The 72089-nt window shown below is 44.6% G+C and overlaps 2 protein-coding genes across 3 annotated transcripts; one reads left to right on the top strand and one right to left on the bottom strand.

The window, feature by feature from the left end:
• Positions 1 to 225: 225 nt before the first annotated feature.
• On the top strand, positions 226 to 5654 carry LOC123730768 (uncharacterized). The gene is made up of 7 exons (XM_045708597.1): positions 226 to 401; positions 623 to 729; positions 869 to 979; positions 1102 to 1155; positions 1259 to 1414; positions 4519 to 4641; positions 5036 to 5654. Exons 1-7 carry the CDS (start codon positions 395 to 397, stop codon positions 5072 to 5074), a joined length of 597 nt encoding a protein of 198 aa, XP_045564553.1. The 5' UTR covers positions 226 to 394; the 3' UTR covers positions 5075 to 5654.
• A 17774-nt stretch (positions 5655 to 23428) lies between these two features.
• LOC106587577 (protein naked cuticle homolog 1) lies at positions 23429 to 62917 on the bottom strand. 2 transcript variants are annotated; one of them, XM_045708140.1, is made up of 11 exons: positions 62665 to 62917; positions 62509 to 62541; positions 62095 to 62234; positions 41912 to 42013; positions 40313 to 40370; positions 34079 to 34185; positions 33827 to 33922; positions 32221 to 32368; positions 29286 to 29367; positions 28947 to 29113; positions 23429 to 28427 (listed from the first exon to the last, which is right to left on the bottom strand). In XM_045708140.1, exons 1-11 carry the CDS (start codon positions 62687 to 62689, stop codon positions 27889 to 27891), a joined length of 1497 nt encoding a protein of 498 aa, XP_045564096.1. In that variant the 5' UTR covers positions 62690 to 62917; the 3' UTR covers positions 23429 to 27888. The 2 variants fall into 2 exon arrangements, with proteins under 2 accessions (XP_045564096.1, XP_014031575.1); XM_014176100.2 differs by lacking the exon at positions 41912 to 42013.
• Between the last annotated feature and the right edge of the window lie 9172 nt (positions 62918 to 72089).

Below are 72089 nucleotides of genomic sequence, written 5' to 3'. Positions count from 1 at the left end.
AGATGGATAATCTAAAGACAGACTGTGTCACAAATGGCACCCTACCCTAAATACAACATTACTTGCCACCCTTTCCCCTATATAGTGCACTACTTAAGGTATAATTTCGAACATAGACGTAGTCTACAATAATTTGCCAGTAAAAGTCATCAGCTGGAATTTCCTGTCCTGCACTGAGGAAATCTAACAGTTAAGGGGAGGAGTGTGTGGGCCTAGAGAGGGGTCAAATTCCTCTGACAACAAGGGGGCGGGATTGCATACAAAATAACGGGGCACAAAAAGAGTTTAGGGGTGTTGGTGGATTTTCTCAGAATTTTGTTAATTAAGGAAGTCAAAAGTATACTTCTTTAAAGATTATTGAAGATTTCAGAGATCTTAATAACATCCAGCAGTTATGGCAGGTAAAACAAATATCATTGCATTGCATGGTTAGTAAAAACAAAACAATCTGGACTCTGATCTGCGTGTTTGCTTTAAAAATGAAAACAGTCTCATACCGGAACATTTGCATGTGAACAGAAATCGTCTCAATATGCTGCTCCCAAAAAACATTTAAATCGGGTTGTATTGCAGTAGGTTCAGCAGTCTATTGCTAGACAGTTTACACAAATGCTCTTTTCAGATGAAGAGGCTGTTCCTGGCGTAGAGGGTCCACTTGTCGCAGTGACATTTCAGAGGAATCCTCACCAAAAGCAGAAGTACCTGGAGTCTCAACCCAAAGCATTGGGGGTAAAACATCCTGAGCAAATAAATGAAGTGTGGTCTGGCAATCCAATCAAATGTCACTATAATGTTTTATAATCTATGAAATATTATTCATAATTATCTGTAGTTCATTTTACTTCACCCCTCTCTCCTCCCCCCTCAGGTGACTCAGATTGCCCTCAGTGTGTTCTATATCAGTTCTGTCATTGTCATTCTCACCAACAGCATGAGCATGGTGGTTCTAGACCCACCACAAATCATTGGATCAATATTTGTGAGTACCCACCATACATGTTTCCCCTCCACTTACTTGATTGATCTTAAAAGACAAGCAATTTAAAGAGTTGAGTGTTGAGTCTGAGGTTGACATGTCTCTTACTGTTGTACTTTCTACAGGTGATCATAGCTGGTAGTTTGGCCATAGCTGCACAGAATCTCCATCTTCCCACTGTAAGTTTTGCAATTTGTAAGTGTACAAGTTCTTTAAAAAAAAAAGTGAGACGTACGGTACCAGTGGTATTTCTTCCCTTCTCCTCTTCTCCTTCTGTCTCAGCTGAAGGCCTGTCTGGGGATGCAGGTAGTGGCCTGCGTAGCATCAGTGTTCAACTTGATCGTCTCTGTGGCAAGAATGGAAGCACCCAGTTATGTCTGTTGGAAATACAGTGATGTGAATCTCACTGATTACGACAAGACTTGTGTTTTATTTCATGTGAGTATTTACAGACAGTATATCAGTATGTGTTGGTTATAGTTCAATGTACAGTGCATTCAGAAAGTATTCAGACCCCTTGACATTTCCATGTTTTGTTACATTACAGCCTTTTTCTAAAATTGATTAAATTGTTATTTCCCCCCTAATCAAATCGGCACACAATACCCCATAATGACAAAGCAAAAACAGGCTTTTATAATTTTCTTGCAAATGTATAAAAAATGTAAAACAGAAATGTCACTTTTACATAAGTATTCAGACCCTTTACTCAGTACTTTGTTGAAGCACCTTTGGCAGTGATTACAGCCTTAAATCTTCTTGGGTAAGACGCTACAAGCTTGGCACACCTGTATTTGGGGAGTTTCGCACCTTCTTCTCTGCAGATCCTCTCAAGCTCTGTCAGGTTGGATAGGGACAGTCGCTGCACAGCTATTTTCAGGTCTCCTAAGAGATGTTCAATCGGGTTCAAATCCGACCTCTGGCTGGGCCACTCAATGACATTCAGAGACTTGTCTCAAAGTCACTTCTGCGTTATCTTGGCTGTGTGCGTAGGGTCATAAGGTGAATCCACCAATTTGTAAGTCGCTCTGGATAAGAGCGTCTGCTAAATGACTTAAATGTAAATGTAAATGTCATTGTCCTGTTGGAAGGTGAACCTTTGCCCCAGTTTGAGGTTCTGAGCTCTCTGGAGCAGGTTTTTTTTAAATCAAGGATCTCCCTGTACATTAATCCATACATCTATCCCTCAAACCTGACTAGCCTCCCAGTCCATGCCACTGAATAACAGTCACTGCCACAACCATGCTTCCCCGTAGGGATGGTGCAAGCATTTCTCTAGACATGAAGCTTGGCATTCAGGCCAAAAAGTTAAATCTTGATTTCATCAGACCTGAGAATCTTGTTTCTCATGGTCTGTGTCCTTTTGGTGCCTTTTGGCAAACTCCAAGCGGGCTGTCATGTGCCTTTTACTTAGGAGTGGCTTCTGTCTGGCCACCATAAAGACCTGATTGTTGGTGTGATGCAAAGATAGTTGTCCTTCTGGAAGGTTGTTCCATCTTCTCAGAGGAACTCTGGAGCTCTATCAGAGTGACCATCAGGTTCTTGGTTGCCTCCCTGACCAAGGACCTTCTCCCCGATTGCTCAGTTTAGCCGGGTGGCCAGCTCAAGGAAAAGCCTTGGTGGTTCCAAACTTATTCCATTTAAGAATGGAGGCCACTGTGTTCTTGGGGACCTTCGATGCTGCAGAAATGTTTTGGTACCCTGCCCTAGATCTGTGCCATTGTCCACATGGCACAGATCTGGGGCAGGGTATTCATTCGCCCACATGGCTTGGTTTTTGCTCTGACATGAACTGTAAACTGTGGGACCTTATATATGATTTAGAAAGTGTGTGCCTTTCCAAATCATGTCCAATCAATTGAATTTACCACAGATGCACTCTAATCAAGTTGTAGAAACATCTCAAGGATGATCAATGGAAACAGGATGCGCCTGAGCTCAATTTTGAGTCTCATACAAAAGGGTCTGAATACTTATGTAAATAGGGTATTTCTATTTTAATTTTTTTATTTCTAAAAACCTGTTTTGTTTTTCCATTATGGGCTATTATGTGTAGATTAATGAGGGAAAACATTTATTTAATCAATTTTAGAATAAGGCTGCAACGTAACAAAATGTGGAAAAAGTCAAGGGGCCTGAATACTTTCCGAATGCACTGTAAATGCTAAAGTGATGCTCATATTAGATGTTCAAGTGGGCTGAGATTGAGAATGACCTATGAAATGCTACATGCAAATATGACTTATTGGATGTGTAGAGGCAAATACACAATACATATAAATGTACAGTATGTGGACACCCCTTCAAATTGGTGGATTCGGCTATTTCGGCCACACCCTTTGCTGACAGCTGTATAAAATCGAGCACACAGCCATGCAATCTCCATAGACAAACATTAGCAGTAGAATGGCCTTATTGAAGAGCTCAGTGACTTTCAACATTGCATCGTCATAGGATTCATAGGAATCGTAGGATTCCACTTTCGAAGTCAGTTTGTCTAATTTCTGCCCCGTCAACGGTAAGTGATGTTAATTTGAAGTGGAAATATCTAGGGGTAACAAAGGCTCAGCCGCAAAGTGGTAGGCCACACAAGCTCACAGAATGGGGCCGCCAAGTGCTGAAGCACATAGTGGGTAAAAAAATCGTCTGTCCACAGTTGCAACACTCACTGCAGAGTTACAAACTGCCTCTGGAATCAACGTCAGCACGAGAACTGTTCATCGTGCTGACGAGCATCCGCACACAAGCCTAAGATCGTGACATACAATGCCAAGCGTCGGCTGGAGTAGTGTAAAGCTCGCTGCCGTTGGACTCTGGACCATTGGAAACGCATTCTCTGGAGTGATGAATCACACTTCACCATCTGGCAGTCCGACGAACAAATTTAGGTTTGGTGAACGCCAGGAGAACGCTACCTGCCCCAATGCATAGTGTTAACTATAATGTTTAGTGGAGGAGGAATAATGGTATGGGTCTGTTTTTCATTGTTTGGGCTAGGCCTCTTAGTTCCAGTGAAGGGACATTTAACACTACAGCATACAATTACATTCTAGACGAATCTGTTCTTCCAACTTTGTGGCATAAGTTTGGGGAAAGCCCTTTTCTGTTTCAGGATGACAATGCCCCCATGCACAAAGCAAGGTCCATACAGAAATGGTTTGTCGAGATCGGTGTGGAAGAACTTGATTGGCCTGCACAGAGCCCTGACCTCAACCCCATTGAACTCCTTTGGGATGAATTGGAATGCCGACTGCAAGTCAGGCCTAAGCTCCTAACATCAGTGCCCGACCTCACTAATGCTCTTGTGGTTGAATGGACGCAAGTCCCCGCAGCAATGTTCAAACTACTAGTTGAAAGCCTTCCCAGAAGAGTGGAGGCTGGTATAGCAGCAAAGGGTGACCAACTCCATATTAATGCCTATGATTTTGGAATGAGATGTTCGACGAGCAGGTATCCACATACTTTTGGTCATGTAGTGTATGTCGTACAATGGGAAAAAAAACATAAAAGAAAGTACACAATGCTCCAATTCTTGCCCACAGAATTCTGCTACACATTACTTTGCTGAGTTGATCCTGATTCAAACTGCTCTCATCGCTATCTCTATCACGCTGGCTGCCTACTGCTGTAAGGTGGTCAACTGCTGCTCCCCAGGACCACGAATGGTGAGTCAATGTGGAAATGGAACCTCTAGAATCAGAATAAAACTGTCCATAGTTAGATCTGGCAAATGCCAGAACGAGACCATTAGAAAATGGGCCAGTCTAAATTGGGGTTTTAGTGCAGAATTATCATGATTTGGCTAATGATGAGGACAACAAGGGGAAAAAGTGGTCCAATTTCATGCAGTCCATCCCTGCCTACAACAGACATCACCTTGAAATGCAAAGTTTGGTTGGATACTATGCCTGTGGTGTGTCTAGAATGGGCTGAGTGTCCTGTTCTCATCATTCAAATATTGTATTTGACCAGACAATCTGCATTATCATCAGTAATGGAATGTTGTTATAACATGACTGTTATAACGTCTTAATTGAGTGTGTGAGTTCTCTCTTCTAGCCGGTGATCACAGTCCAAGTCCCTCCTGCTCAGCAATGAGGAGAGATACCATGTGAGGACCTATCAAGACAAGAGATCCAACCCCTTAATCAACCAGCAAAAACATTCTTCCATCAACTGACATATTGTAGGCCTATATGCCTACACGTATGTCAGACCGATGGATTCTTTTTTTATATAAAAAACTGCTTGGCATGATGTAGCCTAATGTGAGTTATATTTTATTAGAGGTCCTAGCAGGTTGGTAGAACTGTGATGGAAAACATTTTGTTGGTGCTTTTCTATTTACCAATTTCTGTGTTCTATGTTTGTGCTTTTCTATAAACAAATTTCTGCGTTCATGCAAGTGACTGATTAAAGGAATCCTCACTATCAGTATCTGCAATTTGGCAGTACACCGAGATCCTTGTTTAGGGAAAGGGATATCTCAATTTCAAGGTCTCAGCTTAGAGAGAAGAAGCCTTGTGAGGTAAGCTAATTCATGCAAATCTAACTTTTCAGTATATAAGGGAACTAATGGGACTGCCCGTTAGAGCTCACTTCAGACCGGTACTTTATGCATCTAAGTTTGACTGTGACCTCTCCAGCTTGCTGACAATAAAGAATGATTCATTTATAATTGACTTAGAGTGTCCCTGTGTAAGAATTTACACAACAGAACCCCTACATTATGATCTATGGAGGGTTTCTAAATGGCTTACATGTTATAAATAAAGGATATCCATAGGGGGTTTGAACAGGCTATGTGGGTTAGAGCATGGTTCTGGCAACACTAGGGGGTTGGAGTTGATTCACACATGGGCCACATACTGAATGTAAGTATCACTGGCAATTGTAATATAAGTCAATTTAGATAAAAGTTTTTACCAATGACCATATCATATGATATCACAATGTAAAGAACCCCATTCAATATCCTTCCCATTATTTCAATATGCATGTACAGTGACAAAGTAGTGGCTGGAACATTAAAGTTATTCTATTGTTTCTCTTTAATGAGAGCACAACATGAGCCATGGGCCCACATTCATGAAGCGACTCAGTGTAGGACTAATGATCTAGGATCAGTTTAGCCTTTTAGGTCATAATGAATGTCAGATTCCATGGACATGGGGACCTGAACCTAGAACAGCATTCGAACGCTGAGACACTTTATGATTACGGGCCCAAGGTTCAATTTGCATTACAGTGCCTCCGCTTTGTGGCTAACACAGCACTAAAATGCTGCTAGATATGAAGTGTCCATCTCTTATAATCCATTTGTAGATGGTAGATTTGGAGTAATGGTAAATGGATAACTGTAGTGTTATGAGCAAGGGTTAGAGGTAAGCCTAAAGAGCTGTCATCAAGTCCACAAGCGGCTCCCATTGTTGTGACACTGATGGTTTCGCGAAATGGATGTTTTCTACAGTTGTGGCTAAATGGAGTACAGCATTTTAGCTTGGCCTAACCCTAACCCTTTTCCTAACCTTAACCTAATTCTCCTAACCTGCCACTATAATCGAGCCACAACCGTAGACGTCATCATTTCCGAGAAACCATCAGTGTCAACACACCGCCAAAACATCAGCAATAAGGGTGTCGGCTTGATCTGATGGAATCTAGGCTTAACTGCTGTACATTTGATTTGAAAGGTGAGCATTGTTCATTCAAGAGACTGGACTACAGTTTCAAGTTTGATTTAAAGCTTGCTTGTTTCAGTCTTTGCTTACTTTGATTCAATAATTCTTTGTGAGTTCCTCTCATACTGAATGCCCCATATTGTAAGAGGACATCACTGCTGGTATTCTGAACCATGGATATAGGAAAGGCATTAGCTCAGACTAGAGGCCACATCCTCTTTGAAGGTCGTTTTGGGAATGTGTTCATCAAAAATAAGCTGTTATGAAGAGGAAATGTCTAACAACAAAAACAGAATTAGTATCCAAATTATCATTGAGTAGCTAAAGTAGTTTTTAAATGCATAACGTGAAGGACCTCACATAATTCTGCTAGGTCCTAGGAGATGTGTAGCACAGATTAGGGCGCCAGTCAAATTGTCATACCCAATAATATATGCTGTAGTGGTCTAATGCAACCACTTGAGGGAACTGTTGTGTAAATTAGAGCATGCTATCTGTTGACGAGACTGGACTGTGGGGCCCCGTCTCTTACCGTTTTCCTATGACACATTTGCTTTAGATTCCCCTGACACTAACCTTTCATCCATCACTTTCATCACAGTTTTCCAAGAAAAACTGTGATGAAAGTGAGCAGTAAGACGCAGCAGTAAGACGTGTTCTTTTGTCCCATGTAAATATTCAATCTTTTTCTGTATTTTTTGTATACATTTCATTATATTTCAATCTCTTTTTTCCTTTTTCGAATTAAATATACCTTCCTGCAACCCGCCTCACCCAATGTGGTACGGATCTGCTATTTTTTAGACCTTATAACTGGAACCTCCATCAGAATCTAGGCATCAGAAGCTAGCCAGCTAATTAGCTACTAGCTATTTAGTCATTGTTAGCGGTCTTTACCTTTAGCTCAGACACCAGCCGCTTTAGCCCGGATAGCCCGGATAATACCTGCCAGTCTGCACAGCGCGATATGAGCCCTGAGCATATCGGACTGCTTTTTTCCCACTACATCACCGGATTCCTTCCGAAAGCTCTGGACCATTACACCAGATCTTCGCAGCTAGCTAGCTGCTACCGAGTGGCTATCGTGGCTTACGCCCTTGTCCAGAAGCATGCACCAGCTAGCCTCGAGCTAGGCCCATCTCCCGGCTAGCAAAGGAAGTACACCAACTACAATACCTTTCTTGCCAATTGGCCTGGACCCTTTGTCGACACGGAGCCCCGCCAATCCAGCTCAACTGGTCTGCTGGTCTGCTGATGTAATTCGGCCAATGTGCTCTCAACCGGCCTCTGCGTCGTGGATATTGGTGATGATCCATCTGCTAGCCCCGGCCCGCTAGCTTCCTGAACACTGTGTCTCCCGCTCGCCTAGCGTAGTAATCGACTACTGAACGGCTCCCTGTTTCATCTACTGCTGCTCATTGGACCCTATGATCACCCAGCTACACAGCTGATGCCTGCTGGACTGTTCATTAACACGGTATAATTTTCTTTATCTGTCGGCCCCAGCCTCAAACTCCTAGTCCTGCCCGGTGTGTAGCTAACTGACCCTCTCTGCCCATTCATAGCCATTTACCCATTGTTGTTGTCTTAGCTTTTTACCCATTGTTGTCTTAGCTCTCCCAATCAACACCTGTGATTGCTTTATGCCTCTCTCTAATGTCAATATGCCTTGTATACTGTTGTTTAGGGCAGCTGTCATTGTTTTATTTTACTGTGGAGCCCCTAGTCCTGCTCAACATGCCTCAGATAGCCCCCTTGTCCCACCCCCCACACATGCGGCGACCACACCTAGCTTAACTGGCGCCTACAGAGATGCAACCTCTCTCATCGTCACTCAATGCCTAGGTTTACCCCCACTGTACTATGGCCTGAATCTATCCTACCACGCCCAGAAATCTGGTCTGAATCCTGGCCTAGGAAGGCCACCAAAAATTCTGACATTGCCATCCCCAATTACAACATTTTCCGTCAAGACAGAACTGCCAAAGGGAGCAGAATTGCAATCTACTGTAGAGATAGCCTGCAGAGTTCTGTCATACTATCCAGGTCTATGCCCAAACAGTTTGAGCTTCTACTTTTAAAGATCCATCTCTCCAGAAATAAGTCCCTCACTGTTGCTGCTTGTTATAGACCCCCCTCAGCTCCCAGCTGTGCCCTGGACACCATATGTGAATTGATAGCCCCCCATCTATCGTCAGAGTTCGTACTGCTAGATGACCTAAATTGGGAAATGCTTAACACCCCGGCAGTCCTACAATCTAAGCTAGATGCCCTCAATCTCACACAAATTATCAAGGAACCTACCAGGTACAACCCCAAATCCGTAAACATGGGCACCCTCATAGATATCATCCTGACCAACTTGCCCTCTAAATACACCTCCACTGTTTTCAACCAGGATCTCAGCGATCACTTCCTCATTGCCTGCGTCGGTGATGGGTCCGCGGTCAAACGACCACCCCTCATCACTGTCAAACGCTCCCTAAAAAACGAACTGTCTGTAGGGTGCGCTGTTATCATTTACCAAGACATTTAGCCAGTTAATTGCCATTCATCTAAATTGGGAAATCATTTGACTTGAGATGATGATTAATTGACTGTGTTTTGACAACTCGTTCTAAATAAAACAGCTCAGGTAGAAATTGTAATGCTGTTTCCTCCAACAACAATAAAATACTAAAATACTTATGAATACTAACAGTATGCAGTGGAGGTGTGGGAGAAATACATTGTTTAGCCATTGGGAGCATGTATCTATGTATCATGCTCACATGCTGTGTTTCTGATGTAATCTCATAAAAACACAACCATTCAGCAGCATTCTGATTGCCATCTACTCCTCATGCATTCTTTGATCTTAGAAATAAAATATCAGCGGAACATTTTTTGGGGGGGGACTGTCTGTTGTTTTTATTATTATTATATTAATATTGTTTCCTCCTGTGTGCCATGATTAGTTCATTGTCTTTTTCATTATGTTCTGAGGGCGAAATCTTCAGAAGTCAGACAAAGGAAGTATGTAATGAAAGGCAGACTGGGGTGTGTGATTTTAATGTCAGTTTCTTCCTAAATATGACAAGGAGGCAATCCTACCACAGGGAGTAGCAGAGTGTCACACATGTATTGTCACACAATTGTCTTTATCCAACCAGCACAGCATAGTTGTTGCTATATCTAATGTTCTGTGATATGAACTAGGGGTTGTGGCCTAGTCTGAGTCAATTTCAATTGAATTGTACACTGTGCTTTTGTAACCATTCATTTAACCCAGTCTGACCATGGACATGAATATCTGTGACGATTTAATGAAAAGTTGTTTGTTTATTGTGAATTCCTGGATGTGGTACGTACAGATGTTATTGCGTTGTTCATACACAGTCTTTGCACTTTCTAAATTATGCACTGTGACTGTAGACACATCTTTATGATTTGTGTCAAATTTAGAATTTAGAAAGCAGACAAAACACATGTTATAGAGTAATATACAGCATTTGGCAGACATCACTGATTTATTTATTCTTCTCTTATAGCTGAAACCATAACCATTCCAGGAGCAAAGATGTGAGCCAAGTCTCTACAGAGTACAGACCATTCCTACTAATTTCCTCCCTCAGTGATGAGGTGATCCTTGGGTCTATATGGGTCTCCAACGGTGCGGGACAACTTCTTGAATCTTGCCCAGACGTATAATAATGTTTTTCACAGATATGTTACAGAGAGTCTGGCTGCATTGTGTGGCTGATGCTTAAGGGGTGGGGAAAAAAATCCCAAAATTGTTTGCAATGGAGGGTAATATATCCTGTTAACTCCTGGAGTCTATACAGTCCTGCTGATATCATCTTGGAGCTAATTGTATCTCTCGTGCCAATTAGAAATCTCTGGACAAACAAACAGGGAGTCAGATGACAGAAGAGCTAGGATCTAGCTGTCACTGTTATGCTTGTTCTTTAGTGTAAAAAGATAGTAAGGACTAGTGTCTGGGTGCAAATGTCTTGAGACACCAGTCACCACCAAGCTCCTATGCTCTGGGTCATTGGTTGTAATGAAAGGCCAAACTGATGTTGATCTGACAATGTGGTGCAGGCCTGTGAGCTCTGCAACCACAAGGTCTATGTATTCAGCTACGTTCAGATCCCTGGACCTGAGCAATGGACCAGTAAAGGGGAATCAAGACAGCGATGGCACTCCGAGTTTCTATGGTCCTCCAGATCACCCTGTGAAAGAGGAGAGAGAGAAAGAGGGGGATTTTAGAGGGAGATAATGTTCATTTTTCCACAATACCCACAGAGAGCCCCAGCCAAACCCGACATGGCGGAAATGTTCATCAGCATGTGGTTTATTGGACATTAAAGTAAAGTCCTGCACCATATGGACTCAATTCAGCTCCCTGAGCTGCACTAAAGCAGCTGCAAAGCACTAAATAACTTAACTCCACACAGCCATTTTAACCTTGATGGCTATGAATAACATAGCCCAGCCCAGCCCAGCCATTGCAGGCCTATGGCAGTGAATAACGTAGTTCAGTACAGTCGTTTCATCATCATGCATTTTTCTGCTCTTAAGATATCAAAAACATGTGGTGAGCTTGACGTTAGGCCAGGTGCATCGAGTGTGCACGTAATGTGGAAGAAAAAATGTAGGCTAGAAGTTGTTTTGAATACTTAGATACTGTAATACAAGATGTGTGATTGTGGATGTGACTGCAAAATAAATCTGGACCGCTCTTGCTTTGTGCTTGGTGTTATATCAGTCAGATAAGGATAGGACTGGGAGGGTAGAGTTGGTCTATCCATAATCTGATAGGATCAGTCACAGAGACATTCTCTATTTCCTTATCAGTGTTTGGACAGGAATGTACTGTAGGCTATCTCTGACTGGTACCTATTACTACCTGTCTGTAAATTGGTTCCATGGTTCCTTAGCCATCATCAGTAGCTGTAAATGTCAAGCGGCCATCTTTCTTTTATTTTCTTTCTCCACAGACCTACAATAAAACCGAGTGCACTGTGAGGTCAGAGTATGCATCATCATATTAAACTTTATGGACTGCTGAAATTCATTGGTTCTTTAAATCACTGCACTGAGAACTTGTGGTGCGTTGTAGAGGGTCCTCACTCAAAAAAGAGAGTTCATGGAAATCTGGAAGATTAAATCCAAGGTGTGTGTGTTAATCAAAATGATAACAGCTTCCCTAGACAGACTAACTAAGCCACTCTAATGAGAGTGAGAGGGGGTATGGAAGATAGAGGTGGGTACATTACTCTCCCACTTAAATTATGGAGAGGTTAATTGGCAACAGGCTTTTCTGTCATAATGGTAAGAATGGGAGACTGATTTTCTGTCTCTTATTGACTCAGTTTTCTCCAAGGCCGGTGAGCGAGGAACTTAAAAGAAGAACCGGATAAAACCTATTTTAAAGGGAACAGAGCAAGTATGTGTGTGTGGCTGCAAGTGTGGGTGTCGATTGGGATTTAATTGACAGGAAGATTAAAGCTCACATCTGAGAGACGAAGGAGCTTTTTTCTGGCGCCAGCAAAGTCGAAAACAGAAGGAGAGTCTGGTCTCCTCTCCAGTGTCTGCCTGCCTGGCCGAGGTTTGGGGTGCGGTGGGCATGGCCGCTCAAGGTTAGCGCTGGGGACCCCGCTGAGCGCGTGCTGTCTGAGATGGGTCCTACTTGTTGAACATTTATTATCAAACTCTGTTTGCTCCTTTCATCTGCAGCACTCTACGTAAACTACAGAGGCAACTTGCAGCTTGACATCTCTCCATTCATGCTGTACCTTTAACCAGTGGCGGTTCTAGACCATTTCAACTAGGGGGGCCAAGCTGGGGCCAGTTGTACTGTTAGAGGGGCCAGTTACATTAGACGTTCATAATCATTAGTGTTCCGCGTTGCCACTGTCTAATAACGGATGTAAAAAAAGAACGATAGCAAAAATTTGTTATGTAAAAATTATTTCATACTCCACATTTAGGGGGGCCACAAGGGGGTCCAAAATTGTTGTCACAGGGGCACTGCCCCCCCCCCCCCCCTTCCCCCAGAAGCGCCCCTGCCTTTAACAGCATGCTGCCACTTCAAAGAGGAAGAGCTGCCTTTGATGTTGCAAAAAGAAAGAACCTCAATGATCTACTAAAACCAATGCAGCAACTTTTTGGAGGGAGCAGGCTGGCTGCTATTCATCTCCAACTAGCTCACTCTCTGAGTTTGAGAAGGGTTCTTCTTCTTAATGTCCAACCTCTGTTCTGTTTTTCCTGTCCATGGCAAGTCTTTCCTTTACAGTCCCTTACTTTGCAAGTCCTTCCTTTGCAGATCCAGCAAACACAGAAAACCCAAGTTAGCATTCTTTAGAGACAAGACACCAGAGCAGGTGGTTAATTCAATGCAAAGGGCTTTATTGGCATGGGAAACATATATTTACATTGCCAAAGCAAGTGAAATTGATAATAAAATATCAGAAATAAACAGTAAACATTACACTCACAAAAGTTCCAAAGGAATAGAGACATTTCAAATGTCAAATTGTGTCTATGTACAGTGTCTCTGTCTGTTTCTCCCATAATCGAAGGTCTTTCCTCTTCACGTTGCTGTAATCAGATTAGTGTCTCCCCTACAACTTAACCTACACAATTTGATCATTTAATTGTATTTAAACTTAAACAAACAGTCACAAAGCAGACTATTTCAATCATCATACTCAGTCATAAAATAGTTACTGATTACATGCAATGCCAGCTTGCGGTACATAATGTGGCTCCAGAATCCAGTAATGATGCCATGTAACAGGAGATACACATGGCGTGCACAGACACACACACACGCACGCACTCACTCGTCCATCTGGGACCAATCTAAACCAGTTGTTTCCTTTGAATCCAATGTTGCAGTAATTTGCAGTTTTTTCAAAGGATCTGTAAGCTTGTGGAAATGACAAATGTGTTTTTGTTTTTCCTGTTTGTGACAGACGAGGAGCCTTTAAATCTGGTGCAGAAATCACAGATATAAAAGGAGAAAGTAGGCGTTCTTCTTGACTGGCTTGCAGCCATCTTTAATCTAAAACATTGCTGGGAAATTGGGCAAAAGGCCAGTTTGTTGGCCATGTGTGTAGACTGCAGACCCTCACTCCTGGGAAGATGGAGCAGGGAGGCAGGGCAGGCTGGATTACTAGAGGCTGGGGTTGTGAAGGCTAGGCCGCCCCCTCCACCCCTCCCACCAGCCAACCACACCTCAACACACAGACAACAAGTGCATCTACATTGATTTTCTGCTTTGATCTGTGTGCTGAGATCTGTAGATTTTTTTTCCTTTTCAAATCAAGAGTAATTTCCAATCTAAAAGCGGCAATTACAGTCTGTTGGATATAAAAGGCCTGAAGCTACTGGCACCCTCCATCCTCCCAGACACTGAATAATTCACCACAGCAGAGTTCATTAGCAATCAGGCTTCCTCCATTACAAACATATCCTTAGTGGCTGGAAAATCCAACGGCAAGCAAACCTGTGGAAATGTTATTATTACTGTACTGACTGACTGAGTCTCCTGGCATGAGAACACCTGGACCATTTACTTAGTACTGTCACGATTGGGCGCTTACTTTTCATATTGATTAAACATCCATCATCCTCTTGTATTAACATTTTATGAATTTAGAGAAAAGTGTATTCTGATTGTTTAAAGGTGTAAAACTCATTGTGATTTGTAAACGTTCACATACTGCACCTTTGGTCCAAAGACATTAAGAAATGACTTCACCTCCCTTTCTATGAGTGACAGCTAAGCGTGTGCTCAGAGCTGGAGAACAGGTCCCGGCTAACCTTGTCCCAGGCTAATTGCTAACGAGCCGGCTGGTGGATGAGGCTAGATCAGGGCTAACAGTGATGACCAATGATCAACACTGTAGGATCAGAGATGAGGGGGCGATGCCTGCTCTTCACCACACACATACACACCACACGCCCACCGAGTGATTATAGGGACGGTTGTTTAATCCATCCAATTGTCATCTCATCAAATTTTTAAGCGAGTCCCGTTGCAAATGTCAACAGACAGCAAAAAGTAATATTCATTGCCAGTGACTGATTACAGGGGCAGATGGATTTAACTTTAGCACTTTGTCAGCTCCTTAATTCAATGAACTTGACAATTATTGAAGTGGCTTTATTTTTACCCTTTCTTTTCTACACATGAAAGGCTGCCACACTAATTAGCTTTCATTCTTTCTCTCTTTTTTCATGCTCTTGAATCGGCAGACGTCGTATTCCAATAATTTGCATTATCCTGTGAATCTGGGCTTTGAAGTTCTGATATGCTGTAAGAAATAGGGGCCCACTTATCCCGCATGAAAAAATGTTCAAAGCCCATAAATACGCTGGAACAGATGTACATTATCATTGGATTTACTTTTTTCTCTTTGCTCCTGTATTGGTAATAGACTACCTTGTGTCCTTCTCATCCTTAGCGTTTAGCATCTCGTCTCGACAGAAGCTAGCACCCCACTGGGCCAATCCGCACTTCAAAGCTCTCACTGCCTATCTGCTGGAGACAAAGAAAACACATATGGCAGCCTCTCATTTTCCACAATATCATTGCTCTCCTGATTTTGGAAACAACAAGACAGGGTTCATCTCCACCCTCTCCCCAACACCCCCACCCGACTCCCACTCCTATCGCTCAACAACACACAATCTAAGGGTGTTTTCACATAGTGTCATCTTTAAAATAACTGATCTCAGTACTTTTTCAATTGAACTCTGGGGTCAAAAAAAGCAAAAGAGGTTCTCTTTGTATTCACACTGCTCTTGGATTTGAATGAGGACTCTTTTGCAGGTTCACTTCACCTATTTTGTGGTCCAAGTCCCCTTTGCATATCATTCACATTGCTATGTTTAGAAAGGAACTAAGATATTTTTCCAACATCCACTCAATGCATTCTGGGTTTTAACAAAGTGTAGGACAAGCCATTCCATCAGAATGTGTTAATCAGACAGCTAGATATACATACCTACTTACATTTTGGAAGCTAACAGATTGCATTTAGTTAAAAGATGAGACAATTAGAATCAGAAAATAATAACAGAATAAATAGCAGAAGAATACTTGCAGATTAAAATCCAGTTAAATGTAACTAAATGTAATCTATGTAATCCTCCAAAGTAATTAGGTTCAAATCTGACTTCTCTGGTAACAAATATACTGCTCAAAAAAATAAAGGGAACACTTAAACAACACAATGTAACTCCAAGTCAATCAGACTTCTGTGAAATCAAACTGTCCACTTAGGAAGCAACACTGATTGACAATACATTTCACATGCTGTTGTGCAAATGGAATAGACAACAGGTGGAAATTATAGGCAATTAGCAAGACACCCCCAATAAAGGAGTGGTTCAGCAGGTGGTGACCACAGACCACTTCTCAGTTCCTATGCTTCCTGGCTGATGTTTTGGTCACTTTTGAATGCTGGCGGTGCTTTCACTCTAGTGGTAGCATGAGACGGAGTCTACAACCCACACAAGTGGCTCAGGTAGTGCAGCTCATCCAGGATGGCACATCAATGCGAGCTGTGGAAAGAAGGTTTGCTGTGTCTGTCAGCGTAGTGTCCAGAGCATGGAGGCGCTACCAGGAGACAGGCCAGTACATCAGGAGACGTGGAGGAGCCCGTAGGAGGGCAACAACCCAGCAGCAGGACCGCTACCTCCGCCTTTGTGCAAGGAGGAGCAGGAGGAGCACTGCCAGAGCCCTGAAAATGACCTCCAGCAGGCCACAAATGTGCATGTGTCTGCTCAAACGGTCAGAAACAGACTCCATGAGGGTGGTATGAGGGCCCGACGTCCACAGGTGGGGGTTGTGCTTACAGCCCAACACCGTGCAGGACGTTTGGCATTTGCCAGAGAACACCAAGATTGGCAAATTCGCCACTGGCGCCCTGTGCTCTTCACAGATGAAAGCAGGTTCACACTGAGCACGTGACAGACGTGACAGAGTCTGGAGACGCCGTGGAGAACGTTCTGCTGCCTGCAACATCCTCCAGCATGACCGGTTTGGCGGTGGGTCAGTCATGGTGTGGGGTGGCATTTCTTTGGGGGGCCGCACAGCCCTCCATGTGCTCGCCAGAGGTAGCCTGACTGCCATTAGGTACCGAGATGAGATCCTCAGACCCCCTGTGAGACCATATGCTGGTGCGGTTGGCTCTGGGTTCCTCCTAATGCAAGACAATGCTAGACCTCATGTGGCTGGAGTGTGTCAGCAGTTCCTGCAAGAGGAAGGCATTGATGCTATGGACTGGCCCGCTCATTCCCCAGACCTGAATCCAATTGAGCACATCTGGGACATCATGTCTCGCTCCATCCACCAACGCCACGTTGCACCACAGACTGTCCAGGAGTTGGCGGATGCTTTAGTCCAGGTCTGGGAGGAGATCCCTCAGGAGACCATCCGCCACCTCATCAGGAGCATGCCCAGGCGTTGTAGGGAGGTCATACAGGCACGTGGAGGCCACACACACTACTGAGCCTCATTTTGACTTGTTTTAAGGACATTACATCAAAGTTGGATCAGCCTGTAGTGTGGTTTTCCACTTTAATTTTGAGTGTGACTCCAAATCCAGACCTCCATGGGTTGATAAATTGGTTTTCCATTGATTATTTGTGTGATTTTGTTGTCAGCACATTCAACTATGTAAAGAAATAAGTATTTAATAAGATTATTTCATTCATTCAGATCTAGGATGTGTTATTTTAGTGTTCCCTTTATTTTTTTGAGCAGTGTAGTTGTAAATTGCTGAGGTGTAATCACTTTTGAGGACACAAGCTCAAGTGTACAGTACAAATATGATACAAATATGTTATATGATGTATTTCCTATTACACAGAACTGTATGAATAAGGCTTGACATAACTTACATGCTTTCTAAATATAGTATAATCAAATTATACAATGACTAACTATAAGAGTTCACCTTCCTTATAACTGTAAAATACCTAAAATGCGCATATTTTCTAAAGGTCTCTCGATCAAAACATCTGCCCCCATCACTGTGAACATCTCACAGAGCTTTAGCTTGGCTTCCTGACAAACAGAAAGTGTTTTTTGTTTGAAATCTATTAATCATTTTAGATTACTGGCTATAAATCAATCTCTGAATGTGCTACAGTGACGGAACCCCTCTCACCTGCTGCGCTACGGTGTAAGGATTCCAGGCATATGCGTTGTTAGTGGCTGTGATGTAGGGTTCAGCCAGGAACCCTACATCACAGACTGTCGGACAGTCGTAAGACCGAATGAAATAGTAGGAGGGACATCACAGCTTCAAGTGGTGTCAGATTTCACATCCTGCTTTACACAGGCAAGAGAGACATACTCCTGTGTCTGTGACAATCAGGGCTCCCGCTTAATGCAAGCCATTTCGATCTACAGTATGGTGTCAACAGATCGATTTATAAGCAAAAATGTTGGTCGGAACCATTACCAGAACGACACAGGTCCCCAAAACAGGGGACTTTACATTTAAGAGGTATAATGCTTTAACTGAAAATTGTACACCCAATGTAGGCTAGTGCCCCATTGAGATAGGATACAAAATAAAATACAATGTTGTGATTCTCACCACATGTTGTCTTCTCACACTATTCAAACCCCACAATCGAAAAACAGCTTATGAAGCTCTCAGACTAATAGATCACATATTGCAAACAAATAATCTGAACTAAAAACTCTACCCATATTTTGGAATTTCTGTGACCAATCAATAATCAACATCCGAAAACAGCACACATTTTTTCTGCAAACCTGCACATCATCATCTTTTCTCATTTGTGGCACCACTGTAGTCTAGTATGAGGGGTTATGGCAGGGGAAATGGTGTTGCAGTAGTCTAGCGTGAGGGGTTATGGCAGGGGAAACGGTGTTGCAGTAGTCTAGTATGAGGGATTATGACAGGGGAAACGGTGTTGCAGTAGTCTAGTGTGAGGGGTTATGGCAGGGGAAATGGTGTTGCAGTAGTCTAGCGTGAGGGGTTATGGCAGGGGAAACGGTGTTGCAGTAGTCTAGTATGAGGGATTATGACAGGGGAAACGGTGTTGCAGTAGTCTAGTGTGAGGGGTTATGGCAGGGGAAACGGTGTTGCAGTAGTCTAGTGTGAGGGGTTATGGCAGGGGAAACGGTGTTGCAGTAGTTTAGTGTGAGGGGTTATGGCAGGGGAAACGGTGTTGCAGTAGTCTAGTATGAGGGATTATGACAGGGGAAACGGTGTTGCAGTAGTCTAGTGTGAAGGGTTATGGCAGGGGTAACGGTGTTGCAGTAGTCTAGTGTGAGGGGTTATGGCAGGGGAAACGGTGTTGCAGTAGTCTAGTATGAGGGGTTATGGCAGGGGAAACGGTGTTGCAGTAGTCTAGTGTGAGGGGTTATGGCAGGGGAAACGGTGTTACAGTGGTCTAGTGTGAGGGGTTATGGCAGGGGAAACGGTGTTGCAGTAGTCTAATGTGAGGGGTTATGGCAGGGGTAACGGTGTTGCAGTAGTCTAGTGTGAGGGGTTATGGCAGGGGAAACGGTGTTGCAGTAGTCTAGTGTGAGGGGTTATGGCAGGGGAAACGGTGTTACAGTGGTCTAGTGTGAGGGGTTATGGCAGGGGAAACGGTGTTGCAGTAGTCTAGTGTGAGGGGTTATGGCAGGGGTAACGGTGTTGCAGTGGTCTAGAGTGAGGGGTTATGGCAGGGGAAACGGTGTTGCCGTAGTCTAGTGTGAGGGGTTATGGCAGGGGAAACAGTGTTGCAGTAGTCTAGTGTGAGGGATTATGGCAGGGGAAACGGTGTCGCAGCAGTCTAGTGTGAGGGATTATGGCAGGGGAAACGGTGTTGCAGTAGTCAAGTGTGAGGGTTTATGGCAGTAGTCTAGTGTGAGGGATTATGGCAGGGGAAACGGTGTTGCAGTAGTCTAGTGTGAGGGATTATGGCAGGGGAAACGGTGTTGCAGTAGTCTAGTGTGAGGGGTTATGGCAGGGGAAACAGTGTTGCAGTAGTCTAGTGTGAGGGGTTATGGCAGGGGTAACGGTGTTGCAGTGGTCTAGTGTGAGGGGTTATGGCAAAAGAAACGGTGCTGCAGTAGTCTTGTGTGAGGGTTTATGGCAGGGAAAACAGTGTTGCAGTAGTCTAGTGTGAGGGGTTATGGCAGGGGTAACGGTGTTGCAGTAGTCTAGTGTGAGGGGTTATGGCAGGGAAAAGAGTGTTGCAGTAGTCTAGTGTGAGGGGTTATGGCAGGGAAAACAGTGTTGCAGTAGTCTAGTGTGAGGGGTTATGGCAGGGGTAACGGTGTTGCAGTAGGTTGGTGGTTGAAGATATCCCTCTTGTGGTGTGGGGGCTGTGCTTTGGCAAAGTGGGTGGGGTTATATACTGCCTGTTTGGGCCTGTCCGGGGGTATCGTCGGACTGGGCCACAGTGTCTCCCGACCCCTCCTGTCTCAGCCTCCAGTATTCTGCTTCAATAGTTTATAGGTCAGGGGGCTAGGGTCAGTCTGTTATATCTGGAGTATTTCTCCTGTTTTATCCGGTGTCCTGTGTGAATTTAAGTATGCTCTCTCTAATTCTCTCTCTTTCTATCTCTCGGAGGACCTGAGCCCTAGGACCATGCTTCAGGACTACCTGGTCTGATGACTCCTTGCTGTCCCCAGTCCACCTGGTTGTGCTGCTGCTCCAGTTTCAACTGTTCTGCCTGCGGCTACGGAACCCTGACCTGTTCACTGGACGTGCTAACCTGTTGACCTGTTGCACCCTCTACCACCACTGTGATTATTATTATCTGACCCTGCTGGTCATCTATGAACATTTGAACATCTTGGCCATGTTCTGTTATAATCTCCACCCGGAACAGCCAGAAGAGGACTGGCCACCCCTCATAGCCTGGTTCCTCTCTAGGTTTCTTCCTAGGTTCTGGCCTTTCTAGGGAGTTTTCCTAGCCACAATGATTCTACACCTGCATTGCTTGCTGTTTGGGGTTTTAGGCTGGGTTTCTCTACAGCACTTTGTGACATCAGCTGATTTATGAATGGCTTTATAAATACATTTGATTGATTGATTGTCTAGTGTGAGGGATTATGGCAGGGGTAACGGTGTTGCAGTAGTCTAGTGAGGGATTATGGCAGGGGTAACGGTGTTGCAGTAGTCTAGTGAGGGGTTATGGCAGGGGTAACGGTGTTGCAGTAGTCTAGCGTGAGGGGTTATGGCAGGGGAAACGGTGTTGCAGTAGTCTAGTGTGAGGGGTTATGGCAGGGGTAACGGTGTTGCAGTGGTCTAGAGTGAGGGGTTATGGCAGGGGAAACGGTGTTGCCGTAGTCTAGTGTGAGGGGTTATGGCAGGGGAAACAGTGTTGCAGTAGTCTAGTGTGAGGGGTTATGGCGTGGGAAACGGTGTTTCAGTAGTCTAGTGAGGGGTTATGGCGTGGGAAACGGTGTTGCAGTAGTCTAGTGTGAGGGGTTATGGCAGGGGAAACGGTGTTGCAGTAGTTTAGTGTGAGGGGTTATGGCAGGGGAAACGGTGTTGCAGTAGTCTAGTGTGAGGGGTTATGGCGTGGGAAACGGTGTTGCAGTAGTCTAGTGTGAGGGGTTATGGCAGGGGTAACGGTGTTGCAGTAGTCTAGTGTGAGGGGTTATGGCAGGGGAAACGGTGTTGCAGTAGTTTAGTGTGAGGGGTTATGGCGTGGGAAATGGTGTTGCAGTAGTCTAGTGTGAGGGGTTATGGCAGGGGAAACGGTGTTGCAGTAGTTTAGTGTGAGGGGTTATGGCGTGGGAAATGGTGTTGCAGTAGTCTAGTGTGTGGTGTGGGAATAATGACAAGCGAACCTGGTGAGCTTTTTGTTCACATTGCCCTAAAAAGGGAACCGGACTATGGAATTCAAGTGAACCAAATGTGAGGGGTTTTAGTTCGGTTCGCTTCTGGGCTCTTTTGAGGGGTTTGAGTTCCTTTGGAGTGTTCACACTGCACAAGCAATTAAGCAAACTGCACTGAGTTCACAAAAATAAGTTATAGTTCACAAAAATATATTATAAAATATTTTTTTCCATTAATTTGTATTTTGACAAATTGCATCAGATCTTTTCTCCTCAGATTTTTTCTGAGCTAATCTGATTGTTCAAAATACCAATTAGTTAAAAAAACATTTGAATTGGGCTTCCTGTATAAACGCAGCCTTAGAGTAACCAGAGGTGTGTATATATGAATGAGTAATGATTTGACATTGTAGCTTTAAATATCCACTGTGTGATGGGAATGGAGCTCTTCCTCAGCTAAGTGAACAGAGCACCATCCTAACTGCCTTCTTTCCAATGTGTTCTCCCCATGTCTCTCAGGGGCCATCACAGAGTAATTGCTGTATTACAGTGGAGTTTGGGCTCATCTATAAATGACCAGGGCTCTATAATAACCCTCTGACCTGGGTTCATCTGAATGCTCACACACAGAGCACCAAACACACATACACACACACACACACACACACAGAGAGAGAGACAGAGACAGAGAGAGCGAGAAAGAGCCAAAGCAAGCAACTGAGGCAGATATTGATCTGAGGTCAGTCTAATTATTCCTGTGGTGATATCTCTCTGGTGCTCATCATGCTAAACCAACCTGCCTGCCCCACTCTGCTTTGCTCTGAGAGGATTAACAGGAGGCGACGCATACATTAGACGGCAAAAAGGAGAACAGAAATTCTGCAGAGCAGATACTTACAGACAGTACAGGGCAAATCAAACACCTTAGAAATTATAGCAGTGCAATTTCCAATTTCTGCGTTAGTAATTAACATAATACCAGTGAGTTCAAAAAGACATGTCAAAGCCAAACAAATCAAAGAATCCAAAGAATGACTTTGAAAGACTGATCTTAGATATTGCTGTGGTTTCTATACCCACTCCTAGCTAAGATATATCCATGTAGACCCTGCAGTGGGCTGGGAATACAATTGATGTACTAAAAATTAAATGAAGAAATGGAGCTTTGGAAATGGTTTGCTGTATCAGTGTCGGAGGGATAGATACTGTTTATCATGATGCCGACTTCTCCGGACACACAAACGTAGCTGATTTAAATGGGCTGTATTTGGCAGAGAATGGCAGGTCACGTTGCCGAGAGACACGTTGCCGTGGACACTCTGTGGTCGTCCCAATGAGAGATAAGAGCTTAAGCTGCATATCAAAGGGTGTGCATGTAGAGAGCGTGGCATGGCGGGCAGCTGTTGCCAGCCAGATTTGGGAGCCCACCGAGGCTTCATGGGGTGGGATCCTCCCCTCTCCCCTGCCCTCTGACGCTCTCATCCCCACATGTTCCCACATACAGCCACATCAAACAGGCAGGGGAGCCTAGTGGTTAGAGCGTTGGGCTAGTAACCGAAAGGTTGCAAGTTTGAATCCCCGAGCGGACAAGGTACAAATCTGTCGTTCTGCCCTTGAACAAGGCAGTTAACCCACTGTTCCTAGGCCGTCATTGAAAATAAGAATTTGTTCTTAACTGACTTGCCTAGTTAAATAAAGGTAAAATAAAAATACACGGCACATCGAAACACACACACAAGCGGATAAAACGACCTCCAATAAACCCAAACGTACTAACACTACAATGAGGAAACGTATGCATAAAAAACACCACAGACACAGAGGTCCAGCAGAAACAGATTCCAAGACACACAGATAGGCGACCTGTGGTGGTTTAGATCACACACACACTCCCTCCCTCACCCATATACAAATACGCACAGCACAAACCCACACAAAGAGGAGTCAGCAGACGTATTCTAGGGAACAGGTTCATACTTTAATGAAAGGGTATCTCCCTCGGCACAGTTCTGCTATCAAATAAATAAAGCAATTAATCAAAAACTGTCTATATAAACAAAGTAATGAAAAAGCCATTAGGGAAAAGAGAGAAAGGGTCTGGTCTGCTATTGAGGAACTGAACAGCAAGTGTTAGACATGTTTCATTTACAACAATCACCAAGAAGAAGTGAAGGAAGTGAGAGAAAGAGACAACTATCCTTCCCTGCTAGCACTGATTGGCACAGCGGATACAGTAGAGAAGTGACAAAATAGTAGGCAAGTGTGATAGCTTGGCAGAAATACTGTATATTCGCTCAGTCATTCAATTATTATAAATACGTTTATTCCTTCTACACGATACTGGTATAACCTTTCTGCAGTCCATATACTATTTACATTAGTTTAACATGTAGATACAGTAATTTTACAAAACATAATTTAGTGATGGAATACAGTGAGAACATTTAATTCAGTCTTGTCTGTAAATACCAAAACTGAATACATTTACAGATGAAGAAGATACAGTGGAGCATTCTGGAGCAGAACTTTAGGTGCCGGTGAAGCTGGAGTGTCCCTTTAAAGAGGCACAGTGCACTATTTTTGACCAGAGACCCTGGGCCCTGGTCAAAAGTTGTACATTATATAGGGAATAGGGCTCCATTTCAGACACACCATAGAGATATCTGTTCCAGTGCTGCCCCACTAATACCACAGTACTCTAGAGGCACATGGCACCATTCATCTAGTGCCTGTGGTGTTGGGGGGAGGGATTGTAAGTTTAACTGAGGATGAGAACCCAAGCAGATCCCTGCCTATTAGCCACAGTGTCTGTCTGAGGGGATCACTGCAGACACCTTCTCTCTCTCACACACACACACACACACACACACTCTACTGTTTAGCTGCGGTGTTGCAGTGGTGTGAACACTACAACATGAGTTATAGTGTTGAGATGGGCTCTGTCAGATGGGGTGCTGCCATGCTAGGCCAGACAGATGCTAGTGCCAAGCAGATCGCAGAGCGGCAGCGTTCCAGGGGGGAGAGGGGCTGTGGAATGGGGTGCAGCTGAGTTCCCCTTGGGGGTGGCTGAGGTGGGTGACTGTGTCCCGTGGTGAGGCCAGCTTGACTGGTGCCTCTGCTAATGGACAGTCTGCAGCTATGTGAGAGAAGGCAGCACTGGAACTCAGGACAAGACTGGAATGCACCAGATTCCCTCAACTGACCCAAAACACACACTAACGGAAACTTGTAGTAAAAGCTCTAAACCTATACATAACCCAGAGTGGAAAGTTGGCTTTGATGTCCACACACCTGGTGTGAGGTTCAACACACCTGTAGGGGAATTTGTGAACTCTTCACACCTGCTCACAACGCATAGCCAGTAGCGAGGTCTATTAGCTCATACTGACTACCAATGTTCCCTCTAAGATGCGCAAGAGAGCGGGCGTGCAGCTTCCCCAGGACTGCCATGCAGATGAAATATCAGTCCACACAGAGAAGCACAAACTTTCTAGAGTTTTCCCCATTATTTGACATGTTTCTGTTGACTGTAGGAATTGTGATCGAATCAATACAATATAAGCCACTTTCAATGCAACATACCAAAACAAACTATGCAAGAGATCTGTTGTAGGCAGAACGCATCAGAGTAGGATTTTATTGCATTGACAGGCACAACATAGGCTGTACTCTACATAGACCGGTGCACCATAACCAATCAGACCTGCAGTAGGCCTATATGCAAATAGACCATTGCCATATATGGATCTGTGCCATTCACTTTTGAACTGAACTACAGCATGAGTGGTGGTGAGTAGATGAGTTTGTTTTGAGATCAAAGCCAGAGCTACATGTAGCGACGTGTGTACATGTGTTCATATCTTTCGCTAGTTAGTCAGTTATTAGCCCAGTTATAGATCATTTGTAGTCAGCAATGGGGGAGTGATTGCTTCCTACAAGAGCACAAATCGTGTGCATTACTAGACATCTTTGAAAAGTCAGGTAAATTGCATATTTGTCTTAAAGGAGCAGTGTAGCCAATAGGCAGAGGGTAGCATATGTTGCCTGATTCTCTGTAATAATGGTATTGTGAATAACAATGCATTTTATTTTATAAAGTGGATTCTTGCATCAAACACAACATTGAGTCACCTTGTCTGAAGGCCAGATGGATGAACAGGTTAATCTCAAGCCCTGCATGTTTTTTTCAAAAGTTTCATGGAATGTAGGCCTACATTGAACACCACACACTGTCTGCTACTGTTGGCTGAATGATAGAACAGCTATTTCCATGTTGACATATTATGGGATGCATTGTCTCCATTGTTTTTGATGGTAGGCCAGTCTAGTAGGTCTACATTGTGAAATAGCCACAGTAGCCTACTTGACCACTGTTAAAACAAAGCGGTTACCGCCTCAATGTTCACATTAAACACACTTCGAATTTTCACAACGTTCAAGTTTGTGCTCAGCAGACCTGAAATTTGCTCAGTGATGAAAAACAATAGAGTGAACATTGCCGATTACAGTATTTTCCTCTTTACCCTGACCAGATGATACTCGGTCAGGAGCTCCTGGACTAGATGCAGGCATACCGTAGTGACCTGTCCTAAACAGTGGTGTAGGGTTCTGATGGTTCACCTAGGGTGGGAGAGGATCTGAGAGGTCCTGTGTGGTTGAAGCTGCCTGTCCGACAGCAGGCCTTCAGCAGGGTGAGTTATGGTCCTGGTGGAGCCTGTGGGCTGGGCCTGGTGTCACCTAGCACCAGAGGAATGAGACAGACAGCTGAGAGCCTCCACCCCGGCCCAGCCCGCCCAGCCAGCATCATAAACAGAGCCTTGTTGCCTGAGTGCTGGAGACACATGGCGTGATGGCGGCCTGGTGAAACGGGTGCAGACAGCTGGGGACAGGGGGATGCCTCATGAGGGGACAGCGGTTAGGGTCATGTGTTATGATCAGACCTGGAGGCTCATGGGACTGCTGTGGATTGTCAACCCTCACATACTTATGATTCAGCTAATGAGAAAGAGCCTTACTGTGAACTGCTAACCACAACGATTAGACAGACACTGTTCAGAAGGCAGAGATGTACTTGAGAAGGTGTACACTGACCATTTGTGTGAAAGAACTGTGTGTGGTGATATTAGAGGGAGAGAGTTGTATCTTTGATGGTCTAAATTGTATACATAGTGGTCTTTCGATAGTGTACATCAGGAAAATGGGGTTGAGTGAGAAACAAATGTAGATTGTTGATACAAAATGTCACATTATAAATAAATCTTATAATGTTGATAATATATGTACATACAATATGTAGGTAAAACATGTAGGAACATTTCAACACTACATTATTGCAGATTGTATCATCTTTAAAAAATAAAACAAAATGTAACTGAAAAATAGCATCTGATTAATAACAATAATACCAACAATTCCATTAATAACACTAGAGGTAGCAGCTGATTACAGTCTTCTATTCTCACTGACCATTTCAACATCGTTCTCTCAGGGAGGGTCCTGTATTGCATGTGAGATTCAGGAGCTGGATGATCTTGTCTTCATCATATCCAGCCAATGCCTGTCAGTCCTCTGTTCTGACAGCCCAAAGTGTCTCCAATGCAACTGCACCCACAAGTGCTTTTCAGTGGCGACAGGGGTGTCACAGCAGACAGGTAATACATGCACACAGACACCACACCACACACACACACGCGCAAATATTCATATAAACCAATGCACACATGCTCTCTCACACACACACACACACACACAGTATATTCATACACACAAATGTACACATTTTTCTCTTTCGCACGCACGCACTCTCTAACACAAACTCACTGGACACTGAGCATCATATATATTTTTTCTTTTTACATCAGTCTTTCCATCCAAACCAGCCCTTCACCTCTGATTCCCCTTCCCCAAAACGTAGAGGTCTGTGAGGATGGCAGTGCCAGTATGGCTTTGAAGTCAGCTAGTTTTTCAGAGTAGAGGGTTTCATGGAACCAGACAGAGGGATGAGAGTCCATACAGCCAAGTCTCTTTTCTCCTTCTGTTCCTCTCAGGCTCCCCTGTTACATCCCTCTGCCCTGTCCTGCTCCTGGTTCCTGGCACGCCTGAAGACCAAGACACTGTCCTGCTGCCTCACAGGGACTCTTCATGCCTGGACAACCCCATAATAACCCTCTTCACCCTGCACCTCCCGCTGTCTGTCCAACTCCTCTTGATGTCCCGTCCTCTTAGCCCACAGGGCCATGCAAGACCCAACTCCCCCTGACAGTGACACAGTTCTGGCTGTGCTGTTACTGTGCTGTGTGGGAGGGGCCTGTCTGTCTGTAGAGTCTACTGGCCTGGCAGCGGACCCAGGTTGAGGTGGGGCTGTGAGAAGGTGCTCAGGGGCCAGGGGCAGCAGGGCAGAGAGCTGGCTGGCTGGCTCAGGACTGGTAGAAATGGTGGTAGTGGTGGTGGTGTTCATGGTGGTGATGATGCTCGTGCCTCTGAACCATCTGGGCCAGCCCTCCTTCATAGAGGAGCACACTGGGTAGGACCCTCACCTGCTCCTTCTCCACCACAGACCCCACTGGAGCCCCCAGGGCCCGGTACTGCTGTTGGCCCTCCTTGGCCCTCTGCTTGTGCCTGCGGTAGGGGGCTGAGGACTGGTGAGGGGGGGCCTGGCTGGGTAGGGCCGGGGGAGGTGGGGCCCCTCTGCTCCTCATCACCCTGCCCGTGGTGGTCTGTGTGGGGTGCGTGCGGCTGTGGGTCTTGGGGGAGCGCAGAGCGTGTTTACCTGAGTCTTTACTCGGTCTTGGGGGACAAAGGGTGTCAGGGCCTGGGGCAGCGCTGCTCTCCATGGCCACCTGTGAGCGACGGTGGTGGGAGTAGGTGTGGCCATTCTCTGGTTCATGAGAGCGAGACCTGGTCTGGTTCGATGGTCGGGTCTGTGGCTCTGCTTTCACAGGCTCTGTGGTGGGGGCTGGAGAGGGGAGAAATACAGGTCAGGATAAATAACCCATGATGGGTAAATTGATACATCAATAACTTAATTGAAAGACTGAGAAGTTCATAACTCAAACGTTAAAATTACCAGTTCAATACTTTTGTAATACCTCTTTTCATTTTTTCTGCTTTCTTTTTTCACAGGACAAAGTGTATTTTTCTGCTTTGAACTAGAGGGGAAGTCACACTAAAAAAATAATCCCGTCAACACAGACATTTAAACAAAAGCAGCCCCATATTAAACAGAATTTAATTCACTTCATGAGGCCTGGCCCCTGAAGACATATCGTATTGTGCCCTGGTGCGTCCAGATGTTTTACTGGCCAGACCTGCCTGCCTGTCTCCCTCCAAGCAGGTGCTGGGGTAATGAAGGCCTCTCTCTATCTGGACACAGCTTCAAAGTACCGCGGTGCTGTGATCGGTCAGTGCCTCTAGTCTCCACCCCAAGCCCTAGCCTCCCCATCCCTCTGGCTTTCTACGCCCCGGACCAGCTCACCTGCTCCAAAGCGGGATGTGTAATTCTCGATGCCGGCCAGATCTAGGTAGTGGTTCCTGCGCTCCAGGTTCTCATCCACACAGTGGCGCTGGCAGCCCCGACTCTGACCCTGACCCTGCTGGGTCAGAACCTGGTGCTGGATAGTGTGGTGGTCACTGTGATGGCGCCTGGAGGGGAGAGAGATGCGACTTTACAACAGCTTGAAGCAGTTTTTTAGCTCTCTAAGACGCATTCTAAAACATACATTCTGCCGGTGTCAAAATAAAGATTGTTATTAGTGTCAAATATGTACATTATTGTCTTGTAAAACCTTGATGCAGGCTGTAGAACATATGTTACCTGAGGAGGGCTCGAGACTTCTTCTCTGCACTTTTAAGGTCTTCAATGCACTTGTCAGTCTTGGTTCTGGGGTGGGGCATGTCTGTGAGAGAGCAGGACATTATCAAAAAGAGCAGCCACACACACACATTTCTCTCAGAAGAAAGAAACCTTTGTTCACTGCCTTTTACTTTGAAGATCTATAAAAGAGAAAAAAACAACAATGCTTCATTTATTTACTCCAGGCCTCATATAAGAGAAAGAAATACCAGTCAAAAGTTTGGAAACAGCTATTCATTCCAGGGTTTTTCTTTATTTGTACCATTTTCTACATTGTAGAATAATAGTGAAGACATTAAAACTATGAAATAACACATATGGAATCATGTAGTAACCAAAAAAAGTGTTACACAAATCTAAATATATGATTTGTATATGATTTGTATTTCATATACCTTTTGACTATTGGATGTTCTTTAGTATTGCCAGTGTAACAGTATAGCTTCCGTCCCTCTCCTCGCTCCTACCTGGGCTCGAACCAGGAACACATCGACAACAGCCACCCTCGAAGCAGCGTTACCCATGCAGAGCAAGGGGAACAACTACTCCAAGTCTCAGAGCGAGTGACGTTTGAAACGCTATTAGCGCGCACCCCGCTAACTAGCTAGCCATTTCACATCAGTTAAACCAGCCTAATCTCGGGAGTTGATAGGCTTGAAGTCATAAACAGCGCAATGCTTGAAGCATTGCGAAGAGCTGCTGGCAAAACGCACGAAAGTGCTGTTTGAATGAATGCTTACGAGCCTGCTGGTGCCTACCACCGTTCAGTCAGACTGCTCTATCAAATAATATTTTTTACATTTTTTATTTTTTTTTACATTTTAGTCATTTAGCAGACGCTCTTATCCAGAGCGACTTACAGTAGTGAATGCATACATTTCATAAATTTTTTCCCGTACTGGTCCCCCGTGGGAATCGAACCCACAACCGTGGCGTGCAAACACCATGCTCTACCAACTGAGCCACACGGGACACAAATAATAGACTTAATTATAATATAATAAAACAAAGAAATACGAGTGCTGGTCATTAATATGGTCGAATCCGGAAACTATCATCTCGAAAACAAAACGTTTATTCTTTCACTGAAATACGGAACCGTTCCGTATTTTATCTAACGGGTGGCATCCCTAAGTCTAAATATTCCTGTTACATTGCACAACTTTCAATGTTATGTCATAATTACGTAAAATTCTGGCAAATTAGTTCACAACGAGCCAGGCGGCCCAAACTGTTGCATATACCCTGACTCTGCGTGCAATGAACGCAAGAGATGCCACAATTTCACCTGGTTAATAGTACCTGCTAACTTGGATTTCTTTTAGCTAAATATGCAGGTTTAAAAATATATACTTCTGTGTATTGATATTAAGAAAGGCATTGATGTTTATGGTTCGGTACAGTCGTGCAACGATAGTGCTTTTTTCGCAAATGCACTTTTGTTAAATCATCCCCCGTTTGGCGAAGTTGGCCGTCTTTGTTAGGAAGAAATAGTCTTCAGACAGTTCGCAACGAGCCAGGCGGCCCAAACTGCTGCATATACCCTGACTCTGTTGCAAGAGGTGACACATTTTCCCTAGTTAAAAGTATTTCATGTTAGCAGGCAATATTAACTAAATATGCAGGTTTAAAAATATATACTTGTGTATTGATTTTAAGAAAGACATTGATGTTTATGGTTAGGTACACGTTGGAGCAATGACAGTCCTTTTTCGCGAATGTGCACCGCATCAATTATATGCAACGCAGGACAGGCTAGATAAACTAGTAATATCATCAACCATGTGTAGTTAACTAGTGATTATGATTGATTGATTGTTTTTTTTATAAGATAAGTTTAATGCTAGCTAGCAACTTACCTTGGCTTCTTACTGCATTCGCGTAATAGGCAGGTTCCTCGTGGAGTGCAATGTAAAGCAGGTGGTTAGAGCGTTGGACTAGTTAACCGCAAGGTTGCAAGATTGAATCCCCGAGCTGACAAGGTAAAAATCTGTCGTTCTGCCCCTGAACAAGGCAGTTAACCCACCTTTCCTAGGCAGTCATTGAAAATAAGAATGTGTTCTCAACTGACTTGCCTAGTTAAATAAAGGTGTAAACCTTTTTTTTTTTTTTTTTTCAAATAATAATCGGCCAAATCGGTGTCCATACCAATTTACGATTGTTATGAAATCTTGAAATCGGCCCTAATTAATTGGCCATTCCGATGAGTCGGTCGACCTCTAGTACTGTATATATAATCCAGAGTTTATTAATGAAGTGAGATATGTTGTGGTTTGAAATTAGCATGAAGACAGCCAGCTAATGGTTTGTTTTCAAAGCCTGCTTCTTTTGAATCGCTTGACATTATAAATAGCCCCAACAACAGGAAGTAAACAAACAGGGCATCATATTTTGTAGCAATTTTTTATTTATTCTCAATACTTGTTTACCAAGTCGTCAGTTAGAAAAGTTACATTGAATGTAGCTATATTTTACCGACAGCTCTGAGAAGTGGGGGGGTGAGGGAGAAGAAGAAACACTTTGGAGAAAAATAAAATGGTTGTGGTTATCAAAAGGGGTTGGTGCATCTCTTAAGGTTTCTTTCACAGTATTTGAAGGCACTGGGGGGTTCTCAGCTCTGTCACTACTCCCATCATTAAAAATGAACCCCATTGTGCCGGAGAGATGGAGAGACAGGCAGAGAGTGAGAGAGAGAGGGAGAGAGAGGAGTCTGACATGCCTGAAGCAGGTGCCTTTCTGCATGACAACAAACAAGACTCTGGATGTGCTGACAGCAGAACAGTCAAGTAGGGGAGCCCAAAGAACACCGCTCGCTCTCCTCCCCCTTCTGGTCCCCTGTCTGCCCCATCCTCCCTCCCTCCCCAGCCCTGTGATCCTCCCCCAGCCTGGTGGTTACCTGCGGTGCCCTGTGTGCAGCTCTGCCAGCGCTGGCTGGAGTCGGGGGCCACGGAGAGCTTGACCCGCAGTGTCTTGCTGCTGCTGGGGGAATGGTTGACCGACGTGTCCACCACCTCATAGATGGTGTGGAGCAGGCTGGTGATGTCCTGGGGGGGGGGAGAGCGAGAGATGGTCTGAGTTAGTGCACAGCCGACAACTCAGTTACTGTAGTCTGTCTAGCATGTTACAGGCAAACAGGAGAGATGACGAGAAGAACATGCAGAGTTGTCAGTTGTTTTATTTCAGTGTTCTCCCTGTAAAGTGATCAGGCAGGGAGTACAAAGAGGGAGTACAAAGATGGGATAAATGCATGACAAGATATGTCTGGGAGGTGGGAGGAGAAGTGCTAAAAGATGAACTGATGCACAACCCACTATAGCAGCTCTGCTCTTAATAGATAGAGCCTTCATTACCCTTTCTCTCTGTAGGCTTTTTATGGTGGTTAGTGTAACTTTGGCAGTGGTTCAATTAAGAGCTTTTAAAAGTAGTATCTCCCTCTCCGTAGCTCTCTCTTTCTCGCTCTTTGAAAGAGTTGAGTAGCTGAGGGCCATAGCACAGACCTTTGCCTCAGGGCTAAGAGTCAGACAGAATAAGAAAGAGAGAAAATAAGAGGGAAAATCCTGTAGGAGAGACAGAAAGGCTGAATAACATCCACACAAAGTCAGTGAGCATAGAGCAGACATCTGAAATCTGCACTCGCTTAAGTCTTTAAAAGCCTGTTTAGGAAGAGAGCAACATGAACATCCACAGATGGATCAAAAACATAGTATGTTTAATTATACATATTTCAAGTCTTGTTAGCATTTCCCTCTGAAGGTAATTACTGCATTTCTACTAATGTTCCCTGGACTGCCACTGCCAAGAAAAGGGGCTTACAAAACCACTCAGAAATTAGAACCTCTTTGGGCCTGTTAGCCTAGCTTCTGCTCTCGCTCCTCTAAAACATCCAAATGCCTGCATTCCTATTGCCTTGCCCCTCTCTGAATGCAACATAAAGGCCTATTATGAGCTCTATGGGGACTGGCTCCAGATACCGTTTCAAACGCTAAGACATTAAAAAAAAGCCTCCTATGTCATTTTTAGTTTCCATTTTTTCATACGTCTCAAGAAATAAGAAACGGAGCTGGAGAAGAAAGCCATTTCCTTCTTCTTTTTGTGTGAGCTGCCGCCTGCCGTCTCATGTGCCGCGGGGCCATGGGCGATGCCAAAGAAACTGGAGATCCAACCATCCCACCACACAGAGGACGGCTTCAGTCTCTTCACACCGTTTCAACTCAGCTCTCCAAAAATACAGGCCTCTCTGACGGCACTGCTCAGATCTTTACAATGCAGCAGCCAGCCACTGGGTATCTATCGCTGGGAAGGAAAAAGTCTCTTTGGTTCCTAGTGGCTGTATTATTGAAGTGGATGAATGTAACTTCATCTGGTTGTGTCTAACTTAGTCTATGTATGTGCATGTGTGTATTAGTTTGAAAGAGGAAAAGATCATGAGCGGGTAAAAAAAAGGAAAGTGCCCTGTTATGCGTTAGAGTATGTTTAAATATAAAATGTGTTTGAACCATTACCTCTCTGGTGACCTTGCCATTGTTGTCAAAATCATACAGCGTGAACGTCCACTCCTGTCTGTTGTCTTCCTCTACAGAGACGGCACACTCAAGCTCCTGAAACGAATCGCATTGCAATATAAGTATCAATACATTCACGACTGTGTGTGCATGCAAGTGTGCCTCCTTCCATCCATAAAAGAGTATTATATTGTCGCTCTAGTTTTTCCCAGAAGCACTAATAAATGGTCCACGTTGGTACTTCACACTCACTTCAAACTGGAGCTGTTTCTGTGTCCCTGTGGGCGCCTGGCTCCCTCTCCCCTGCATCTTCTCCTCCACACAGCAACTGTCCACCGTCTTCTCCGGGGGCAGAGCCACTGTAAGAACACACACGCAACCAAATGATCAAATACAAGTTTACTGGTCACGTACACAGTTTAGCAGATCTTGTAGCAGGTGCAGCAAAATGCTAATATTACTAGCTCCTAACATTAGTGCTGTGCACTAATGTCAAATAAAATGTAAGGAAAGAAAATACAAAAAAATAAAAATCAACAACGGCGGGACAAATCTGATTAACAACCCAAATAGCACTGTAGCAGTAATCAAATACAAACTATATGTACGTACACCGGGAGAATGTACACAAGATCAACTAAGAATGATATGTACAGCAGTAAATATATTACAGTAAGCTACGTGAAGAATCCAGTGTATAAATAAGCATAACACACAGACACAAAATACTTCGGGGCTTGGATGCAAATCATTGCCATGGGAAAGTGCTAACATAGCCCCAGGAATGGGTGAGGAGGTGGATGAATAGAACATGGAACTGAACAGACATAACACACCCTACATGCCAAGAACAGGACATGATGCTACTGTATAATGTGGCTTAAGATATTACATTCTAAAGTGGGAACATCATCTGATCTGAACATCAAAGAACCCCATGGGAGCCCTGCCTCGGTCTCTGTGCCCACTGTAGCTGAGCTCATAATGCTGGATGTTTCACTGAGTATTATAGCTTCCAGACATATAGCCCAGACAGACAGCGTCCATAGGGAGGCCTCACCTTGTCTGTCACACACACATCCTATTCCACCGCTACGCACATCATCAACAGTAGGCCCCAACTACAGTATGAAACCCTTATAGTGCATGTCAGCCCACCAACATCTCCTACTGTAACATGTCACAGTCCTTTCATATCCTCTCATCATAATCCAATTAAAACCTCTGAGATGTTTCAGACTGGGTACTACAAATGAAAAAAAGAGACTGATAGGCCATGGGCTGAGGCCATGAATACACAGAGTCACTCCATGGGTCCAAGTAGTGCACTATTTACGGAATAGGGTGCCATTTCATTGGGACGCAGTTGGTGGCCATTTGGTTTTGCTTGTGCTCCTGCCCAACCAATCAGGAGATGGCTGGGTTACTGCACATGCATGCACATGCACACGCACACAGCTCAGCTCCCCCCCAACCCCCTCCCCCCTGTTGCACTTTGAAGTTCCATTCTCAAACCTTTTGGCCGAGGATCAGACCAGCCGGCTGTAAAACAGAATCACTAATTAATTAAGCCAAGTCAAATCTGAAACAGCGTTTGTTGTGGTCGCCAAAGGAGCAGACAGACAGACACAACAGCCTCGTTCTATTTCCTCCGTATCCAAGCAGATCAAAGAGAGAGGAACATGACTGTCCGTCTCCCGTCCCCTCGGCTGCAGGCACAATGAAAGGCAGCGTCCTGGGGAGCAAAAACTTTTTGGAGGAAAAAATAACCCTGTCTTTTGATCATCACAGATGCTCAAAAGGTACCATTGTGCCATGCGAGGGGGAAAATCTGTTGGGTAACAAGCCCAATGTGGAGATGGTGAGGCTTACCTCCAGGCTAATGAAAAGGCCCAGAGGAATACGTCCCAGAGGGCACCCTATTCCCTATGTAGACATAATCTGCTATCTCCCTCTCAGACTCTGCCCCCTCATCACTGAAATATGAGTGGAACTCTTTATGAGTGGAACTAAATGCTGGTGATCTGAAGGGAGGGGGAGGAGGGACTGGCACTCTCACTATGCCAACACGCCTGATCCAACAGCCCTGCCATCACACACACACACGACCGCTGTCCCACACGACCGCTGTCACACACTCTCAGCTTTCACCTCCGTGTGGTTGGTCTGAGAGTCAAGCAAGTGTGACCAGACACGGAGATACAGGTTTTTTTACAGATGATTGGGACTTCTAAGCCTCACTTAACCTGTTAGGGCTAGGGGGCAGTATTGACACGGCTGGATAAAAAACATGCCCGATTTAATCTGGTTACCACTCCTACCCAGTAACTAGAATATGCATATACTTATTACATATGGATAGAAAACACCCTAAAGTTTCTAAAACTGTTTGAATGGTGTCTGAGTATAACAGAACTCAAATGGCAGGTCAAAACCTGAGAGATTCCTTTACAGGAAGTGGCCTGTCTGACCATTTCTTGAACTTCTTTTCCATCTCTATCTTTTACTAAGGATCTCTGCTCTAACGTGACACTTCCCACGTCGTCCATAGGCGCTCAGAGCCCGGGAAAAAACAGAATGTCGTCATTCCAGCCCCAGGCTGAAACACATTATCGCCTTTCTCAAGTGGCCGATCAAGGGACTCTGGGCTTATGCGCGTGACCCGACCGCCCCCGCCTTTGTGATTTTTTCCTCTGTTTGCCGAAAAGGAGATTCCCTGTCGGAATATTATCGCTTTTCTACGAGAAAAATGGCGTAAAAATTTATTTTAAACAGCGGTTGACCTGCTTCGAAGTACGGTAATGGAATATTTAGAATTTTATTGTCACGAATTGCGCCATGCGCGCGACACTTCTTTACCATTTTGGATAGTGTCTGGAACGCACGAACAAAACGCCGCTATTCGGATATAACGATGGATTATTTTGGACCAAACCAACATTTGTTATTGAAGTAGCAGTCCTGGGTGTGCATTCTGACGAAGACAACAAAAGGTAATCAAACTTTTATAATAGTAAATATGATTATGGTGAGTGCTAAACTTGCCGGGTGTCTAAATAGCGAGCCCGTGATGTCTGGGCTATGTACTTAGAATATTGCAAAATGTGCTTTCACCAAAAAGCTATTTTAAAATCGGACATATCGAGTGCATAGAGGAGGTCTGTATCTATAATTCTTAAAATAATTGTTATGCTTTTTGTGAACGTTTATCGTGAGTAATTTAGTAAAATGTTAGCGAATTCCCCAGAAGTTTGCGGGGGGTATGCTAGTTCTGAACGTCACATGCTAATGTAAAAAGCTGGTTTTTGATATAAATATGAACTTGATTGAACAAAACATGCATGTATTGTATCATCAAAGGTGAGTGCTGCATTTAGCTGTCTTCTGGGTTTTGGTGACATTATATGCTGGCTTGAAAAATGGGTGTCTGATTATTTCTGGCTTGGTACTCTGCTGACATAATCTAATGTTTTGCTTTCGTTGTAAAGCCTTTTTGAAATCGGACAGTGTGGTTAGATTAACGAGAGTCTTGTCTTTAAATAGCTGTAAAATAGTCATATGTTTGAGAAATTGAAGTAATAGGATTTTTAAGGTTTTGAAAATCGCGCCACAGGCTGCAAGTGGCTGTTACGTAGGTGGGACGCAAGCGTCCCACCTAGCCCATAGAGGTTAATGGCCTTATGAAAACTACATTTGAAAAGTCACGGAGGATGTAACTGCAAGATCCAAAGAGTCAAAACACACTACCATCTTGGATCCCTTTTGCTTCATCCCTCTTTGCAATTTTGCCAGCAAGTTATTTTTTAATCCTCACAAACTTTGAAAATGCTTACTGAAGCCCTGAGGAAAGACAAGCTTTTATATGTGCTTTGGTCTAATGATCATCTGTAACCTCTCTCTGGCTCTCTATGTCTGTCCCTTTCCCCTTCAACAAACCACTTTCATTCCTGGGTTATAAAGAATCAAAAAGCCGGAATGCTCCAATACGGCTTTCATTCAAGTTTAAATGTGATTTAAGAAATCTGTTAGTGACCCCCAGGTCTAAAGAAGAATTGCACCAAACGGTAATCAAGAACTACTTTGATAATAAGTTGTCTCTCATAAGTTCTGCCTGAAACGTACCACAAATAGTACTTACAGAGTCTGTAAGAGAACCATGGTGTGTCTACTCTTCTGAGAATGAGGGGAAGAGAAAGGAAGCAAGATGGCTCCTAAGCAGACACAGGGAGGGATTTTGACATGAACACGGTGTGGTGTGAATGGTCATTTAACGTTACCATAATTACAGTGGGGCAAAAAAGTATTTAGTCAGCCACCAATTGTGCAAGTTCTCCCACTTAAAAAGATGAGAGGCCTGTAATTTTCATCATAGGTACACTTCAACTATGACAGACAAAATGAGAAAAAAAAATCCTTAAAATCACATTGTAGGATTTTTAATGAATTTATTTGCAAATTATGGTGGAAAATAAGTATTTGGTCAATAACAAAAGTTTCTCAATACTTTGTTATATACCCTTTGTTGGCAATGACACAGGTCAAACGTTTTCTGTAAGTCTTCACAAGGTTTTCACACACTGTTGCTGGTATTTTGGCCCATTCCTCCATGCAGATCTCCTCTAGAGCAGTGATGTTTTGGGGCTGTCGCTGGGCAACACGGACTTTCAACTCCCTCCAAAGATTTTCTATGGGGTTGAGATCTGGAGACTGGCTAGGCCACTCCAGGACCTTGAAATGCTTCTTACGAAGCCACTCCTTCGTTGCCCGGGCGGTGTGTTTGGGATCATTGTCATGCTGAAAGACCCAGCCACGTTTCATCTTCAATGCCCTTGCTGATGGAAGGAGGTTTTCACTCAAAATCTCACGATACATGGCCCCATTCATTCTTTCCTTTACACGGATCAGTCGTCCTGGTCCCTTTGCAGAAAAACAGCCCCAAAGCATGATGTTTCCACCCCCATGCTTCACAGTAGGTATGGTGTTCTTTGGATGCAACTCAGCATTCTTTGTCCTCCAAACACGACGAGGTGAGTTTTTACCAAAAAGTTATATTTTGGTTTCATCTGACCATATGACATTCTCCCAATCCTCTTCTGGATCAATCGAATGCTCTCTAGCAAACTTCAGACGGGCCTGGACATGTACTGGCTGCAGAATTTGAGTCCCTGGCGGCGTAGTGTGTTACTGATGGTAGGCTTTGTTACTTTTGTCCCAGCTCTCTGCAGGTCATTCACTAGGTCCCCCCGTGTGGTTCTGGGATTTTTGCTCACCGTTCTTGTGATCATTTTGACCCCACGGGGTGAGATCTTGCATGGAGCCCCAGATCGAGGGAGATTATCAGTGGTCTTGTATGTCTTCCATTTCCTAATAATTGCTCCCACAGTTGATTTCTTCAAACCAAGCTGCTTACCTATTGCAGATTCAGTCTTCCCAGCCTGGTGCAGGTCAACAATTTTGTTTCTGGTGTCCTTTGACAGCTCTTTGGTCTTGGCCATAGTGGAGTTTGGAATGTGACTGTTTGAGGTTGTGGACAGGTGTCTTTTATACTGATAACGAGTTCAAACAGGTGCCATTAATACAGGTAACGAGTGGAGGACAGAGGAGCCTCTTAAAGAAGTTACAGGTCTGTGAGAGCCAGAAATCTTGCTTGTTTGTAGGTGACCAAATACTTATTTTCCACCATAATTTGCAAATAAATTCATTAAAAGTCCTACAATGTGATTTTCTGGAATTTTTTTTCTCATTTTGTCTGTCATAGTTGACGTGTACCTATGATGAAAATTACAGGCCTCTCTCATCTTTTTAAGTGGGAGAACTTGCACAACTGGTGGCTGACTAAATACTTTTTTGCCCCACTGTACATGTTCTATAATAGGTTGTATATATAGTGCTTTTCACCAGGGCTTAAGTTACTTGTATGTGGAGATTTTTATTTTACCTAACTAGGCAAGTCAGTTAAGAACAAATTCTTATTTTCAATGGCGGCCTATGAACAGTGGGTTAGCTGCCTTGTTCAGGGGCAGAACGACCAATTTTTACCTTGTCAGCTCGGGGATTCGATATTGCAACGTTATGAGGACCAAAGCATACCTGGCCCACCCCTTAAAATAAACCAGCCTAGTTCAACTCAACAACAAAACTAGCCAGCCGAGACACCCTGACCCACATATCTGGGCTGGTCCTATCCCAGTCTCCCCTGCTGCCAGTTAGGTAGCACAACAGAGCTCTGGTGCTCTTTTCCAGCTCAGTTCAGATGAAGGGGGAGGCCTTCCACCCTGATTCCTTAATCCAGGATCACACCACACAGGGGCAAAACAGAATAGATGGAGGTGGATTGCAAAGCACAGAGGGGGAGGGGAGGGCCAGGTGAGAGAAAGGGGGAGGAAAGGAGAAGGTAGGTAAAGGGGGAGAGAGGGACTGGGGGAGGGGTTCCATACATCCATCTCATCAGCACATTTGAGGAGCTTAGTGGGGGGGGGGTCCTACCTTCTAAACGGTAATGTTCATCACTGATCCCCTCTGCACACGCCTTGTCCAACAAATCCTGGAGAAAGAGAAACAGAGACATTTATTTTAGTGTATTTGTCACGGACCATGCACAACAAATATATATTCCACCAGATTTAGCTACAGAGTTTATTTCCATGTTTGTAGAGAGGAAGAGTGGAGAGGAAGTAGGGAGGAAGAGTATAATCACCATATAAACAAAGTATTCTAGATAGACACTGGAGATCTACATTAGAGCCGCCAATACATACTGGCATGGCTAAATCCAAATGACAGTATTCAGCTCTATATAATTTAGAGCTTGTTTGACAACAGTGAGATGAAGCTGAGCAGAACCAGAAAGTTAGAGAAGACAGTACTGTGATTGAAGAATCTAAACAGAGTGAGCGTACGACTGACTGCCACACAGTACTGGAGTTGGTCAAAGAACGGCCTCAATCACTGGTCACAATCACACTCTTCCTGTGGGGAATTGTGGGTTGTCTGTGAGGTTATTTCCGTGACGGGGTCTATCGTCATTGGGGGTAGCGATACGCTGGTGGGATTCAGTCCACCCGACCCGAGCCCCTCTCCTCTCCTGGCAGCTGTGTCTGTGAGTGCATACCAATGGGACTGCGTGATATGTTAGCACAGGGCTTCACCATGGAAAATGCCAACTCAGGTGTCTCTGTGGCATTACAGTCATCTGGCCCAATAACCATTACACACACACACACCCCTGATCTGAGAGTTCTCGTTCGGCACACACACCCCTGATCTGAGAGTTCTCGTTCGCACACACATCAGAAAAAGCTCTCTCTGGCATTGACATATATACTACTGAAAACACTCTCATACCATAAGCCTACACAGATATAAACCCAGAGACATACTAACTACATGATAAACACAGCAATCAAATCAAAAACACCTGAGCTGCTTGATCTACTCTATGTGGAGCTACTAGCTCTCTGTGTCGATCTCTCCCCCTCTCTCTGTGTAGATCGCTCCCCCTCTCTCTGTGTAGATCGCTCCCCCTCTCTCTGTATCGCTCTCTCAGTGCATTTCTCCCCTCTCCTCTCTGTGTTAAAGAGGGGGATTTATGAGTGAGAACGTGTAGGAGAGATTTGGGTTTAATCCAGTAGAGAGGTAGAGTTCAGCTGGTGTGATCCTAGCCCAGTCAGCCTAGTAGAGCAGCTCTGTAGTGTACCCAGTGGGGTGGCCCCTCAGGAGGAGTATACACCACATCACTGACTGACTGACTGACTGACTGACTAACTAACTAACTATAGTGCACTAAATATGGAGTAGGGTGCCATTTGGGACACAGCTTGACTGATGCTGTCTGAATCATTAAAACCTCCTCAGGATGTAGCCAGGTTCCTCTCTTTCCCTCTGAGCCGAAACCTTACCAGCCTGCTATTTAAATTAGGCCTGACCCAGACTAATATGGTCAGGCCCAAAAGAAGCCAGCCCAGGAGATAAAAATCAGACACTGTCTGTGTGGAAAGATTGAGAGTAGAGCGCGAGAGAGGAGGGGAGTGGGCGGTGGGGAGAGAGTTATATGAAGCGGTGTTGTGTTGCTGCTTAGGCGCTCACCCCCTGCTTTGCCTTTGAGAGGCAGCCAGTAGAGCAGTCTGCAGCAGACAGGGTAAGTAACAGGAGAGCCTCTCCATGTGTACGCTGCTTTAAAAGATATCCCTGTCCAACACAAGAACACACTCAAACCTGAATATCTCAGCGCTGCTGAAATCCTGCTGCCAGCACACATCTGTAACACATTTCTGAATGCCTTGTATTTACAGACCCTCAGCAGAGGGCTCTGAATGTAGTACAGTTTAAGCTGTACTGTGTAGCGCGTGTGTGTGTGTGAGAGAGAGACGGAGACAGAGAGAGCTGCAGTCAGATGGCTGTCCCTGAGTGGCGTCAGGACCATCTCTGCAGGTCAGGCAGAGTTCTTCAGGTCGGAGGAGGGCGGCTCTGGAGTGCCAGCTGACAACTTAATTGTCAGTAGTACTGCAGCCAGTATTGGCACCACAGCCACAGAGCTCCAGGTCTACAGTACTCTTCACAATTAAGGTCCAGGCCTGTACAGTAACTCCAGCCCAGGACCCAGCCCTGGCCCCAGTCTCCTTCCATAAACCCCCAGAAAAAAAATCAACATTCTTCCAGCCTCTCTCACCAGGGTTTGTGCTCTGAAATCAAACAATGAAGGCGGCTGGGTTTTAGTTACAATGAGCAACATCCCTCCAACCAAACTCTCAAAGTACACACACACCCTCTATCACACACGCACAGTATTGAGTCGAGCACATTTTCTGTTTTTGATGAATGACACAAAATGAAGGGATTAGCCAAGAACATGAGAACAGGGGAAAGAGGAATGTGCTAATTGGTTGTTGTCTGTGATGGATGGCAGCAGTATTATTAGTATGCTGGGGTTACTCTGGGATCTGCTCTTGGCAACTCTGCTTAATGTTTTTATACATTCAGTAAAAACCACTCCCTCTCTCGCCCTCCTCTCGTTTCTCCCTCCCTCGTTTCACTCACACCCTCCCTCGTTTCACTCACACTCTCCCTCCCTCCCTCCCTTCACTCACACTCTCCCTCCCTCGTTTCACTCTCCCTCCCTCGTTTCACTCACTCTCCCTCCCTCCCTCGTTTCACTCACTCTCCCTCCCTCCCTCCCTCGTTTCACTCACTCTCCCTCCCTCCCTCCCTCGTTTCACTCACTCTCCCTCCCTCCCTCCCTCGTTTCACTCACTCTCCCTCCCTCCCTCCCTCGTTTCACTCACTCTCCCTCCCTCCCTCCCTCGTTTCACACACTCTCCCTCCCTCCCTCGTTTCACACACTCTCCCTCCCTCCCTCGTTTCACACACTCTCCCTCCCTCCCTCGTTTCACACACTCTCCCTCGTTTCACTCACACACTCCCTCCCTCCCTCGTTTCACTCACACACTCCCTCCCTCCCTCGTTTCACTCACACACTCCCTCCCTCCCTCGTTTCACTCACACACTCCCTCCCTCGTTTCACTCACACACTCCCTCCCTCCCTCGTTTCACTCACACACTCCCTCCCTCCCTCGTTTCACTCACACACTCCCTCCCTCCCTCGTTTCACTCACACACTCCCTCCCTCCCTCGTTTCACTCACACACTCCCTCCCTCCCTCGTTTCACACACACTCTCCCTCCCTCCACACACACTCTCCCTCCCTCCCTCGTTTCACACACACTCTCCCTCCCTCCACACACACACACTCTCCCTCCCTCCACACACACACTCCCTCCCTCCCTCGTTTCACTCACACACTCTCCCTCCCTCGTTTCACTCACACTCTCCCTCCCTCCCTCGTTTCACACACACTCCCTCCCTCCCTCGTTTCACACACACTCCCTCCCTCCCTCGTTTCACTCACACACTCCCTCCCTCCCTCCCTCGTTTCACACACTCTCCCTCCCTCCCTCGTTTCACACTCTCCCTCCCTCCCTCGTTTCACTCACACACTCCCTCCCTCGTTTCACACTCTCCCTCCCTCGTTTCACTCACACACTCCCTCCCTCGTTTCACACTCTCCCTCCCTCGTTTCACTCACACACTCCCTCCCTCCCTCGTTTCACACACACACTCCCTCCCTCCCTCGTTTCACACACACACTCCCTCCCTCCCTCGTTTCACACACACTCTCCCTCCCTCCCTCGTTTCACACACACTCTCCCTCCCTCCCTCGTTTCACACACACTCTCCCTCCCTCCCTCGTTTCACACACACTCTCCCTCCCTCCCTCGTTTCACACACACTCTCCCTCCCTCCCTCGTTTCACACACACTCTCCCTCCCTCCCTCGTTTCACACACACTCTCCCTCCCTCCCTCGTTTCACACACACTCTCCCTCCCTCCCTCCCTCGTTTCACACACACTCTCCCTCCCTCCCTCCCTCGTTTCACTCACACACTCCCTCCCTCCCTCGTTTCACTCACACACTCCCTCCCTCCCTCGTTTCACTCACACACTCCCTCCCTCCCTCGTTTCACTCACACACTCCCTCCCTCCCTCCACACACACTCTCCCTCCCTCCCTCGTTTCACTCACACACTCCCTCCCTCCCTCGTTTCACTCACACACTCCCTCCCTCCCTCCACACACACTCTCCCTCCCTCCCTCGTTTCACTCACACTCTCCCTCCCTCGTTTCACTCACACTCTCCCTCCCTCGTTTCACTCACACTCTCCCTCCCTCGTTTCACTCACACTCTCCCTCCCTCGTTTCACTCACACTCTCCCTCCCTCGTTTCACTCACACTCTCCCTCCCTCGTTTCACTCACACTCTCCCTCCCTCGTTTCACTCACACTCTCCCTCCCTCGTTTCACTCACACTCTCCCTCCCTCGTTTCACTCACACTCTCCCTCCCTCGTTTCACTCACACTCTCCCTCCCTCGTTTCACTCACACTCTCCCTCCCTTGTTTCACTCACACTCTCCCTCCCTTGTTTCACTCACACTCTCCCTCCCTTGTTTCACTCACACTCTCCCTCCCTCCTGTTGTTTCTCTCATCCCCTCATCAAAAGACCTGACCGCTAAATGGCAGAAGGAATATAAGAGAAACAACAGAACTAGGCAGAAATAATCATTTGAAGTATATTTTTTCTCTCCTACTTTTTAGAATGTGCCGTTTGGAGAACTGGGCAATTCGACAAACACTCAAATGTTTAAACTCAGACCAGAACTGCCTAAAATTCCCCATCTTAAAATTCCTCTGGTCCTGGCAGTGAGGTGACTGAATGTCTCTCGTTCTATTGTCCCAAAGGAACAATAAGGCCACTCTCTTTGTCCAGCAGCTCCAGGGCCTGTTGTGGCCCCATCAGCAGGCTTTAATGGAGCTACAATAACACTTTCAGTGAGGCTCAGGTCCTCACCTCCTCACCAGGCAGGCAGAGGGCTGGACAGAGGGCTGGACCAGCTTTATTCAGCGCTATGAGAATGAAGTTTAATCCCCTGAACTTCACTTCTGACTCTGGTGGTGACACACTGAGCACTCCATTGTCTTCAGCCCCTCCCTGCCATCTCAGCATCTCCATTTAGATCAATGGAGGACCTGGCCCTGGCCCGTACCCCTCAGGCCCTCACCCCTCTCTACTGTGGGACTGACTACTCTTTTCTTCCTGGGGAGCTCACAGGGACCCCACAGCTCCCAGGTTTGAGGATTAGGGAATGGGGATACTGACTAGTGACCTCTGTCCTCTTTTAGGAGGTTAAGGGGTTCTAAAAAAGGTTTAGGACTTGTTTTTGTTAATTGATGGATTCTTGGCTGGCTCAATAGATGGAAGACTTCACACAGGATGCTTACTGATTTTTTTAAATTCACACTTCAAAGTTGTTTCATCCTCTCAGCTTCAGGGCCAATGTGGGCTTCAATACACAAGTGACGTTATCAAAGAATTTATACTATTCTTAAAATGTTTTTCAGTGATTGCATCTTTTGTTCAGCCAACCTTTATTCTTTATCTTCAATGACCGTGTTTTCCACTGGCTATAAGCATGGTAATCAGCTGACCTTAAAAAGAGCCATCCATCTTGACCTGTCGTGTCAGGCCAATGAGCCAATCACAGGCCTGCCTGGTGACCTTTGTCCTATGTGGGGTCAAGGGTCACCATAGGAGTGCAGCTTAAGGCAAACAGTCAGGGACAAGGCCAAGAGCTGCACCACTTTGATAGTCTCAAGTAGACCTCAATGAACACCGCATCTTCCTGTATCTTTCATACCTTCAGTAACCGTCTTCCATACTATATATGCTAATCAAATGTGCTTCTCTGGTCTAACTCTATACAAAACAAAAAAGTGAAGGCCCAGCTGCTTGTTTGAGAAATAGTCGAGGAGAATGAATTGCTCAGATGAACATTGCGTGATACTGTACGTGTAAAGGTCTTTTGGCTTTTTTTTCTGTGTGTTCACGACTGGTGTTATGGAGTGTTTATGAAGGTTTTACGAAGACTACAGTGAAGTGTCACTTTCCCAGCTCTGCAGAACGTATTTGGGCGCTACCAGAGCATCATGAAAGGCTGTAAGCAAATGAACAAGCCACTTTCCTCCAACGCTTGGGACCACCAAAAACAATTTTCCAGACATGATGTTTAATGTTCTGTGGAAACCAAAGTTTAAAGCATTTTGCTTTCAACAGGAGCCAGACCCTTCAGAGCGTTTTCTCTTCTGGGCTTGGAAGATGGAGGATTGTATGGCCCCAGTGTGTTTTAAAGTTGTTAAAGCCCCTTCACAGAAAGTGATTTATTCCTAGAGCAGTATAAGACAGGAACACAGTGTGACTGTGCTGCATTACAGCATCCCAGCTAGCTACATCAGTACTGGACAGGCTGCCCGCTCCGTCTACAAGGGTTGTTTGATTTGGCCTTTGAATCAAAATGGCGGACCCACGTCAATGAGACACATAAATATGGATTTGAATAAGGGAAAATAAAGGAAAACCCAGATTTGCATATTTACAAATAATAATATTTTTAAGAACTAACATTGGTTATATTGAGAGTTTAAGTGAGCCAAGGAACCACTGACTGCAGGGGTGAAAAGCAAATCATAGACTGACTTAAGTTTGGCAAGTTAGGGCATGAGGTTGTCATGGGGGCCCGCCAGCCTTACCCAGGCACTATGTTCACAGACAGACTGGGCCGTGTGTGTGTGTGTGTGTGTGCATAAGTGTGTGTGTAATTACATGTGCGTGTGTGTTTATGTGTGTGACCATGTGGTTGCGAGCGCATTCAGTGTATGAGTGTGTGTGTGTGTGTGTGTGTGTAACTACCATGTGTGTGTTTACATGTGTAAGTGTGGGGTTGTGGAAAGTCCTACAAGGCCCTGGTCTCTACGCTGTCTGCCTCCACCCAACACAGGCGGCTGACAATTTAAGCGGGCGGCCGACGACAGCTCCCCCTGATCGTGCGCCAGCCAGCCGGGGCGCAGGGCTCGGTGGAGGCAAGCCGGAGGCCTCGGGAGCAGCGTTGGGTTGGAGCAGTGTTACTAGTTACTGGCACTCCTTCAAAACCAAGGAAAAATCTCATTATGAGAGTGAAGCGTTGGGTTGGGTGCCTCACGCTGCTCTCTACTCTGCTCTGCTCTCACAGGCAGTGCTGGAACTGGAGAACACCTTCAGGTCTTACACTGGAGCAAGACAGGCCCACGATGCCGAGCAGGGAGGGAAACAACACATGAAAGGCCATTTAGCGAACGTGAGGAAGACAAACAGAGCGAGGAAGAAAAACAGAGCGAGGAAGACAGAGGGGAGAACGAGGGAATGGTTGGTGGCCATGTCGTTCTGGTTGTCTGTCAGTTAGGCCTGCTTGGTCCTTTTGACAGAGAGACACAGAGGATCACAGCCCATAGGCCTCACCCAAAACCAAGAGGATGTGTAACCTTTATTTAACTAGGCAAGTCAGTTAAGAACAAATTCTTATTTACAATGATGGCCTACACCGGCCAAACCCAGACGACGCTGGGAAAATTGTGCGCCGACCTATGGGACTCCAAATCAGGGCCGGTTGTGATACAGCCTGGATTCGAACCAGGGTGTCTGTAGTGACACCTAACACTGGGCTGCAGTGCCTTAGACTGATGCACCACTCGGGAGCCCAGGTTTTAAAAAAAGGAAAGGGGTTTTAAGTGTAGAAATTGTCCGGGTGATATCGGTCTACTGCAACTAAGCTCCTCTCAGCCATGGCCACATGACAGAGTCAAGACAGGGTTATGAATAACCTAGAAAACCACACCATCGCTAACATCTGAAATATATATAAATTAAATTCATAATTGAAAGAAATCAACTAAAACTGCTTGTTTTTAAAGCCAAGACATTGCCGAATGGCTTGGTGACAATACTATAGGTTGCAGCACAAATGGCTGACGTTGAAAGCTTAGAACTAAAACAACAAAAAGTATATTGGTTTTAGGGCTGCAAATGAGCTTAAGGTGTAGTGTTACTGGAGCAGGACCTCTTGAGAGGAAATGCCCATCCCCTCTCCGCCCCCAACAGAGTAAGCTGAGACACTCCAGAGGCTGGTTCAAAGGTTTGGGTCTGGTGCTGCGACTATATCCTTGAGAAGGGGGATCTGGATCAGAGAGTTAAAAGTGCAGTGACCCTTTTAATTGTGTCGTACTGTTTGGGAAAACAGAAAGCATCAGCAGACACCAGACAGCAGCTTAGAGTTAGGTTGAAAACTGAGTCAAATGGGGTGGAACTACATGGACTTGTCCAATAATAAATGCAAATTTGTGTTTTCTGCTGCCATAATGAACAAAACCCAAGACTACGCTTCAGTTCTTCATGTGAACCGCTCCTCCTCACTTGTCTCTACCCGACATTTAACAGCCACAGTCAGACTGGGCGGCACGTACCGACAAAACACAACGTTTTGAAATGGTTCCAAGATAGAAAGTGTTGTTGTGAGGTAGTGAACGGAGCACTGCCTCTAAGCATGGTTTCCAAAAGGATCGGTTTGCACACCTGAAATTAAGATCTCAGATAATCATATACCGTAGCGAACCTGGCAGGAGACAGAAAGACACATCTACCAGGGAGGAGAAAGCAGACAGCCAATTATTGTGCAACACATCTGTTAGATCAACAGCCATCTCTGTGTGCGCGTGTGTGTGTTGAGTAAACATAATGTAGGTGTCTGCACGTAGCATGTAGAACTATGAGCCAGAACCAGAGAGACCTGTTCTGTTGTTCAACTGTGAAGAGCCTATCCTCTCGGGCCAAAACATCTGATGCTACTTTGAGGTATTTCTTGGGTTCCCTCCAAAATCAGATACTTGGACAGACTCCAACATCATAGATCTTTATTATGCATAACTGCCTAAAAGCAGAGGAGAGGCCGTTTGACATGCAAGAAAAGAGACATATGTTTTTTTTTACAATGCTATTTGATACACATTTGATACTCAACTGAACGTTTTTCGCTGAGATCAAAGCATGTCAAGGCAATCTAAGGTTTGATCTTGAGGTCCTTTTCAACTTGTGAGCCAAGTCCAGCCTGATCAGATAAAACCCTCTTCAAGGAAACAAAGAATGTTTCCTTGAACTCTAACTGGACCATAACAACTCACTGACTGAACTCCAGGTCGCCCGTTTGAAACACCATGCCAGACGGTCGGAGAATGACGCTGGCTAATTGGACGCTTCTGAAGGAGCAGAGTGGACCAGACACCTTCATTGCAGTCGGCGAGGTTACGGTGTAGACTCTGCGGCCCCAAGCATGACACTGCTCACTCACAGCACACCCACTTGTCTTCCCTTCCTTCCTGTGACCCAGGAAGGAAATTATTGCCACAGGCTGGGGATTCGTCAGCAGTCAGTCAGGTTGGAGGGAGGGAGGAAGCTGCCTTATGATATGCAGTGAGCAGCACCAGGGCTCTGTGATGGCAACGCTGGGCTGGATAGGAGAGGTCTGGAAGGACGCATGCCAGTGGGCTTACCCTCTTATCTCTAGTTAACTGGACAGGTTACACACAGACAGTTCGCTCCTCTCGCAACACTGGGAAGGGGAAAAAAGTCCTGTGATTGGAGGAGCTGTGGTGGCCAACCTCATGGATTCATGCTGGTATGTTTAGTGACATTTGGTGTCTGTGCAGACCAACTGCATAACATTGCTGAATGTGATGCCTTTGGATCCCAGATTTAACCTCTCTAGGGTATGTGGGACGAAATCGTCCCACCTACTCAACAGCCAGTGGAATCCTGTGGCGCGTTATTCAAATACCTTAGAAATGCTATTACTTCAATTTCTCAAACATATGACTCTTTTACACCATTTTAAAGACAAGACTCTCGTTAATCTAACCACACTGTCCGATTTCAAAAAGGCTTTACAATGAAAGCAAAACATTAGATTATGTCAGCAGAGTACCCAGCCAGAAATAATCAGACACCCATTTTTCAAGCTAGCATATAATGTCACATAAACCCAAACCACAGCTAAATGCCGCACTAACCTTTGATGATCTTCATCAGATGACACGCCTAGGACATTATGTTATACAATACATGCATGTTTTGTTCAATCAAGTTCATATCAAAAACCAGCTTTTTACATTAGCATGTGACGTTCAGAACTACCATACCCACCGCAAACTTCCAGTGAATTTACTAAATTACTCACGATAAACGTTCACAAAAAACATAAATTATTTTAAGAATTATAGATACAGAACTCCTTTATGCAATCGCTATGTCCGATTTTAAAATAGCTTTTCGGCAAAAGCACATTTTGCAATATTCTGAGTAGATAGCCCAGCCATCACGGGCTAGCTAATTTGACACCCACCAAGTTTGGCCCTCACCAAACTCCGATTTACTATTAGAAAAATGTGATTACCTTTGCTGTTCTTTGTCAGAATGCACTCCCAGGACTTCTACTTCAATAACAAATGTTGGTTTGGTTCAAAATAATCCATAGTTATGTTCAAATATCCTCTGTTTTGTTCGTGCGTTCAAGACACTATCCGAAGGGTGGCGAAGGGTGACGCGCTTCGTGACAAAACATTTCTAAATATTCCATTACCGTACTTCGAAGCATGTCAACCGCTGTTTAAAATCAATTTTTATGCAATTTTTCTCGTAAAAAAGCGATAATATTCCGACCGGGAAACCCTGTTTTCGTTCAAAGACTAAAAAATAAAAACATGGTGTCGGCTCGTGCACGCGCCTCAGTCTCATTGTTCTCTGATCGACCACTATCCAAATGCGCTACTGTTTTTCAGCCAGGGGCTCCAAAGGCATCATTCAGCGTTTTGCCGCCTTCTGAGAGCCTATGGGAGCCGTAGGAAGTGTCACGTTACAGCAGAGATCCTCAGTTTTCAATAAAGAGAGTGTAGAAGCCCAAGAAATGGTCAGAGAGGGCACTTCTTGTAAGGAATCTTCAGGTTTTTGCCTGCCATATGAGTTCTGTTATACTCACAGACACCATTCAAACAGTTTTAGAAACTTCAGGGTGTTTTCTAGCCAAAGCCAATAATTATATGCATATTCTAGTTTCTGGGCAGTAGTAATAACCAGATTAAATCGGGTACGTTTATCCGGCCGTGCAAATACTGCCCCCTACCCTAGAGAGGTTAACTCATGGGCCTGGAGAGAGAAAATTGTGTGTGCATGAACGTTGGTGTGCCTGCTTGCATGTGTGCCCATCTGCCTGAATCCAGCTCTGTTGACAGCCCCCCAGAAGACTCCTCCCCTAATGACTGGCTCTGGCTTTTATAGTCTGATTGTACACGACCTGCCCACCATTCATTTTCACCAAGTCAGATTAACATTGCTGGTCACATTACCTCATCCACATCAAAGGCTTCCCCCTAAAAGGCTCAGTAGAATATTAGTGGAGATTTACAGCCCACTTCAGAAACATGCTGATTTGAGCTAATCTCCCTCCTTCCCTCTTTGTGGTTCATGTGTGAAGTTAGCCAACGGTTTAAATGACCCATTTACAAAACCTTTACACCTGCAAAGATAATCTTTTACAGCTCTGCTAGCTTGCTAACCCCTTCAGCAACACACACCACTGTAACCTGCCTGTTTCTTAAGGCATAACGCAAGGTATTTATTGTGGCTTTGAAAAATATGTAACCACTGCAATTAGCTTTTATCAGGCTGTTTATCAAACGAGTGTCTCACAGAGAGGAGAAAATGGCTGCTTGATCAAGGGTCTTTAAAGCTCATGTTATTCTGTGGTTGGTTCCCCCCAGCCCAGCAGCAGAGAAGGGGTTCATGGAGATACAATTGATAGACCATATGAACACCAGTGGACTGCTCTCTCTCTCTCTCAATTCAATTCAATGGGCTTTATTGGCATGGGAAACATATGTTTACATTGCCAAAGCATGTGAAATAGATGAACAGTAAACATTACACAAACGTTTCAAAGGAATAGAGACAATTCAAATGTCATATTATGGCTATTTACAGTATTGTAACGATGTGCAAATAGTACAAAAGGGAAAATAAATAAACATAAATATGGGTTGTATTTACAATGGTGTTTGTTCTTCACTCTCTCTCTAACACATTCTCCGCCAGCCAGCCAAGCCACTATGATGAACCCTCTCTGGGAGAAAGTCTCCATTCCCAGGGGGAGCCGGGATTGGAAAGGAATGGAGACCGCTTGTCACTTGGCCTTGATTTACAGGTGGCCCAGTCTGCCAAGAGTAGCAAATCACTATGTTATAGCCCTTGTCTTTGAATGCAGAGTGAAGTGAAGCACATTTCTAAAGAATGGAAGAGATGAGGGGAGAGGAGAGGAGCCGTATAGGCAGCAGAGACAGTGTCACACCTCATCTCTGTCTGAGGGCCTGGGGAGTTAAAACTGCAATCACATACCTCTCACCTCCTCCTCTTTGGAACCATCTAGCTATACTGCCAAGCAGCAGCAGAGAGCGAGAGCTGTATGCGTTCCAGAGGGCTTGACACAGTGTGTCTAGGAGATCTGGGTAATTAGTTGAAGTATCATGAGTTGGTTTAGGAGATGGTGCTGTAGGGGTATGTGTGGGTTCAGACGCCGGTTCAGAATGTGGGAGGCAGGGAGGGGGTCTATAGCCCTCAGGGGAAGTAGAAAGTGACAGGCACTTCAGCCTCTCACCACAGACAGAGCACTGGGGAGATATCCAGCGAAACACACCACCTTCTCTACCTTGTCAGGAAATGACATCTGGGCCTACATCTGCTCTGACTGCCCTTGAGACTGCCAGACTGCCCTTCTTTCAATGTCCCAAGCCATTATCTAAAAGGGACCATTCACAGCCACTTCCAGATAGCTGCGTCTTGTTTTTAAACCTAGGACAAAGGTGGAATAAGGTTTAGGTGAACCCTTTTCTAAGGCTGACATGAGAAGGAACCCAGAGACCTGAAAGAGTCACCACACCTTAGACCACACAGACTTTATTGGAGCCTATATGAGGACTTTTTCAACCCAGTCCAGACACCCTCCCTAGTCCACGTCATATGTAACTACGTAAAAACCATCTCTCACATGTTGAACTTCAAACAAACATTCTTTCTAATTACAGACAACTTCTCAACTTAGCAAATAAACACAGGGGCAGAAATAACAACTTCCAACTCCAGAGAGCATTCTGGTGCCAGTGGCAGGTTTAAGGGTTTCTATTCATAGCTCTAACCAGAATTAGTGGTCAGGGTTAGCTGTCAGTTGGTCATGATAATGAACTTTGGTGAAGCATGTTGTTCACGCTCGTGCTTGACTGAATCCCCTGCAAGCACACACACACACAAACAATCGCCTGCACAGCACGTGTGTGCACTACCGCACACACGGGAAAAGTTACCAGTGACAAACCAATCAGGAAACGGGCACGCTAACAGGAAGGAACAAAACAAATCTCTGAGCACCCCACTCACAGAATCCAGAACTCAGTCATTGAACCTCTCACTTTTGTTGGTTTCAAAGATCTTGGGAAATGTGTAGCATTAGCAGTGGCTTCATAATCTCAAGTGAAAGTATCACACCGACAGCATACAGGCGGATTGGCTTTGAAGCATCAAATATGAATTGGCACAGTCAGTTTGTTCCACTTCCTTCAGGCAACCCCTGGATTTCACTCACAGATTTCAAAATCTGTGAGGTTCCACTGATACTGCAGCAGGAAGTTAAAGCACAACCGTTTCAGATAGATAGCTCACTCAGGAGGAGGTGAACGACACACTGCATTTGAACCCATATTTCCATCTGCCCCAGGTGTACCTCAGAGAGGGATGCAACTTAAGCTAGGCCCACCACAGTCCAATGGCTGGAAACACTTAAGCTAGGCCCACCACAGTCCAATGGCTGGGAACACTTAAGCTAGGCCCACCACAGTCCAATGGCTGGGAACACTTAAGCTAGGCCCACCACAGTCCAATGGCTGGGAACACTTAAGCTAGAAGAACACTGAAGCTTCTGGAGCAGAAATGACCCATAGATGTTACACAGTGTTAAGTAATTACAGTTGTGCGATTAGACTTGAAATGGGGTAGCAGAGGCAAGACAGTGAGGCTTGTGTTAATCTCTGCCTGGTGGGGAAGCCTACAGCTCAGGCCCCTGGATGTTCCTACACACTCATCACTGTCCCCTGAGCACTGTCATTAGCCCTCAGGAGATTCCCTCAGCTGCCCTCATCATCCACACAGATACACCACGTGCATACACAAACCAACAAAAACAACTCTGGGCAATATAATCAGAGGCCATGGATGAACCAGCCACGCACCTCCACAAACCAGTAGTCACAGTTAAACGCTTGACAGCCTGTGGCCACTTTACATTCAGTTCCATTCAGAGTTCACACAGACCAATTCCATCTCTGGTTAAGCACTCTTCCGGTTGAGGTTCCTCTGCCTGTGTTTAGCATGAGTAATGGGTTTAAGGTTAACAGCCAGGCCAAATGGGCCTTCAGGGACTCCTCACCGGTCATCCTGACCCAGTGAGAGGCTGTGACTTGGGGTAAAGTCCTCTCCTCTCTGGGCCTCACTCGGGCACCTGTGGAGCATAAACACACCGGAGAGCAGCGGGGAGCAGGGCCTTCCTTTACAGCTGGGCCCCCCTGCTCCTGTCCTGTGTTTGGGTTTCTCTCATCCGAAAACATCCCCTAACAGACAATCCAGGCCACCTCCAACCCATGCCAGCTCCCTCCAGCTTAGGCCAAAAACAGCCCCTAACAGACAATCCAGGCCCAAGTAGGCACGCTGGATCCCAGGCGCCATGGGTAGGGCCTAACCCCCACGCTGGCTGTCAGGAGGAGGCCACAATGGCCCCAGAGCTGTTTAATATTTATGCCCAACTTCCTCTGTTCCCTCTCCGTCTGTCACTCAGGTGACCACAGGAGTCTAGAGGTCATCCTGTGTCTGAAGCAGAGAGTAACTACTCCAAGAGTTGTAGACTGGAGACCATCATTGGTGTTATCCTACTAATGAAAACATACAAATCTAGAAGTAGACTAAATTGGTATTTGGCAGTTACTAATCCGAAATCAACAAGTAAATAAATATGTTGAGAGAGTGTGCGTGTGCCTGACGTGTGTGTGTGTGTGTGTGTGTGTGTGTGTGTGTGTGTGTGTGTGTGTGTTTGCAGTTTTATTCAGATGATGATCTTGTCCTATTTATAAGAGCTGTATACATGCAGCAACTTTGACTGCTCAGTCAAATGATTCAGTGCTTACTACATGGGCCGGAGCGCAACCCACAGGGGGACCACAAACAAACAAGAGAGAATTATTCAGGGTTTAAACGCTTAAAACGGCCACTTCAGCACAGCCTTTTAAGTGTGTGATTAAAACGGGCACTGAGCTTCACATGGAATGCTCAGCGGAACCCAACGCCACCACAGGAGTTTCTTTCCCACTCAATCTCTCGCTCCCCCTCTCAGTCTATATATGGTCCTGCCTCACACGCTCCATCTTTACCAATTCTTCCTGTCCCATATAACATCCATTACTATCAACACTCTCTGTGACCATCCCTTTTCAACCAGCCAGTGTAAAACAAAAATGGGGATAAAGCTTACAGATGTAGGATCTGAATTTGATCACTCTTTTGCAAAGCAGGAAATGCAAACTTGTAGTGTTTTTCAGTTTTTAAAATGCTTCTAAAGTTTGTCATTTCCTATTTGAAATTTCAGATTTGATTTGACCTAAAGAAAAATGTATCAACTCCCCTAAAAAAAAAAAAAAATCCATTAATTATAATCCACATTTAATTTTGCTGCAGGATTTTTTTTCCCTGCTGTAGGAAACTGGCTCAAATTAAGATCCTACATCTGTATTTGCTTTCTAGATCTGTTGTTCTGTATCTGATGCATCCACAGATCAAAAGGATAAAGAGAAGCGAGCATCTCATCTCAGCGTGATGATGTCAGCGTGATTAGCTCTATATTTAGATGGATAATCTGCTAATTAGGCCTTTCACTGATACTTAATATGCACACACTCATCAATTTGATAAGCCATCTCAAAACCAGAAACTATAAAACTCTGTCACAAAACAAAAGGCAAAGGGAGAGTCAAAGAGAAAAAAAACACTAATATCTATCAGTGGTCCCTAGTGTTAAAATTACACCAAAAAAAAGTATCTCTATTGGCATACTGAACATACAAACAACTCCTACTGAAAGACAATCATCATAAGAGAACAGAGAGGAGAAACACTTCCAATTGATCCTGGGATATTTGTAGCGCCACAGTGAGCAGATATTTGGGGAAACAAAGCCCAAATCTCAGCTGCTAATCCCTGGGGATTCAGAGCACATTCCAGGGACTGCTTTGATCTCCTGAGTGCATCCGGACAGCCCATCCCAGACACACGGCATCCTCATACACACACGTCTCATGCCGTCCCCCTGCACACCCCCATACCTCACATGCTCAATCACTATTTTTACACATATAAAGAATCAGATCAAAACGTCACACAGACATGGAACCCAACAATAAACTGAGACAAATGAACAATATTGTGAAGATACTCAACCTAAAATGAATGGAGAACCATGTGAGGTGCATCACAACACACAACAGAAAGTTGTAAACAACAGGGCCAACAGATCTAATGTCTGTGTATCAATACTTTTACCTCATTTAGTATATCATTATCATCTCCTTCTTTCACCGAAACCATTTCCGGCAGTCCCATTCACAGCAGTCCCATTCACAACACCCAATGAGGGTTATCCGCTTCACATTGTCACATAGGGTGAAATTCCTCCAGCTATGTAATCTATGTGACACATGATCCGGGAAGTGACATTAATGCCACCTGCATCTCCTCTCCCACCCAGTCCCCCAGATACGTAAACGACAACCCAAGACTTCCTCTTCTCATTGGAATAACACAGAGCCAGGTGCATGTACCCCTACTCCCCAGCCCTCTCCCCAAAGGCAAACGCTTTCTTTTCTTAGACCACAACTCCAAACTTCTCCCAGCCTCTTCAAAGGCCAACACCAGGGGGGTGTGGAGGGGTACGGCCTGGTGGGAGAGGGGCATATGACACACTGTCACTCACAGCACGCAGGGAGACAGCTGGTGGGAACAGCACAGGCATGGGGAGAGGACAGAAAGCGAGAGAGAGAGAGGACATAAAGCGAGAAAGGAAGAGTCTGCATTTGAAAGGTGCATTCAGCGCTGAGACAAGGACCCTGCGCTTTTGTGAAGACAATAAAAAAAAAACACTACAGGAGAAGAAGTAAGAAAAGAAGCTAGGCCACAGAACTGCCATGTCTTTTATCAGACTCAGAGTCTGAGGGTAGCACATATAAAAGCTTTACTTCAAAAATCAGAGCTCTGGCACCCAGTGAGAAACATGGGGATGTGGGCAGAAGTTCTACTCTGAGATTCATTTCAGAGTGCTGTTAGTTGTCAGATGTACCTTAAGATATTTTGTCCCAGTTTTGTATGGGTTTAGAACCTAAACCTTAGATGGAAGGTTTTGAAAAATGTGCTTTGGAATTGTCAGCCCAGAGCAGGGGTTTGGCGACTCCAGCAGTAGCATCACTGGGACCTCCTTTTACTACACAGAGGGTTAGGCCTCAATATATAAATATCTATATCTAATATCAATATATAAATATCTAATATCATAGATTACACACATATATATATATATATATACATACATACATACATACATACATACATACATACATACATACATACATACATACATACATACATACATACATACATACATACATACATACATACATACATACATACATACATACACCTCCCTGGCCCACTTCAAATGCAGTCTAATTTCATCAGCAACAACCAGGCAAGGCCACAGGGTAAACACAAGAAACAGATGGAGCCTGAGAGGGAAAATAGGAGGAGAGAGCTGAGATGGGGGGAGGGGGATTTAGGGAGGAGGAAAGTTACTTGGCAAGGGTGTGGGGGAAAATGCCTTAACAAATCATCAAATGAAATCTTTGCAATTTGCTTTCAGCACATTGCAAATTCCCTAGACAGACCGCTGGCTTAGGGTACAACTCATAACACTGCCTGAAGAGGACAGGAGAAGACCGGAGAGGGCAGGAGACCTTCAACACCTGGGCTCAGAGACTTGTTAAGACCCAACAAACCAGACCAGACAGGCATTGGCACTGCCAAATCATAAACTGTTGACTTCTCTACTTCTTCTTAATCATCTAAATTACAAAACGTTATGGGAGATATAAAAACAGCATAGTAAAAAACAAACTGTGCTTAGAATCAGAATTAAAGCTGGAATCCATAAAAGGGCATTTCATTTTAATGGAGGAGGTAGGCTATGGCAGTAATCCCCCTCTCTCCTTTCAAGAATATGATAGTTTGGTTTGGGAGGTTTCAGATCAAAAGGATTCCAGTCTCAGACTCCCCGCTGCTGCCACCATCTGACCCACATTCTCCTGGACCCCAGTTCAGCCGGGAGGCAAAAAGAACACGGCCTATAAAGTATATGTATCCTATACAACATGGGCCACTTTTAAAGGCTACGAGGAATGTTTGCATTGCATTCTCACCTAGCTAAGGTTTTAGCCCTTTTTCATTTGACAATACTTTGGGGTTAGGGTATTTACTACGACTTATGGAAAGCAGTAACTTTCACAAACTTTCCCTCAAGTTTTGTAATGCTAATGCTTCATGATAAGGTTAAGTTACAGATAATTTATAAGACATTTGCTAGTAAATATCTCACTATTTAAAAATGTTTACTGTAATTTCAAGCATTGTCATACTTAGATGTTTTAAAATGAAAAATAAAAACTGAATAAATCTAAAATGCCAAATGGTCCCTAAAATAAACAACACATGAACTGCCATGTCAAGGCAAGCAAACAAGATATTCAAAACGTTACAATGAAATATTCAAGTTCTAAAGACTACTTGTTGAAGGGAAAAAAACGAAGGGAAAAGCATCCAAATAAATATTGATGTCAGGAACACTTTTCGTCCTATTCTATTCATTTTCCCGCAGCGCTGTGAAAGCCATTAGGCACATAGAATTAAATCATTTATAAAACAGAAAACTCTGTGAGCCCAAATTGTTCAAAACCATCCAACTTTTTCAGCGGGGTTCCTTTTCCATCCTGGCCAAATATCACTTCACACCATCTGGGGAATGAAAAATGCTCCACAAAACAATCCCACCCTTTCACATGTATCCCACAATGCCCTCTGGTGAGTCTGCTGAACTGAAGAGGGCCCATGGATACCCTAACTGTGCCCAGAGGGCTGCTACACTACACGGAACAGAACACCGAACCCCTTCCTACCCCGATGATGATTTCATAAGGAGGGTCCAATTACAATATGAAGATGTTTATTAGAGGCCTGACAGCATGTCAGGCTTAGTGGCTTTGACACCATGTGCATGCAACAAGCAGACCTGAGGCTGACCCCATCACGGCACTCAGTGCTACACTTGATCACTCGCACGTCAATACAAACTGGGCATAAGTCATAAAAATCTCAGCCCGCTGCTTTTCTCGTCAACCTCCCTGGGCTAACAGAGCCTCACACCTTCACAGCCCACCGACCAATGTGCTGCTATTAAAAACACCTCACGGCAGGGATAGAGAAAACAACTGTGTACTTTAGACACAGGTTGGACTTTGATCAAGATATTTTTCCAGCGTGCACGAGGCTGATTGTCACTAGCTGAAGGAGTCCTTGACTTGGCTCCTCACCAGCATATCCCTGTGTCTTCCTCATACCAGAGACATTTAAATTAAATGAACCAGACTGGTCTGGTATGCGCTGCTATCGGTCACTTCCTTATGATAATGACATGATAAATCATAAGAAGCAATGCAAAACGATATGCAATCACATAAAAGATTCAGTTTAGATACATCGCTTTGTGTGCATTGCCAAAGTTTCAAAGTGCTGGGGTAATAAATGCTTGGGATAATCCAACCAGAGAAACAACGGCAAACGGTTAGAACACCTCTCGTTCAGTTAACACAATGCTTTTCATGCACACAAGCATGAGCAGCTCACTAGAAATGCAATGTCCATGAAATAGTGTGACATGATTCTCATTGAACGCAACTGCAGCATAAAATGTAGCATGTAAACATCCTAATGGTTGTATGTCTGTGGTCACAACATGATGGCCACATTGCTGGACAGAGTATTAGCTTCCCTCTGTTCCAGTGGGCTGAGTGAGCTCAGTAGCTGAGAAGTGGAAAAGTCCTGGTGGATTTTTTGATGAGCCCTCAAATCCTCAAAAATGCTGCCTTTGAGAAGTGAGCATCCCTAACCAAAGAGGCTTACACCCGGTTCCTCTGAAGCTTTTCCAAAAAAAGGATTTCTCCTCTCGACAACAACACAGGTTACGTCCCAAATGGCACCCTATTCCCTATATAGTGCACTACTTTTGACTAGAGCCCTAGTACCTATATAGTGCACTACTTTTGACCAGAGGGCTCTGGTTAAAAGTAGTGCACTATATAGGAAATTGGGTGCCATTTGGGATGCAACCACTGTGTGTTTACCGGGATGACAAATCTGAAACAGACATGACCTCCACCACCTCTACCCCAGCCTTACAATGCAGCCCTGTCACCAGTCTGTCAGACTGCAATGCTTTCAACTCAGCCGTGATCTATTACCTAGAGTATAAACTTTAGCAGCATCTGTTCTTGGTGGTGTGACACATTTGTTCCCATGCACCAAAAGTGTCTGATGATAAGACAGTTACCAAAGCAAGCAGTGTGTAGCAAGTCAGGGCTCCTTTTGTAAAAAGTTGTACCAACATATGCTGTTTTGTACTGTATGTTGAAACAAACATGGCTGAAAGACTGAAAAGTGTTGTGGGAAAGATATTTGTTAATAGAGAGGTTTAAACACAAGCCTACAAAGTTTTCACTCTTAAATATTTGGTCCATCATGTATATGGGGCCAAGTGTGTACTGTCATCAGCCATGTCATTGTGTTAACATGTCCAGAATCACAACACACACACAACATCCTTACAAACTGTTTGCAATGGGAATGAAATTAACACATTGATAAGAATTTCACAGATCAAGAAGAGGAAGAAATTAGTGCACACTGAATGTTGAATAGCAGCTTTTATCTTGCTACACCTGCATGAGACTTCTTCTAATGTGCCACTGCATTCAATAATTTCCATGTGTCTGGATGAGAGAGTCAAGAATGTCTATCTATGTTGTCTAGCCAACAAAGCAAATATCGATTATCTAAACAAACAAAACATATGCAAACTATCCTTGTGATGTCAGCTTGATATTATCAATAATTTACCATTTTTTTATTGAGATTATTAGTCTAGCCTATAACTAAACACACTGCTACTTTCTTTTTACAACATTTCTGGTTCTCTTTTCAACTTCTGCATAATGCACAGAATAAATAGAAATAAGCCACATTTCTTGAGAATGTCATTGAATAGGTCTACGTCAAAAGCAGACTTTGAAGAAAAATTAAGCAGGCAACATCTGAAGATTTGGTTGGCTATTTATCAGGTATTATCGTCCCATTGGTGTATTGCAATAAGGTGACTGAGAAATATACTTTCGTATTTTTAAAAATGTACTTAATTCGAAACAACCGATAAATTCAGTTAAACTTTAGACTACAATTCATCCCACTAAAAATAAATGCAGCCTTGGCTAAACCTCGAAAGGGAAGCTAAGAAAGTTAGGACCGTCCAGGGTTCATTGTATCAACATCAAACTGAGAATAACAATCTTGTTTTTGAAATCATAATAATTTATTTTAACATTTATTTAACTTACCCGAGTAGACAAGCCGCACTTATTCGTGTGGTGACAGTCTTGTTGCTCAAGCCGCGAGCCCGTGCAATAGTATTTCTGTTTCACGAGCCAATCGTCAATTCCTTTCCTTGCCAAACAGGCATTAACTACAAAACTGTCGCCTGGAATCAACATAAAAAGGTGCGTTATTACAATATAAACAACATGTTACGGTTAGGTTACAATGTAACATATTTATTCAGCATTGTGCCTTTTTCTTCATTTTCTTGAATGATAGTAGACTTCGTCTCATGTTGTCAACGAGTCGGTCATTATTGGTGCATGGATAAATGGGATGATAGACTGGACATACTTTTAATGTATATTTTCAACAAATATAATAAAACATAGACAAACGTATAGCCTGTCGTAAGTGTAGGCCTATGGGCTACTCACCCTCCGGACTTTCCCTCGGTTTACAAATCGCAGCTTTTCGGGGACAATTGTCGAGAGAAAGAGAACATAAAGATAGGCATTACTCGAAAGTATTACCGCAAGTGAGCATTCAAATCAACGATTAGGGGTGACATTTTTCGGTAAAACATATCTTACCATGTTTCGAGTGAAGTTTACCCATTTCTCTGCATTGAGTTGGGATTGAAAAACATCAAATGTATTTATAATCCAGAAATCAGCGATTTCCAGACGATACAAGAAGCGTCCGTAAAGAAAGCAGCAGGCTGCACTCAGTACATCCTACGGCAACAGCGCCACACTAGCCTTTGATCCGAAGAAAGCTCCCCCCTTCGTCTCCCTTCCAAGCGTAAAGGAGGCGGTTACCAAAACCAGCACTTCAACCGCTGAATGAACATGATTGACACCTCGCCCAAGATTAGACGATTTGCAGGCAGGCCCTCTTCTGTTTTATTGGACGAAGGCGGCACATGAGAGCCAGCCGAGACTCTTTCGGAGTTTCCAAATATAAAAAGAGCAGCAATGCAGCAGCCCCTGTCACCACTACCACCATTGCCAGCCAGCCAGCTAGGCGCAGTGGTCGAAGAGCAGCGCAAAATCGCTTTAAATGATATTTCGCAGGACGATAAAAAAAAGAATGAATAAAAACAGTTATTTGATTGATAGACATGCAAACATAATATTTTATTAATCATACAAACGGTTGGATTAATTGCTACCTATAATAACTTGTTTACACCTTTTTTTCATAGTTCACACTGTGGGAGAGAGTCCTGAATAAACAAAATCTGATATTTATAGAATACAACTTATAATATTTATGGCACTTATAGAACACTTTATGATCCCAGTTTTAAAACTAAAATAAACACAAGACAAACTAATTTGGTGCATACATTTGATAAACCATAAATGCCCTTCAGACATTTCACAACATACTGTATGAGCCTGTTGACAGGAAAGTTTAGAGACACATCACATTTTTTCATGTATATAATACTAGATACATTTAAAATCTCATGAAGTCCCATACAACTTTGAGATTTGTTCAAGGTCTTACAAAAAAAAGGCAATTATTGCTTTAACAAGAAAAGTGCACTATTTCACAGGATGGCTCCCACGTGGCCCAAGTGTAATGGCCCCTAAATTATCCCAGGCCTCTATAACGGTCAAGGTTATGTTTAAGTTTACATGCCTGGTCAGCCTCGTGAAGCAGTTTAGATCTACCAAGCCAGGCAGCCACCTGCACCATCAATCCACATGCCTGGACAGTGTGTGAATTACAGGAGGCAGGGGTGGCTCAGACCCCCGAATGAGACATGAGCTCCCCTTAATGCAACAAAAGTCAAACTTTGGGGTGTTTCTAATTTAACCATTCTCCTATTTGTTTAAAATTCAATGCTGTACTGATACAGTGGTAAATATGAAATTAAAAGCTTATTCCAAATGAAATCAACACCCCACACCTCTGTCATGGTTTAAACAAGTGGCAGTTGGTTCAGGTTCTTTCAATCACATCTTTCTACTCCCCCTATCTGTCTGTCTTGAGCTTTCACAAGCAAACTTGCAACAGTATCAACTGGGTCCAGCAAACTTGCAACATTGTTTCAACTGGGCCCTCACAGTTTCCCACACAGATGAGCTCTGAACAGACACAGCTGTATTTGAGTCCCGTATTTCAGCAGATGAGCTCTGGACAGACACAGCTGTATTTGAGTCCCGTATTTCAGCAGATGAGCTCGGGACAGACACAGCTGTATTTGAGTCCCGTATTTCAGCAGATGAGCTCTGGACAGACACAGCTGTATTTGAGTCCCGTATTTCAGCAGATGAGCTCTGGACAGACACAGCTGTATTTGAGTCCCGTATTTCAGTAAATGAGCTCTGAACAGACACAGCTGTATTTGAGTCCCGTATTTCAGCAGATGAGCTCTGGACAGACACAGCTGTATTTGAGTCCCGTATTTCAGCAGATGAGCTCTGGACAGACACAGCTGTATTTGAGTCCCGTATTTCAGCAATGAGCTCTGGACAGACACAGCTGTATTTGAGTCCCGTATTTCAGCAAATGAGCTCTGGACAGACACAGCTGTATTTGAGTCCCGTATTTCAGCAGATGAGCTCTGGACAGACACAGCTGTATTTGAGTCCCGTATTTCAGCAGATGAGCTCTGGACAGACACAGCTGTATTTGAGTCCCGTATTTCAGCAGATGAGCTCGGGACAGACACAGCTGTATTTGAGTCCCGTATTTCAGCAGATGAGCTCGGGACAGACACAGCTGTATTTGAGTCCCGTATTTCAGCAGATGAGCTCGGGACAGACACAGCTGTATTTGAGTCCCGTATTTCAGCAGATGAGCTCTGGACAGAACAGCTGTATTTGAGTCCCGTATTTCAGCAATGAGCTCTGGACAGACACAGCTGTATTTGAGTCCCGTATTTCAGCAATGAGCTCTGGACAGACACAGCTGTATTTGAGTCCCGTATTTCAGCAAATGAGCTCTGGACAGACACAGCTGTATTTGAGTCCCGTATTTCAGTAAATGAGCTCTGGACAGACACAGCTGTATTTGAGTCCCGTATTTCAGCAGATGAGCTCTGGACAGACACAGCTGTATTTGAGTCCCGTATTTCAGCCCCTTTTCAGGACTCCCGACTTTTCTTTTTACAAAAAATATACATTTGTCAGCAAGACACATCAATTAATTCAGGCTACAAGAGTGTAGATCTGATAACAATCACTGAAGGTCATCATGCTACACTTTATGGTGTTTTGGAACATATGTCGCTTTCCGAACGCACTAGGCGGACAGTTCTTATAGCCTTTAGCCGTACCCTTATCTTACTCCTCCTCTATTCCTCTAGTGATGTAGAGGTTAACCCAGGCCCAGCAGCCCCTAGCTCCACTTCCATTCCCCAGGCGCTCTCATTTGTTGACTTGTGTTTTTTTTTAAATTTTATTTCACCTTTATTTAACCAGGTAGAATAGTTGAGAACAAGTTCTCATTTACAACTGCAACCTGGCCAGGATAAAGCAAAGCAGTTTGACACATACAACAACACAGAGTTACACATGGAATAAACAAACATACAATCAATAATACAGTAGAAAAAGTCTATATACAGTGTGTGCAAATGAGGTAAGATAAGGGAGGTAAGGCAATACATAGGCCATGGTGGCGAAGTAATTACAATATAGCAATTAAACACTGGAGTGATAGATGTGCAGAAGATGAATGTGCAAGTAGAGATACTGGGGTGCAAAGGAGCAAGATAAATGAATAAATACAGTATGGGGATGAGGTAGTTGGATGGGCAGGTGCAGGGATCTGTGAGCTGCTCTGACAGCTGGTGCTTAAAGTTAGTGAGGGAGATATGAGTCTCCAGCTTCAGTGATTTTTGCAGTTCATTTCAGTCATTGGCAGCAGAGAACTGGGAGGAAAGGTGGCCAAAGGAGGAATTGGCTTTGGGGGTGACCAGTGAAATATACCTGCTGGAGCGCGTGCTACGGGTGGGTGTTGCTATGGTGACCAGTGAGCTGAGCTCACTGGTCACCATAGCAACACCCACCCATAGCACGCGCTCCAGCAGGTATATTTCACTGGTCATCCCCAAAGCCAACACTTCATTTGGCCACCTTTCCTCCCAGTTCTCTGCTGCCAATGACTGGAACAAATTGCAAAAGTAACTGAAGCTGGAGTCCTATATCTCCCTCTCCAACTTTAAGCATCAGCAGTCATAGCAGCTTACCGATCACTGTACCTGTACACAGCCAATCTGTAAATAGCACACCCAACTACCTCATCCACATATTGTTTTCTATCCTCTTGCTCTTTTGCACCCCAGTATCTCTACTTGCACATCTTCATCTACACATCTACAGCGAGGGAAAAAAGTATTTGATACCCTGCTGATTTTGTACGTTTGCCCACTGACAAAGAAATGATCAGTCTATAATGTTAATAGTAGGTTTATTTGAACAGTGAGAGACAGAATAACAACCAAAATATCCAGAAAAACGCATGTCAAAAATGTTATAAAATTATTTGCATTTTAATGAGGGAAATAAGTATTTGACCCCTCTGCAAAACAAAACTTAGTACTTGGTGGCAAAACCCTTGTTGGCAATCACAGAGGTCAGACATTTCTTGTAGTTGGCCACCAGGTTTGCACACATCTCAGGAGGGATTTTGTCCCACTCCTCTTTGCAGATCTTCTCCAAGTCATTAAGGTTTCGAGGCTCACGTTTGGCAACTCGAACATTCAGCTCCCTCCACAGATTTTCTATGGGATTAAAGTCTGGAGACTGGCTAGGCCACTCCAGAACCTTAATGTGCTTCTTCTTGAGCCACTCCTTTGTTGCCTTGGCCGTGTGTTTTGGGTCATTGTCATGCTGGAATACACATTTTCAATGCCTTGGCTGAGGGAAGGAGGTTCTCACCCAAGATTTGACCGTACATGGCCCCATCCATCGTCCCTTAGATGCGGTGAAGTTGTCCTGTCCCCTTAGCAGAAAAACACCCCCAAAGCATAATGTTTCCACCTCCATGTTTGATGGTGGGGATGATGTTCTTGGGGTCATAGGCAGCATTCCTCCTCCTCCAAACACGGCGAGTTGAGTTGATGCCAAAGAGATCCATTTTGGTCTCATCTGACCACAACACTTTCACCCAGTTGTCCTCTGAATCATTCAGATGTTCATTGGCAAACTTCAGACGGGCATGTATATGTGCTTTCTTGAGTAGGGGGACCTTGCGGGCGCTGCTGGATTTCAGTCCTTCACGGCGTAGTGTGTTACCAATTGTTTTCTTGGTGACTATGGTCCCAGCTGCCTTGAGATCATTCACAATATCCTCCTGTGTAGTTCTGGGCTGATTCCTCACCGTTCTCATGATCATTGCAACTCCACGAGGTGAGATCTTGCATGGAGTCCCAGGCCGAGGGAGATTGACAGTTATTTTGTGTTTCTTCCATTTGCGAATAATCGCACCAACTGTTGTCACCTTCTCACCAAGCTGCTTGGCGATGGTCTTGTAGCCCATTCCAGCCTTGTGTAGGTCTACAATCTTGTCCCTGACATCCTTGGAGAGCTCTTTGGTCTTGGCCATGGTGGAGAGTTTGGAATCTGATTGATTGATTGCTTCTGTGGACAGGTGTCTTTTATACAGGTAACAAGCTGAGATTAGGAGCCCTCCCTTTAACAGTGTGCTCCTAATCTCAGCTTGTTACCTGTATAAAAGACACCTGGGAGCCAATAATCTTTCTGATTGAGAGGGGGTCAAATACTTATTTCCCTCATTAAAATGCAAATCAATTTATAACATTTTTGACATGCGTTTTTCTGGATTTTTTTGTTGTTATTCTGTCTCTCACTGTTCAAATAAACCAACAATTAAAATTATAGACTGATCATTTCTTTGTCAGTGGGCAAATGTACAAAATCAGCAGGGGATCAAATACTTTTTTCCCCTCACTGTATCACTCCGGTGTTAATGCTAAATTGCAATTATTTCGCCTCTATGGCCTATTTATTGCCTTACCTCCCTACTCTTCTACATTGCACACACTGTACATAGATTTTTCTATTGTGTTATTAACTGTACATTTGTTTATGTGTAACTCTGTGTTGTTGTTTTTGTCACACTGCTTTGCTTTATCTTGGCCAGGTCGCAGTTGTAAATGAAAACTTGTTCTCAATTGGCTTACCTGGTTAAATAAAGGTGAAATAAATAAAATATAAAAATCCATTCACCCAATGGCTGGTGCACAGTACACTGTTTGGAAGCTGGAATTATTTTGGAGTGGACGAAAATGCACAGGTAGCCTACTTTTTGAAGTAATTTGTTTAACAATCAGATGAAAACCTCACGACTGGTTTTTGTTCATGCCAGATTAAAAGATAATACATGTTTACTGTTAAAATACATGTCTTTACTATTAGGCCCATTACATTTTTAGTGCACGGCACAAATAGGAAGTCCCATGAAAAAAAAAGTGTCCCCCGAATGTCAAAGTATAATTCGCACTCTGTGCCTGAGTGTGCAGCTCAATGGCCTGCTCTCTGCTAGTCCTTCCCTGGGGCTCAAGACTCCAGGCCTGGCTTGCACTCTGCTGGTCCTTCCCTGAATTTTTTACATTTATTTAACTAGGCAAGTCAGTTAAGAACAAATTCTTATTTACAATGATAGCCTAGCGGGGAACAGTGGGTTAATTGCCTTGTTCAGAGGCAGAATTACAGATTTTTTTTAACTCAGGGATTTGATCCAGCATCCATTCGGTTACTGCCCCAACGATCTAACCACTAGCCTACCTCCCGCCCCAAAGGCTCCAGGCCATGCTCCATTAGCAGTGTCTGCCTCTGACAGGCCCTGGGCCCTGCTGCAGTGGATAAAATCACTGGCACCGGGGCCTCCACCGAAATCTTAACCGCAAAACCACTCCAGTCGACTGCCTGCCTGCCTGCCTCTCAGACATTGTTCAGCAAGACCGAAGAGTGTAGTTTCTGAATCAGCCAGACCGGAGTCTATAGATCTGGCTGGATAAGAGTTGGTAGAGTGAGTTATGACACTGTGGAGTACATGTTAGAGGAAGGGGGCCTTCTCTCTCTCCTTCACTGGAAACCTGTGGTCTCTCTCTCTCTGTGGTCTCTATCTCTCATTTTCTCTGTCTCTCTTTTTGTCTCTCACCCTCCCCCTCTAACTGTATTCAGCTGCAGTCGAGCATGAAGACACTCGTGGGAGCAGGTCCATGTGGGAGGTCTGGTCTCAGAGTGTGTGGTGTGGTGGCGGTATGGTACTCTGAGCACTATACCAGCTACCTGCACAGGAAGTCTGCTAAAGTAGTGCACTAAGAGAAACTTTACTGTGGTTTCATTTAAATTAAAGCAAGTGGGATGTTTTTTGAATGGGAGGTCATGCTCAATAATCGAATCTCCTCCCACTGTTCTGGGGGATTTTCGCTTCTTGGAGGATTCAAATGTACATACAGTGGAAGCAGCAAGCTTGTCCCTGACACCAGCCACCACAGACCCCATCCAAGTGCATTTCCACTGAACAGAGGTTTTCCGCATCCTGAGTCTATCATCACGTTGTACCAGAGGAATCAGGCCTCTCTCTTTGAACTCCTCTGCCAAAGACACGCAGATGAGCTTGTTATTATAGCCGCTAGGCTCGCTTGTGTTCGCTGGGAACCAAGGCCTGTCCCTCTGACACACTTCCTGTTCTTTGAAGAGGCCAACGGAGAGATGGCTTTGCGTCCCTATTTCCGAGTCTGGCGCTTTGATGCCTGGGAGAGGTGGATTCAAGCCAGAATTCCATCGCAAGGATGGATCTGAATCAAACTCCAACCACTCACACCCATTGATTCTGCTGTTGTGCACTGGGCTACTTTCAGCTCCATTACCCATCATCCCGCTATGGAATGGACCAAAAATATATTTCAAAAGGGGTCATCTTCTTATTCATGTGTCTCTAATAACGTACTTGATACGTCATGTACAGAGCAGTTGTCACGGTTGTCATAAGAACAGGACCAAGGCGCAGCGTGCTTAGAGTTCCACATATTTATTCCAAAGTGAAACTTCAAGCAAAAACAAATAAATCAAATAAACAAACAACTAACCGTGACTACGTGGTGCACAGGCACAAACACAAAACAATATCCCACAAACACAGGTGGGAAAAATAGCTATTTAAATATGATCCCCAATTAGAGACAACGATTACCAGCTGCCTCTAATTGGGAATCATACAAAACACCAACATAGAAAATATAAACTAGAACACAACATAGAAATATTAACCTAGACTACCCCCTAGTCACGCCCTGTCCTACTACACCATAGAGAAACAAGGGCTCTCTATGGTCAGGGCGTGACAGCAGTGCAGTATTATCTGTCTGGCTTGGACTTCAGAGAGTAAACAAGATAACAACAGTCACATAGAGGTGAAAGGAAGGTGCTCTTTGAGGTATAAGTACACAGCGGAAGAAGAGTGTAGACTGAGGTCTTAAGATGGACACCTGCCTGGCTGTCAACCTATTTACCAACCACCTTAGTGGCCAAGCCCAGTTGATTCCACCCTGTCTTCTCCCTGGCAACAGGAATAATAGGGGACATAATAGGGGACACTCCCTGGATTCGGGGGGGGGTCTAATGCTTTGTCTGTGTTTATGTCCTTGTAACAATGTTAGGGAGGCTGCCTGGGCTGCACACTGGATGCCGCTACAGTGAGGAGGAGGGGGTGTGGAAGGAGCATATAGAGAGAGGGCCTAGCGTCTAGCTGAGCAGCTGCTGGGCGCTTAGAGGACAAACATGTGACTGTTGCCATTTTGTAGCGGGACAAAAGGAGGGGGATGTTGTAAAGGGCAGAAGACAATCGTGATTGAAGTACAGTGTTGGTTCCTGGAGCGGTGGTGACTCAGCTGATTGTGGTGAGCTCAGCGTGTGATGTGTCAGGCGAGGGGTCTTTAGGAAGGGAACTCTGGCCGGTCGTGTGTATGCCGTTCCATATGGAGAATGGAGAACGCCGCCTATAGTCATCCAGCGCTGAATGAATCTACAAAAAATGTATGGACTTAGTGTACTGTAACCAGGCCCCCAGTGTCTGGTCTGGAGCGTGAAGTCGCGAGCTCTGCTGGTAGCAACCTAGCGGTGCCAAAAGCCCTGGTCTGCCCTAGAAAGCCTACTGTATGTAAATTACGATTGCCAGAACAGCAAAAAAAAATTTGGGGTGGCAGTTTTGGGCTCTAAAATGTGTTTATTATGATCAAGTTCTTTCCCCACTGTGAATTCTTTTTAAGTTTGCTACAAATCAAGATATTTAATTAAGTAGTTATCCATTCTGACAGAGACCAATCACAGACCGGCAGGCTACGAGGAGGCTCACACCCTCTTGCACGGTCTTTGCAGACCTAAGGGGGTGTGCTGTGCTACAGTATCCAGATGAGATCGTGGAGTTAACGAGCCTGTCAAGTGGAGATGGAGGGGCTGATCAATGGCTATGGGGCTGACAGAGGATGGACATGGAGGATTGGCTCACACTATGTTTGAAATATCAATTTAATATGCAATTATAATTTAGTACATTTTGAATTCCAAACTACATCATATGTCTAAGGTTATTTTTTATGATGACAAAATGATGCAGTTGCACAACTGATAAAGATAGTCTCCAATCATATAAAAATACAGAATGGAGATAAAATCAAATCAAATCAAATTTATTTATATAGCCCTTTGTACATCAGCTGATATCTCAAAGTGCTGTACAGAAACCCAGCCTAAAACCCCAAACAGCAAGCAATGCATGTGAAAGAAGCACGGTGGCTAGGAAAAACTCCCTAGGAAAAACTCCCTAGAAAGGCCAAAAACCTAGGAAGAAACCTAGAGAGGAACCAGGCTATGAGGGGTGGCCAGTCCTCTTCTGGCTGTGCAGGGTGGATATTATAACAGAACATGGTCAAGATGTTAAAATGTTCAGAAATGACCAGCATGGTCAAATAATAATAATCATAGTAGTTGTCGAGGGTGCAACAAGCACGTCCGGTGAACAGGTCAGGGTT

Source organism: Salmo salar, chromosome ssa26, assembly GCF_905237065.1.
Source record: "Salmo salar chromosome ssa26, Ssal_v3.1, whole genome shotgun sequence".
Lineage (NCBI taxonomy): Eukaryota > Metazoa > Chordata > Actinopteri > Salmoniformes > Salmonidae > Salmo > Salmo salar.
This window is presented reverse-complemented; position numbering and strand designations above follow the sequence as displayed.

What these genes read in the sequence shown, in the direction of transcription:
- LOC106587577 (XM_045708140.1), bottom strand. Translation starts at nt 62,689, where the DNA reads ATGGGTAAACTTCACTCGAAACATG. An exon ending in TAAACTTCACTCGAAACATG is followed by an intron (nt 62,542 to 62,664) that starts GTAAGATATGTT and finishes GTCCCCGAAAAG; the next exon opens with CTGCGATTTGTAAACCGAGG. An exon ending in CTGCACACAGGGCACCGCAG is followed by an intron (nt 29,368 to 32,220) that starts GTAACCACCAGG and finishes GCTCTCTCACAG; the next exon opens with ACATGCCCCACCCCAGAACC.
- LOC123730768 (XM_045708597.1), top strand. An exon ending in AAATCATTGGATCAATATTT is followed by an intron (nt 980 to 1,101) that starts GTGAGTACCCAC and finishes TACTTTCTACAG; the next exon opens with GTGATCATAGCTGGTAGTTT. An exon ending in AGACTTGTGTTTTATTTCAT is followed by an intron (nt 1,415 to 4,518) that starts GTGAGTATTTAC and finishes TCTTGCCCACAG; the next exon opens with AATTCTGCTACACATTACTT.